The 72,089-nt window shown below is 44.8% G+C and overlaps 1 protein-coding gene, 1 non-coding gene and 1 pseudogene across 2 annotated transcripts in view; 1 reads left to right on the forward strand and 2 right to left on the reverse strand.

Annotated features, from left to right (window-relative positions):
* The first annotated feature begins 6,384 nt into the window (after window positions 1-6,384).
* trnar-acg (transfer RNA arginine (anticodon ACG)) lies at window positions 6,385-6,457 on the forward strand. The gene has a single exon. It is a non-coding gene; the product is annotated as a tRNA-Arg (tRNA).
* Window positions 6,458-13,607: 7,150 nt separating this feature from the next.
* On the reverse strand, window positions 13,608-41,610 carry LOC134039998 (myosin heavy chain, cardiac muscle isoform-like; annotated as a pseudogene).
* A 29,486-nt stretch (window positions 41,611-71,096) lies between these two features.
* psmg1 (proteasome (prosome, macropain) assembly chaperone 1) overlaps window positions 71,097-72,089 on the reverse strand; it is a 7,696-nt gene continuing 6,703 nt past the window's right edge. Inside the window, exons 6-7 of the mRNA XM_062485974.1 lie at window positions 71,392-71,522; window positions 71,097-71,273 (exon numbers count right to left, since the gene is read on the reverse strand). Coding sequence (XP_062341958.1) covers window positions 71,196-71,273; window positions 71,392-71,522 — 209 coding nt within the window. The 3' untranslated portion in view covers window positions 71,097-71,195. The remainder of the gene's footprint in view (window positions 71,274-71,391; window positions 71,523-72,089) is intronic.

Consider the following 72,089-nt stretch of genomic DNA (forward strand, 5'->3'; position numbering starts at 1 on the left):
AGATAAGCTAGGGGGCGCTACATAAATTAAATTAGTAATCATACAGAATATATTATAAGGAATCATTTGAAAGAATCATACTTCATTCAAGTGATGCTGCATGTCTGGATAGCTGCAAGGTGTTGTGTTCTAGGTTCGACTGCTGGCTGGCTCGAGCATACATTTCACCAATTCTGTATTTGGGCAATGAGGGAAAGTTGTCTGTCAAGTAGTTGAGCATAGCGCGCCGACCTAAAAGAACGGGCGTTATGACGTTTTCACTAAAGTTCTTACTTTGATTCCTCACCGTTAAGCAAATACCAATGTAGCACAGTCCACAGACAAAACACGGTACCATCACACCTTCTCCTACCCCCGACAAGGAGAGGGTCTTCCCCCTTTGTCCTTCTCCCAGAGGAGAAGCTTCAAAGCTTCTGGCCCAGCATGGGGTCAGAAACAGAGGCCACACGGCCAACAGTATCAGACAAAGGATTGATAAGGAAGAACTTTCTTATGTAAATTTACAAACATATTCTCAAGGACTACATGGCTCATGGACACTATTTCAATGACAGTAGTTGATGTGTTATAATGTGTGTTTTTCTCATTTACTTAGAACGTTGTTTAATTGAGGCTTGATTATAACTTCCCTTCAAGTATAGTTAAGTCAGCCAATCTTGATATCAAAATGATTGTACCATACTAACAAAACCATTTATGAATGTTGTATTGTTATATTCTGAAGTTTAAGCATTCCATGGACAGTTGAAATAACGGAACTCAAAAGGTACAGCCACTTCACACCTAGGCAGATCTCAGGACGACGCCCAGGTGGGGGGAAACGGACCAATGAAAGAGGTCACCTTCACGGGGACCCCCCCCCCCCCTTGTTCTTTGGAGTATAAAACCTCCAAACGTACAATCACCCTCGCTTGTTCGTAGGAATTAAACTGAAGTGAACGCGTCATTTCTAAACTATTCCTCTCAACCTGCAAATTCACTGAGCGCCCGGAACTTTGGCCAAAGATTCCGTTGTTCTATTTTCGTTGGACGATAACGAAACCATTGACTCTACCCTTCTTCAAGCCGACCAAAGTAACTGCGATTTGCTGTATTTCTTACTTGTGAACATTGGCATATTGTGGTTGAATTTGTTATGCTTGATTCTAGTTGCAAATGACTTAACCTAGCTCTCGTTAGGACTATCCTACCATCGCATAGACTGTCCAGTTATCTCTTGAGGCCTATCTCTCTCTCTCTCTCCCTTTTCCCTCTCCACATGCTTTCCATCGTGTATCCCGCTTCCATAACGGTATAGGACCTACTGTACTGTTTAGCCAAACTAATCCATAACTTATCTGGTATTTGTTCATTATAGTACATTTCCTTAAATAAATCATTGTTTATAATACTCGCGTTATCCCTCACGTTATCTGATCTGCTCTACTTTCATAGAATTCACTACTTAAGATTAGACTGATTATTACGAAGGCTATTTTATTCAATATTATTCAATAAGGTTTCCTCTATCCCTTTAACAATAAGAGGTGGTGCCCCCCCCCAAGAACTACATACTTTATTATAAATTAAGTATTGCTAATCTTAAGCGAGCATACCCCGCTACACCAAGAAGGAAGCGCCTGAATGAACGTTTTGATGCAACAGGTATTGAAAGAGCTTGGGAAAAGGTAGTAAAAAAGATAAAGGTGGCCCATTAAGAATGCTACCCCAGTTGTTATCATTGTTTGTAGTACGACTCTTGAGAACCGTACCTCAGTATGCTAGTAATAGAGAAGTAGGGAAAGGTATTGTCCCAGTTATTGATGCTTTGTTGAAACAAGGAGTCATAGGTAGACTTAAGGTCAATTTGATCCTTTAAGGCTAATAAAATACTTGGAAGTTTATTATGGGTTTATAAGCAGGTAATGCCTGTGTTATACATCCTGTTGTGCCTAACCCTATTACAATACTTAGCAAGTAACTCTGTTACTTTCTAGCTCTGTGAATGACTATTGTTTGCTTTCTTTTCTGTTCCCATTGCAGAAGAGAGCCAGTATCTGTTTGCATTCACGTTTCGCCAGGTCCACTATACATTTCAGTTCTACCACAGGGGTACACCGAATCACCTACGTTGTTTAGTCAAGCATTACGAGAGGACCTCCAGGATGTCACCTTAGCAGCCGACTCTACTCTGGTGCAGTATATTAATGACCTTTTTGATATGTTCTAAGAATCTTGCCTCCTGCCAACAGGACACTATTGCTGTGCTACAGGCACTGGCTGAGAAGGGCCACAAGGCCTCAAAGGCAAAACTGCAGTTATGGTCTTAGGAGGTCAAGTATCTGGGCCATACACTCAAAGGTACAGAGCATCTATTGACACCTGATAGAGTGGAGGCCATCCGATGGATACCGAAGCCTAGAACACCAAAACAACTCAAGTATTTTTCTAGGTTCAGCCGGGTATTGTCGTTAGTAGATCCTTGATTATGCTGTGTTGGCTAGACCTCTTCTTGATTTAAGGAAGGAGACTGATACTCATTTGTTGTGGAAAACTGAAGCTGATAAATCATTTGTATCTCTCAAGCAGGCCTGGGCCCAGGCGCCAGCTCTCGGTCTGCCAGACTACACCAGGGTGTACTGACCCAGCAGTATGGTAATCTTAAGAGGCCTATTGCCTATGTGAGTTCTTCTTTAGATACTGTGGCAGCAGGTTTCCCCCCGTGCTTATGAGCAGTCTGTGCTGCGGCAACATGTGTGGAAGCAACTTCAGATATAGTGCTGGGGTCGCCCTTGGCAGTGATGGTTCCTCATGCAGTAAGTGCTTTTCTGTTACGCACCAAAACTCAACACCTGTCAGCCACTAGAGCTACAAAGTATGAACTGTAATTGTTGACTCAAAGTGACATTACAATCCATAGATGCTCCCCATTGAATCCAGCTTCATTGTTGCCCACCCCTGATGATGGTGAACCACATGACTGTGAGATGGTTGTCGATAAAGTGGTAACACCCAGACTTGATATGTTTGACAAACCTATGGATAATGCTGAACTTGTGTTGTACGTAGATGGATCTCTAAACTCCGGATATGCGGTCTGCACGGACAGTGAGACATTCAAATCTGGTAAACTGTCTCCACAATGCACTGCACAGCAGGCAGAGTTTTGCTTTGACAAGGGCATGTTGTTTGTCAGAAGGCAAGGTCGTAAATATTCACACTGACTCAAGGTATGGATTTGGAGTTACTTACGATTTTGGTGCCATATGGCGAGAAAGAGGTTTCATTAACTCCTCAGGTGGAGCAATCAAGAATGGAAAGATGATTGATAATTTGTTGTCTGCAATACTACTACAAGTAGTATTGCAAGAGAAAGCTAGCTATTGTTACTAAGTGTGAGGCTCATACTAACAATACAGATGATGTTTCAAGAGGAAATGCTAGAGCTGATTTAGCAGCAAAGGCTGCGGCCAACTCCTCTGATGTGTCCCAGGTCTCTATTTGTTTGTGTCTCAGCAACCGGAAACACGCACTCCCTCTCTTCATGTTGTGGTGGACCTTCGAGCCGCTGCTGATAACACTGAGAGGGATGGTTGGTTATCTGTTGGCTGTGTGAAAGATTCTACGTGCATTGTTCCCTTGGTTGGCTCGCATGGCGTACGGATGTGCCCATACGAGCAAGGGGGGTATGGTCTCAATAGTAAATACAGATTGGTTTGCACCTGGTTTTTCCACAAAGGCTGAGCAACATTGTGCTCAGTGTCATATTTACCAGCAGCATAATCCCAAAAAGGGACCAAAGAGAAGAGACGCAGCCCACCCACCACCAAGTGGTCCTTTTATTAATTTACAAATTGATTTTATGTAGATGAACAAGTGTTTGAGTATGTACTTGTAATTGTTGACATGTTCTCGAAATGGGTAGAAGCCTACCCATGTCGGAAAGTTGATGCTACCACAATAGCCAAGATTCTTATTATTAGAGATGTGATCTGTAGATATGGGATCCTCACAAGACTGTCCAGTGATAGAGGTTCACATTTCACGTGTCAAATTGTTCAGGAACTTTGTAAAGCGCTCCATATCAACCAGCATTTTCACTGTCCCTACCACCCACAGTCTGCGGGGGCAGTGGAGAGGCAAAATGGAACTAGCGAGTTTGTTTTTTAACTACCCAGATTTCTGGGACCGAGGCAAACTGACAAACACTGTTCAGATCGATAACTGAAAGTTATCCACACATGCTAGGGTTCAATGTGACGAATTATGGGATGTCCTGTGGGGTATAATTGCTTGCTAAAAATCATGTTTGGGAGGTTGGCTCACGGCAGAGCTACCTAGCGAATGTGTCCCTTGTTTGTTGATACTTTGCATCTGAACTTGAACTCAGCCTCTCCCGAGCCTTTCTTAAGACGCAACCTGGTTCTAGCGGAAGCTAGCCACCACAATGGCCATATGCCTCCTTCTATTTTCCAACTGATATACAATGCTGTATGCAATCTGAATACATTTGTCCTTAACCACAGATCAGTGAACAATAATTAAAGATAGTGGTTACTTTATCACTTTTATACTGTTTGAAATAATCTGAATTTAGGAACAGTGTTTGATCTATACCATGCTGTGTTGAGCTCATGAGAGCATTACCCTTGGTTATGTCCAGGAGAGAAATATGCCTATGTTTCTAGTATCATTGATAAACTGTCATTATGCAGTTTTCTTATGAAGTGAATAGCTATAAGCTAGTTCTTTTGTAAGGTCCTAGGGGGTGCCTGTGTTACTTGGATGAATCAGAGGTCACAATATCACCAAAGTGTATAATGCCATGCAACTTTGAATGAGGAAAATAGAAGGAGCTTTAAGGTCATTTCTAGGAGCCATTCACTTCATTGACTATGTACTTTTTCACCTGATTGGGTACTATCTAATTCTTCTCCAAATCCTATAATCATGTATGCTGTGCTGAGTAGTAACAGATACAGTATTATTTGATTGTTAAGGTTTTGAAATGTTATGAAACTTGTGAAATGTAAGGCACTACAGCAGGCCCCAGATAAACAGTTGATAAATGTTTGTTGTGTTGACGTGAAACGTCAAAAGGGGGGACTGTGGAAGAAATTGGAATTTCCTGTGTGCTTACATTATTCACTAATCAATAGAACTAGTCATTGGATACTAGTTAGTACGTTCTCATGTAAGCTTGCTATTAATAAGAGTATATTTTGTCTATGTGTCAGGGTTAATAGATGTTCGGGGTCAGGAGAAAGTACTGGCTAAACGTTCCTTGTCATGACTACAAGGAGAGCTCCAACTATGAACTCTCTAGTCTGAGAGTTGTCATGTGTTGGGAGCAGTGAATCTCTTTCTCTGAGACTGTTAAAACGTCATTACTGCCTTACTGTCACAATCTATGTTTACATTCTTGTGCCCTATAAAAGATGGTCCTCCGGCTTTCATAGCTGAGAGAGACATGATTGAGACCTAAGCCTGGTGTTGTGTGGTCATTTATTGTCAGAGGTCTGGTTTTCTCTCCCAATCTGCAGATTGATGAATACGTATTAAAATACAGAACTCAACTGAACTTAGTCACTCCGTTTATGAAGACGGATAAAACACTTTCTTCATCACAGGGAATGAGTAGCCCTTCCGCGCCATTCTTGTAAAACACTCAACAATCTTGTCATAACCAAATAAAAAAGTGACGCCCCTTGAAATGTGGCAGAGAAAACAAGGTGGAAAATGGCTTGTTTGGAAATTGGGACGGCTTAGACAAAGGGAGAGAGGCTGGGAACTTACGTTCGCAGTTTATTCATGTGGCACAGCACAGGTCAGAACACCCGTTGCCACCAGCTCTCGTGTGTCCATCGAGAACCGGCGAGCCGTGATCGTATAGTGGTTAGTACTCGGCGTTGTGGTCGCAGTAACCCCGGTTCGAATCCGGGTCACGGCACATTTTTCGTTGTCCCTATGTGCAGACAAGGGACGTTGCGCGCCGTGCGTATACGCTATACGCGACCAGTGCCATGCGCAGAGCTACTCCCCCTTGTCTCTGTTTAAAAAGAGCGTTTAGATATATAGTCTCGGTTAGTAAACCTGTGAAAGAGGAAGACCACTGTCCGCTGTTTACCCATCACTTCTTTCGCTCCGAGCGAGAGTCCTGGGAATCCGAGGGGGCATGAGACCCCCCCACCCCTGGTGGTCAAAAAAAGTTAAAGTTTTTTTTGTCTTTCCTCCAGGCGCCTCCTTGGCTCTCGGGAGCCACAGAATGATGCCCCCCGACCCCGGCACTACCCGGGGGGCCAATGGGGGCCCTTTTTTTCCCAAAAAATGTTTTCCCATTAATGAAGCCCCGGCACAGGCTAGACCCGTACCCCGACCCCGGGCATGGCAAGCAGCAAACACCTTGGGCCAGTGGCGCAATGGATAACGCGTCTGACTACGGATCAGAAGATTCCAGGTTCGACTCCTGGCTGGATCGAGCATCCAATTAACCAATTCTGTATCTGTGCGATGAGGGAAAGATGTCTGTCAAGTAGTTGAGCGTAGCGCGCCAAACTACAAGAACAGGCCTTATGCCTTTTTCACCAAAGCTCCTACTTTGATTCCTCACCGTTGCGCAGATACCATGAAGGAAGCGCCTGAATGAACGTTTTGCTGCAGCAGGTATTGAAAGAGCTTGGGAAAAGGGAATGCTTTTCTTCACCGGTAGAAAAAAGAAAAAGCTGGCTATGGTGTGACCATACAAGGATTTGACGCAAACGAGTGAAAATGCATGTGCTGCATGCCATCAATACAAGCTGGTGCGAGTATAGTCACTTCAAAGCCGTTTTGGGGCGGATGAGTACCTATTTGAACTTGATTTAGGACCATTGAAAGTGTGAAAGTGGCTGGCCTTGTTCTGCTTCGGGGACACAAAGGCAAGAATCATAATTTGTGTTCGAAAAAAGACACTATGCAGGGAATGAGTAGCCCTTCCGCGCCATTCTTGTAAGACGCTCAACAATCTTGTCATAACCAAATTAAAAAGTGAGGCCCCTTGAAATGTGGCAGAGAAAACAAGGTGGAAAATGGCTTGTTTGGAAATTGGGACGGCTTAGACAAAGGGAGAGAGGCTGGGAACTTACGTTTGCAGTTTATTCATGTGGCACAGCACAGGTCAGAACACCCGTGGCCACCAGCTTTTGTGTGTCCAGCGAGAAGCGGCGAGCCGTGATCGTATAGTGGTTAGTACTCGGCGTTGTGGTCGCAGCAACCCCGGTTCGAATCTGGGTCATGGCACATTTTTCGTTGTCCCTATGTGCAGACAAGGGACGTTGCGCGCTGTGCGTATACGCGACCAGTGCCATGCGCAGAGCTACTCCCCCTCGTCTCTGTTTAAAAAGAGCGTTTAGATATATAGTCTCGGTTAGTAGACCTGTGAAAGAGGAAGACCACTGTCTGCTGTTTCCCCGTCACTTCTTTCGCTCCGAGCGAGAGTCCTGGGTCGGTGACATGGCAAGTAGCAAACACCTTGGGCCAGTGGCGCAATGGATAACGCGTCTGACTACGGATCAGAAGATTCCATGTTCGACTCCTGGCTGACTCGAGCATCCATTTAACCAATTCTGTATTTGGGCGATGAGGGAAAGATGTCTGTCAAGTAGTTGAGCGTAGCGCGCCAAACTAAAAGAACAGGCCTTATGCCTTTTTCACCAAAGCTCCTACTTTGATTCCTCACCGTTGCGCAGATACCAAGAAGGAAGTGCCTGAATGAACGTTTTGCTGCAGCAGGTATTGAAAGTGCTTGGGAAAAGGGAATGCTTTTCTTCACCGGTAGAAAAAAGAAAAAGCTGGCTATGGTGTGACCATACAAGGATTTGACGCAAACGAGTGAAAATGCATGTGCTGCATGCCATCAATACAAGCTGGTGCGAGTATAGTCACTTCAAAGCCGTTTTGGGGCGGATGAGTACCTATTTGAACTTGATTTAGGACCATTGAAAGTGTGACAGTGACTGGCCTTGTTCTGCTTCGGGGACACAAAGGCAAGAATCATAATTTGTGTCCGAAAAAGGACACTATGCAGGGAATGAGTAGCCATTCCGTGCCATTCTTGTAAAACGCTCCACAATCTTGTCATAACCAAATAAAAAAGTGACGCCCCTTGAAATGTGGCAGAGAGGTGGAAAATGGCTTGTTTGGAAATTGAGACGGCTTAGACAAAGGGAGAGAGGCTGGGAACTTACGTTCGCAGTTTATTCATGTGGCACAGCACAGGTCAGAACACCCGTGGCCACCACCTCTTGTGTGTCCAGCGAGAAGTGGCGAGCTGTGATTGTGTAGTGGTTAGTACTCTGCGTTGTGGTCGCAGCAACCCCGGTTCGAATCCGGGTGAAGGCACATTTTTCGTTGTCCCTATGTGCAGACATGGGACGTTGCGCGCCGTGCATATTTTTGTTTTGTTTTAAGGGGTTTATTACTCCGGACACATCACAAGAAAGGCGTGGGGCCTTCACTCACCCAACTGACACCGTCCACACCAACCCCAAAACCAACACACAAATCATGTACACCACACCAAAGCCATCGCCCATCCCATCCCTTTCACCCCCAGCCCTATACAGTCGAAAACCACAAACCAACAAACAAAACCGAACAAAATAAAACAAACACACACAAGCCCCCCATAGGGGCAGTACACAAAACCAATGCCTTATACACCGGGGCAGGAATACAGGGACACATACAGGACAACACTGGTCACAGGCCACACACCGGGGCCAACACAGAAAAAAAACAGAAGCCCCCACAGGGTGACCCTCCCACACAAAAACCAAAACCGCCCACAAAACCCCAGACCCCTCACAGGAGGCCCAGACACCCCTTCCACCTATCCCTTGCCGCATGCATCCCCCACCTCCTAACGTCCACCCCCACCCTCACCCTTAAACAATCCTCCACCCTCTAACACACCCCTCCACCCCCCAATCCACCCTCTCTGCACCCACTCCTTCCTTGCCTGCCACAATACCCGTTTAAAAAGGCTAATGATCAGCCACAGGAGGAAGCGGTTACGCCTCCCCCCCGACCACCCCACACCCCTCTCCACCCTCACCCATGTGAGCCTAAACCCTGTGACTACCCTCCCCAGCAAAACCCCCGCCCTGGCCCACACCACCCCAGCAAAAGGACAGTCCCACATGACGTGTCTTATGGACTCGTCACCGCTACAGGTGGCCCGCGGGCACACCGAGGTCCGTGCCAGGCCGTGCCGGTGCATGATCTCACGCACCGGCAGGCCCTTGTGTAGGCACAGCCAATTCAGGTCTTTGAGACCGTTGTCTAGACCGGGCAGTTGTACTGACGACCAGACCGTGGCGGGTATCCCCACCACGGCCGGCGCACAGACTCCCTGCACCAACTCGGCATACAGGGCCCTCTGACTCAGGCCCAGTACCGGGTCCCTGGCCGCAGGGTGCAGCCTCATCCACGTGGCCGCTTGGCCGAAGTGCCATGGCAGCTGCGCCCGGGGGCCAGGGACTACTCTATCAGGTGCCTCGCCTGATAAGAAAAGGAAAAATGTAGGAAGTGCCCAGAAGGGTGCAGCACCGGACTGGACAACTCTCCCAAAAGAAAACAAACGAACTCGCAGTCAAGCTTCAGCGGGAATTGCGGCACGTCCCTCCCCCCCTGACTCACGGGGGCCAGCATGCGGACCCTCGACACAATCTCATATCTCCCCCCCAGAGGAAACAAAACACGAGCCGCGTCAAAGGCCTCCGCATGCCGGTCGGCATGGGATACACGTAAGCCAGGAAGAGGAGAGTCGGCAACACCTCCATCTTCAGGACCAGCACTGTCCCCACGAAAGTCAGAGTCCTGGCCTTCCATAGGGACAACTTCCGCTCAACTGCATTTAGGCGCCTGGTCCAGTTGGCCGTGGCGCACTGGGCTGCCTGAAAGTGCACCCCCAAGATCCGCAGGGGCCCTGCACAGTGAGCCAGCCCCCCTGGTACATCCGTCCTTCCCCTCCAGCGCCCAAAGAACTTCACCGACGACTTGGTGAGGTTGAGCACCGCACCAGAGGCCTTCGTGAAATCTTGGAAGGTTTCCAAGGCTCGGATCAGGCTAGCGTCGCTCCCCAGCAGCAGAGTGGTGTCGTCTGTGTACTGAGTCATCTTGACCCGTAGGCCCCCGCTACCTGGTACCAGTATCCCATCAACACCGGGGTCGGCCCGAATGGCCGCCACCAGGGGCTCCATGTAAAGGATGAACAGCAAGGGTGAGAGCGGGCACCCCTGCCTAACCCCTGAGACCAAATCAAACCTCTTTCCCAAGTGCCCATTGATAGAAACTGTGCACCCCACGGCCGAGTACAGAGTACTCAGCCACCCGATGAACACGTGCCCTATCCCTAGTCTCTCTAACACCCGAAACAAAAACCCTCTGTTGACCCTATCGAATGCCTTTGCCTGGTCGAGGCCGGCTACCATCAGAGGCAGCACGCAGTCCTCGGCCCAGGCTATGACGTCCCGGAGCAGCTAGAGATTCCAGCGCACGGACCGACCACCCACGCCACAGGTCTGGTCCACGTGCACGACGCCTGGGAGTGCTGTGCGCAGCCGGTCCGCCAAGACCTTGGCCAACAGCTTGTAATCTGCGCACAGCATGGTCAACGGCCGCCAGTTACCCAGGTCGGTGCCGTCCCCTCCCTTTGACAGGAGGGACAGCACCCCGTCGGCCATCGACCCTCCCAGGGTCGCCGTGCCGAGGACCTCGGTGAGGACCTTGAGGACCGCCGGCCCGATCACATCCCAAAACTTGAGATAGAACTCGGCCGGCAGCCCATGCGCCTCAGTGCTCCCTCCAGCTCCCCAAGGGACAACGGTGCCTCCATGGCCGCATCTGGAGGCGCCCGACGGGTCAATGCCCTAAGGAAGACCTCGCCATAACCCTCATCTACCTCCCTAGCACTAAACAAAACGCGGTAATAGTCGGTGGCAGCCTCCACCATACGGGCAGGCTCCGCTGCTATGTGGCCCTGGAGGTCCCTCACCTCCGCGAACACTGACCTCCTCTTCGCTGCCTTGACAGAGGCGAAGAAAGAGGCCGAGCACGTCTCATTCTCTTCCAAGAAATCTTGACACGCCCTCAAGAGGTAGGCGCGAGCACAACGCTCGTGGATGACCCTCAAACGGACCTTGAGAGCGGCACACCGCTGCAAGTCGGGGGACACTCCCAGGTTTCCCAAGGAATGCTCCAGCTCAAGTTGGTGCTGCAGCCGTGCGATCTCCGCCCTCAAAGCCTTCGCCTGCTTCCTGCAGTGCCCTTGGATAAAGTCCCTCAGTCGGGCCTAACAGTCTCCCACCACTCGACCACCCCCGCGTAGAAGGGCTTAAGGCCCACGAGGCCCTGATAGAAGTGGGCCACGGAGTCGCAGAACGCCTGCTCCTCCAGGACCCCCAGGTTGAGGTGCCAGTACCCCCGGCCAAAAACCGGCACCCGGGCCCGCACCATCAAGAGGACCCCATCATGGTCCAAGAAGAATACAGGGAGCACCCGGCCAGACACCGGTCCCAAAGACCGAGGCAAGAAGACGTAATCTAAACGCTTCTGGACCCCACGGGAATTACGCCACGTGGGCCCGTAAAATGACGGGTAGTGCACCTCCCCCCATCCACCAAACTATGCCCGCTAAACAAAACCCTCCACGCTGCTACACTTACTTCACCCGTGCCCCCTAACTCCACATTGAAATCCCCCCCTACCACCAAAACCCTGTTTGTGGCACAGTGAGGGGCCACACACTCCACCAACTCCCCCCTCGCCACCCTTCCCTGTGGCCCATACACACAAATCACCCGCAGTCGAATGTCCCCCACACAAATGTCCGCCCCCATGGCCCTCCCCTGTGAAATCATAAAAGACCCCTCCACCCGAACCCCCCCCCCCAAACAGTATCACCACCCCAGTTGAGTGCACCCCTCCCACACTCCACACCGACCCCCCCCTGCACCATCCCTCAAATGCAACTCCTGAACAAAACACACCGTGAAATTCAACCCACCCAAATAAGAAAAAACTGCCGCCCTCTTCACTCTGTCCCTCAAACCCCGCAAATTAAAAGAACACACTGTGAAAGACATGACAAATATGAAAAAGAAAACCACCCGCACCGACCCCATGTCACCCATACAAATCCCTCCCCCCACTCCCCTCCTCCGTCTCCATCCTCTCCGCCCAGGAGGCCGGACACGGGTTTGTCTCCCCCTCCCGGACCGCCATAACCCCCTCCCCAAACTCCAACGGGGTACTCGGCAGTGACGCTCTTCCCCCCCTACCCCTCTTACTCCCACCCCCTCCAGATACCCCCGGCTCACCCTCCGCCATTGCCGTGGCCTTCCTGCGAGGGTTCCTCGACCCCCCACCTCCCCACGGTCCACCTTGTCCAGGGCCATCTGCTGCCACTCGAGCCCCACCAGGCCCACCCCGCCACCTCCAGCCCTCCCCAAAGTGTCCGCCGTGCCTTGGCCCCTCAGAACCCAGGGCCACCTCCGCCTGTGCCGTCAGCTCCTCCAGCACCTGTGTTAGGTGCCGCCACCCGTCCCGGTCCACCTCTTCGGCCGGAGAGCCCCCCACCTTCACCGCCTCCTCCCGTTCCACCGCTGCGGCCAGAATGACCGCAGGGGCCTCGTCCGGAGCGTCCGGGACCGGAATGACCGCAGGGGCCACGTCTGGGACATCAGGGGCCCCCTCCGGGGCGTCAGGGGCCACGTCCGGGACGCCAGGGGCGGCGCCTGGGGTGACAGGGGCACCAGCCTCCCTTGCTGCGGCTCCCGCATAACTCCTCTCCCGAGCTGGGCACGCCCTCAAGAGGTGCCCAGCTGCACCACAGTGGTGGCAGGTCTTCGGCACGTGGCAGTTCCGTGCCACGTGCCCCTCCCCACCACAAAACCCGCAGCGGGGCCCCCCACATGTCACCTCCGTGTGACCCGCCCGGCGACACCTCCTGCAGCAAGGGGGCTGGCGAGCGTAGAACAAGTAGCCCCTGTCACTCCCGATGCAAAAATAGGCCAGGGGGTGCTGCAGCCCGTCCATCCCCACCCCGTCCTCGCCCAGCAGCATCTGGAACTGGCGCCGCCCCGTCCAGTACCCCAAAGAGTCCAGGAAGTACCGGGCCCCTGACTTCACGTCCCCATGGCGGCCCAGGAAAGGGGCCACTCCCTGGTCCGGCACATTCCCATTGTACAAATGCACGGTTACCACCCTAAAATTCTGGTGGTCCAGATCCACCACCTCGTAGGACTCCAGGGGTGCCACTGCCCTCTGGGCCCGAACCAAGGCCAAGACGGAAGCTGCAATAGCCGCCGTCTTCAGGGTCACGTCAAACCCCCTCTCCTGGACGTTGTCCTGCCGACACAGGACCTCTGCTGGTGTCAGCTTTAAGATGGCGATCACCACCTGCCTCGTGAAAGCCTCCCTCGAAAGCCTCGCCACATCTGGGTCCCTCCACGAGAACCGGAGGGAGTTCTTCATCCCCGACCTCGCCAGCCCCACCGGTCTCCCGCCACCAGGGGCTCCACCGCCACCGACTACTGGCGCTCCATCACCTCCTGGACCTCCGCCGTCGCCCGGACCTCCGCCACCGCTCAAACAGCACGGGGGACTCCACCTCCGTCCCCGGACCCTCCAGCCACTGGCCCCGGAGCTTGGGACGCACCGTCGACCCTGGCCTCCATTCCGCCACTCGGGGTCCGCCGTGGGACCACCGCAGCGACATCAGCCAGGGCAATCCCTCCCACGGCACTCAGCCCCCTGGCCGTCCCCCCTAAGCACCGTAACGGTGCCCCATACACAGCACGACCCCCGTTACCGCCATCCCTCCCTGCCCCAGACTCACCGCCGCTGGTCCCGTCAGCTTCCATGGTGCCGACGCCAGGTCCACCGCCACCTGCAATTCCGCCGTCAGCCACTGTCGCCTCAATGGCACTCAATTCCTCGATAAGGCCTCGATGCAACACTTGATCTGAGCCAAAAGGCCGAGAAGCGATGACCGTAGTCAGACGCGTTATCCATTGCGCCACTGGCCCAAGGTGGTTGCTGCTTGCCAGGTCACCGACCCAGGACACTCGCTCGGAGCGAAAGAAGTGATGGGGAAACAGCAGACAGTGGTCTTCCTCTTTCACAGGTTTACCAACCGAGACTATATATCTAAATGCTCTTTTTACAGTTTTTCTCCATTGCTATGGCTCATTTCACGAAACAGAAATGACATTCTCAAAACAACACGTGCAAACCTCCAAACCACTGGGCACTTGTTCACAACCGATTGGAATTTTTCATTCCTTTAATCAAATTGCGATTGTATTAGCACATCCTCGTAAATGACAAGTGCAATTGCCTACAGTTTGCACAAATTTCAAATGATTTAGCACATCTTTGAAATGGTTAGGCATAATTGCCTTCAATTAGGCCAATTACCAATTGAAAATATCTTGCTGGTCTAAACTGTGTTGCTTCTCAGTCAAGTGGTTGTTCTCTGCAAAACATGTTGGCATAATTTCCTTGTGTACATCATCACCTGCACAATAGTTCACTCCACTGTCAAAATCTTTCAGGCACATAATAACATGAAAAACATGATGGTATATACTGTAATATGGATCTCTTGGATCATCTGCTTACAGTCATTGTCAGGTGCAACTAAAACTTTACTAAACAAGGGGACACATCCGATCACCAATCACACAGTAAGTTTAGTTAGCTGACAGGAGCTATCCAGGAGTATAAATGCTTCCATCCAATATATAGAGCTTGTCCCAGGCCAGCTCGTGGGCAACATCACCATGTGTGCCATTTCAGAGAAATTCCCAGTCTTGGCCCATACAATACCCAGAAGCAACTGGTGTTCTTGGACCACCTGCACTCCGATCTTATCCCTCTACATGAGAGGGGTTTGGTAGGGCCTCACTTGCTTACATTTGTCATTGTGTGGGACAATGTAAGCTTCCACCGTGGCCCAGTCATCAGGGTTCACTGCCCATCCAAGAATGCTTATGGTGCTCTTATCACCTTACTCCCCATTCCTCAATCCTATCGAGGAGTTTTTTTTCTGCATGTAGGTGGAGGGTCTATGAGCATTGGGCTCAAAACCAGAGGTCCCTGCTCCAGGCAATGGATGCTGCTTGTGATGATGTCACAGCAGATCAGTGTAGGGGATGGTTGCGGCATGCACAATGATTCTTCCCCTGTTGCATCGCAAGGGAGAACATCAGATGTGATGTCGATGAAATCTGTGGCCAGATAGACAGGAGCGTGAGGATGAGCAGGAGAGTGAGGACGACAACTAGTGAAACTACTTTCTTACTGTATGTGTTGGTAGTGTAGGTTATACATAATGTTAGTTTTGATGTGCTTATTGTATGACATTATATTGTGCTGTACACATCTCATGTTACAGTAACCACAATGTATGGCAATTACAGTAACAATTTCCAAAGCAGTGTGAGTGCAATATGTGATGTGAAACCTTGTAGGCTACTCTTGAATTACTGTAATCTTTTTTCAGTTTGATACACATTTACATTTTATATTTATTCATTTAGTAGACGCTTTTATGATCAATGATCATAAACAATGAGGTAGCCCCAAAAACATTGTGGGTAGCCAAAACATGAAGCATACATTTTGAAAAGCAAATAAGTGCCAATGGGAAGAAACATAGTTCTTGAAGGTGGAGGTGGGGAGGTGATTCCACCATTGGGCGGCCAGACAAGAAAAGAGCTTAGGTTGGGAGCGAGCGCTCTTGAGAGGTGGGACCACCAGACTGTTGACAGAAGAAGACCGTAGGTGGCGGGTGGGGGTGTAAGGCTGGAGGACAGACTTGATGTAGTCGGGTGCAGTCCCGTTCACCACTCGGAAGGTCAGTACCAGGCTTTTGAATCTGATACGGGCCGTGATGGGAAGCCAGTGGAGGGAGATGAGGAGCGGGGTAACATGGGAGCTGGTAGTCTGGGTAGATTGAAGACACATAGTATTCTGGAAAGAAAACATCTACTACAGTAACTGTAGCACAGTGCACATGAGGGATATTTTTAAGGTCCACTGCCATACTGACAAAACATCTAATCATTTTGACCTGCAGTGTTTACACAATGCCAAAGGGACTTTTCATTTTGGGGGCACTGACTATATGTATGAGAAAAGGATTTAGTTTTGACTGATGAGTTGTCTGTTTTAGGAGAAAGATGACCCTTTGCAGGTGTGCCATGGTGTTTTGCTGAACCATCTAGGTTATTTTGGCAAATGTATTTAAAGCTTTGAGAATGTCCTCTTTTTTCTCGAGATGAGCCAAAGCAATCGAGAAGGACCTTTTCATTTTGGGGGCACTGACTATTTATATGAGAAAATGATTTGGTTTTGAAGCACGAGTTAACTGTTTTGGGTGACCTTTTGAAGGTGATCTATGTATTTGTGCTGAACCATATAGGCTATTTTGCCAAATGCACTTAGAGCTTTGAGAATGTCATTTCTGTTTCAAGAATTGAGCCAAAGCAATGGAGAAAAACTGTAATAAAAAAAAAAGTATTATTTTTGTAATAACCCTGCCACCGCCGTGTCGCTGCGACTCTTCCTAATACAAAAACGTATATACGTAGGGGAGGGGTATATCACATAATATCACCAGTTAAAACTAGGAGGAACACTCGCTTCGCCCTCGGGTCGTCGTGACCCACCCCGCACCCTCACCCCCCCTCCCTAACCCTTGTGCTACCTTCGGGTCATTGTGACCCACACCGTTGTGTTGCGATAACTTTACCTAGACCTTGTGCTACCTTTGGGTCGTTGTGACCCACCGCAGTGTCTGCGTTGTCAATTACAAACCCGCCCCCAAAGTGTATACAGTATATCACGTTATATCACTAGTTAACACTCGGTGGACCTGTCTCCGGGTCATTGTGACCCAGCGCAGTGTCTGCGTTGTTAATTATGAACCCGCCGCCCGCCCAAGAAGTTTATATATCAGGTTATATCACTAGTTAACACTAGGTGGAGCTGTCCGCAGGTCTTTGTGACCCACCGCAGTGTCTGCGGTGTCAATTACGGCGGTCGAATTAGGTAGGCGTCATTGGGCTCTCTCAACTTGACGAGGTTGGATCCACGCCTCTTACATCTCCCCTGAGTCTAATGACGCCTTTACAATTTGACAATCGGCGATCCCTCTCGGCGGGAGAATTTGCCAGGCGTGAGAGAAACCGCAGCCGGACCTCTCTGCCAAGCCGACGGTCTAGAGGTGTTGTCGCTGGCCTCGAAAAGAGACGGGCGACGTTGACCTAGATTAAATTGATAAGGTCGGAACGACGGGAGACAAATGAAATCTACGCGTGTCGCCGACCTCGTCTCATCCACTTTATTTTTGTCCAACCAAGGCCTTTACGATTCGACGATCGGCGATCCCTCTCGGCGGGAGAATTGGCCTGGCGTCAGAGAAACCGCAGTCGGACCTGTCTGCCAAGTGGCAGGTCGGGCCTCGGAATCAGACGGGCGACGTTGACCTAGATTACATTTATAAGGGCCGGGTTTACCAGATTCGTTACAGTTTTTCTCGATTGCTAAAACACTAAACCCCATTCTCTGAATCAAATGTTCAGTGAACTAAACCGATTTGTCAAATCAGACACTCTTTTGGCAAAACTCTAAACACATTCTCATTCACTAAACACATTTTGCACTGTGATGCACTTGTGCCGCAAAATGGTAAACACAAGCGGCAAACAGTAAACACAACTACAACACAGTTGTCATCTGTAAAACACAATGACTCAGAATTGTTCACACTTGTTTCTAATGGTGGTTTGGGACAATGTCAGCTTTCACCGCTGGTGTCCGTGTACGAGAATAGTTCAACATCAACCAGCATTTTCTACTGTAAATGTTTGCCTTCCACCATACCGCCTGTTTCTCAACCCAATTGAAGAGTTTTTCTCTGTGTGGCGGTGAAAGGTCTATGACCGAAACCCATATACCAGGGTAAATCTCCTACAGGCAATGGAATTGGCCTGTGGACATAGGTGTGGAGTGTTTTCAAGGCTGGATCCAGCACACCAGAGGGGTTTTACCACGTTTTTCTTTGTTCTTTGTTGACAGTAGTAAGTTGTGATGGTTACTGTAATATTTTCAAATCAAATCAAATGTACAGTATTTCTATAGCCCTTTTTACAAGCAATGTCACAGAAGGTTTCACATACGCCGATAGAACTGCCCCTCAGCCAACCTAAACCCTCAAGGAAGACAAGGAAAAACTCCCAGAAAAACTCACTAGAGGAAAGAAAATGGAAGAAACCTTGGGAGGAGCAATTCAGTGAGGGATTCCCTCATCCAGAGACGGTTGGCAAAGAGATGTGCAGAACATAGGCTAAACATTAGTGTCAATGGGTGTTGAAACACCAAAATCCAGTGTTTCAAAATCCAAAATCCATTTTCTTTATTGCTACGGGTTATACATAAAAAAATTTGTCTTTACATGGCATGGATGCTGTGTTATCCATTTTTTTGTGTTGTTGTGTCTATTGATTGCTCCATAGTCTTTATATTTTGATTTGCTGTGTTTATGATCTGAAAGCCTTGTTTGATTTTGAGCACAAGGGAAATGGTTTTGGGGCGAGTGTTTGATTTTGCCAGAAGAGTCAGAGGTTTTGGAAATTGAGTTTGAATATTTGGTTTTGTGTTTACAGTTTTGAGAAAATGGTTGACTGTTTCAAAAAATTTGTTTAAGCAATCGAGAAAAACTGTAAGAAGCTCTTAAGCGCTAATAGCTTCTTAGGAGCGTTCTAAGAGCGCTGTGAAAGAAGGACGTGTTTCCCAGAGTCGTTCTTAGCTTAAGAAGATCATTCACTAAGAAGGAAATGTAAGATCAGCCTGACCCACTCTTAACAGGCTTCTTAGCGACCAAACGCTCACTGCAGCTGCGTCAGGGAAAGTTATATCTGACACTCAAAGGAATACTAAAACCATGCATGATGATAAATGTGCGCCCACAGCTGCAGAACAAGAAAAATAATAGCATAAGAAGAAAACTAACGATATAAAAAAAAAAATTGCCCATGTGTTCCTGTAGCACTTAAGTAGGAGTCAGGTGGCTGAGCGGTTAGGGAATTGGGTTAGTAATCTGAAGGTTGCTGGTTCGATTCTAGGCTGGGCAAATGACGTTGTGTCCTTGGGCAAGGCACTTCACCCTACTTGCCTCGGGGAGAATGTCCCTGTACTTACTGTAAGTCGCTCTGGATAAGAGCGTCTGCTAAATGTAAATGTAAGTAAAATGAATCATCATTACTATCACTCATTACGTTTTCACACACATTCGGCATCTGCATATGAGTTTACATTAGCTATATAAACGTCAACAACCCTGTGGTATTTCACAGATACCAGGGGCCTGTTCCATAAAGGCCGCTCAAATAAGTTGGACTTAAAGTCCCAAACCAGACTTGAATTAGCTTAACAAGTCAAGCGGGGCTAAAGCGGTTCCATAAAGGCCAATTTCAGCTCACGCAGTCCTACAAATTCAAGTCAGATTTAAGTAGTCAAGCTAATTGCGCGTGCACCCTATTCTTAAGCAGCCCGAGAGGTAAAACATGGATCATACAATCCACCACGGCAAAAGCAATGCACACTGCCACGTGACTTCTTCCAGAAAGAACGTTCCCTTTAAGCCTTGTACTATGACAGCTCCCTCATCCACCGCTTCATCAAAATGAAACGACACTCCATGATTGACGTGAACAATAGGCTACGTAGGTCGAGGTCCTTTTTTAGACCTTTACTTCATTGATTAAAAAACAGACACCCTCTAGACACATGTAAATTTACTTTTTTGACATTGTTTTAAATAAATAGCCTACTATTAATCAATACATTACCCAGTAGCCTAACTTTTTAAAGAGGTTGTGTCGGGAAAATGGAGGATATAGATGTAGCCTATGGATTTAGGTTTGTTTTGCAATTGTAGACTACTGTTAACAACTATATAGCTATGATAATTATACTCGGATAATTTAGATTGAGATAGGCCTCCCTGATGCCTAAACATTTGAAATCACAAACTAGGCTAGCCATAGGCTACGTTTAATGTGGTGTGTATCAAATCATTGTTCATCGTCGTTTAATACATTAGGCTAAATGTTGTAGCCTATGTAGGCTATTTAAGTTGATTTTCTATCAATGTTGAACATATTGAACTGATGAGAATAAGAAAATGAGACTATCCGTGGTAAATCATCGTTTTCCTGTTGGGTCAGTGTTACAGGAAGGTCTGGTTAAGCACCAAGTCATGCCAAGCCTGACAGTTAACCTGCCCCGGACCAGACTAGTTTCGGAGCCCAAGTTGCCATAGTAACCGAGTTTGAACTATGTTGAGCTAGCTTTATGGAACCGAATGAACTAGAAATGAGTCCGACTAACTGACATAAGTCTGGCTTATTTGGTAAACTCGCTTTATGGAACAGGCCTCAGGGCCCCGTTCGTCGTAAGGGTTGAAGCTAAGTTAACCCTTGTGTTATCTTCGGGTCATTCTGACCCATCAGTCGTTGTGACCCACCGTCGTATTGCGACAACTTTACCGCATACAAAAACAAAGTAAAGCAATTTTGTATTTTTGTAAGCATGCGTCAGACCCCCCACATTGCGAAGGTTAAAAGAAAATTATTTTTATTTGTTTTTGTATTGGGTAAAATTGGGTAAACACAATGATGGTTCGTTATGAACCTTTGGGTCATGTGACCCGAAGGCAGCACAAGGGTTAATCAATTGTCCTTTTAGCCCGTTAACATTAGCGAGATGAGTGAGAACAGCAAATATCGGTTCGTCAACGGCTGATCCGCATCCAAATCATGTGGTTAATTTCAATCAGGCTAAACTTATCAGGGAAATTGCACGTGCACGTCCTACTTCAAAAGGCAGGAAAGGTCGATCACCAAAACCGTGATTTTCTAAAGGTATGATGGCGGAAAAGACGAAAGAGAGAGCGGTGATTGATAGGCTATTCTCGCCATCCGAGCAAACTATTATAATGAGTCTCTACGAAGACAATAAGCATATTATCATGGCTAAGTCAAACACCGCCACCGCTGCCAGAGCAAGACAAGCAGCTTGGCAAAAAATTGCCGATAAGCTATGCGAAAGTTTTGGGGAAATGTATAGGCTCATCTTAAGTGCCTCATGTACCCCAATCAATCAGATCACATTTCTTTAAATGTGCCTGCTGGCAGTAGGCTTAATGGAAATTAATAATCGAATGAGATCTTGCTAGCGAAAATAATGATCTCAACTCTTTCAGAATAAGTAGGCTAGATAAAAAGGCCAAAGAGTATCTAATTGATACAAATTCATAGACACTTATGAGGATATATGTAGGCTACTGCGCTTATATCATGTACTATATATGTGTATATGCATGTAGGCCTATGCGTAAATCCCTCTTTGATTTCATTGACTGGGACATGGCCAAGGAATATGATGAATTGATTCATCAGCTGGTTAAGCACTTTTCTTACAGCAACGCATGCTGCGGCTTTGCCAATGTTTTCTGCATCGCCTATACTGTATAAAAATGTAGCCTATAGCCTACCTGACGCAAAAAACCTCAAGGCTATGCAGAGTCTGAAGCACAGTTAAAGTTTCAAGTAGCTTTATTGTCAATTTCTTCACATGTCAAGACATAAAAAGGAATCGATATGACGTTTCCCACTCTCCCACAGTGAAACATATAAAAAGCACAGGCACAACAGATAAGACAAGACATTTCCTAAAACATAGCGTTACATATTCACATACAGCAGCATAAGCTCATAATAAAGCATAAAGCTTGCTGCGGCGTGTGATATTTGCAATGTACGGCCCGAGAAGGTCTTGCAAATAAATGAGCCCTTGTCGGCTGAATCGATATCGCTCAAACAAGAACTCATCCGTGTGAAATAAAGGATCTTGACAATCGCGAAGAACTCTATGGAAAGCTAATCAAACTAAAATATAGCTCCTTGGTCAACTGGGTCTCTCAAAAAGGGAGCTGCCATGTTATGTTCCGGGGGTGTGGCAAGCTTATCCAGCTACACTTACGTTAGCCTGCTCTGGAGCAGGTTAGTGCTAATTGATATGTTACTATGGTGATTTATCGAAAGTTGCTTCCACGAACCAAAAAGAGGGGTGTTTTTTATCTTAGCCCGAAAATTAGCTCGCTAAACCGCTTAGCGAGCTACGACGAATACCCCCCAGGGAAACTGACAGGTGTAATTGAACTCGGCTGGAACCTCATCAAGAGAGGCTCCACCTGCTAGTCTATATAAAGGCGTTGCTGAAGTCCACGCGTGAGACACCATGGCTGCAATACAGCATATTCTCGCTGCTAATCAACAGCGTCGCCGTGCGCAAAGCCAGACAGTTTATATAAATGCCTATGTGCGTCAGCACTTCTCCCCACTGAATGTGCTGTCGGACCGGGCTGTCCAGTCCAAGTACCGGCTTCCCCGTGTGGAGATCCAACGCCTCGTCAGAGGGCAACCCGATGCAATTTTGCCCTCAGCCCGGAGGTGCAGCTCCTGGCCGCGCTGCGTTTTTACGCAGTGGGGAGCTTCCTGGAGGTGGTTGGGGACGGCACCGGCCTCAGCAAGGCATCGTTTTCACAGAGTGTGGCAGCCGTGACACCGATCCTCCTGCGCCATGCCCGGACACACATCAGAATGCCCACCATACGGGACGAGGTCCGCCAGGTCCACCGTGGATTTCATGCCATGGCTGGGATCACCCAGGTGATTGGTGTCGTGGATGGCACACTGATCCCAATCCACAATCCCTCCCTGGTGGATCCGTGCTGGTTTGGGAGGAAACATTACGCTGCCATCAACATAGGGTGCCACACCCCTACTCCCAACATTAAACCCACTACCATCACACAACCCATACCAACTGTCATGTATAGGCCTTGAAAGCTAGGAAATGACGCAAAATGATCCACACAACATGGTTGAAAAGGAAAAGTAGTTTTTAAAAAAAAGAAGAGAAACAGGGTGTTGTGTGTGATTTAGTTTCAGCACCACGGCGGTGGGCAGCTCCCTCTAAGAGCTTCTTAACCCTCGTGCTGCCTTCGGGTCACATGACCCAAAGGTTCATAACGAACCATCGTTGTGTTTACCCAATTTTACCCAATACAAAACCAAATAAAAATAATTTTCTTTTAACCTTCGCAATGTGGGGGGTCTGAGACAGCCCAACGGTTAAAAGAAAATGCTTCACTTTGTTTTTGTATGCGGTAAAGTTGTCGCAATACGACGGTGGGTCACAATGACTGATGGGTCAGAACGACCCGAAGATAACACAAGGGTTAAGAAGCTTCTTTGGTGGGATCTTAAGAAGGCAGTTAAGAACGCATCTGGGAAACACCCCTATCTTAGTGCTCCTTCTTAGCCGAACCCTTCTTAAGAGCCTTCTTAAGTCCTTAAGAACGATAAAATCTGGGAAACCCGGCCCATATCAATTTAATCTAGGTCAACGTCGCCCGTCTGATTCCGAGGCCCGACCTGCCACTTGGCAGACAGGTCCGACTGCGGTTTCTCTGACGCCAGGCCAATTCTCCCGCCGAGAGGGATCGCCGATCTTCGAATTGTAAAGGCCTTGGTTGGTCAAACATAAAGTGGATGAGACGAGGTCGGCGACACGCGTCGATTTCATTTGTCTCTCTTCCGTCGTTCCGACCTTATCAATGTAATCTAGGTCAACGTCGCCCGTCTGATTCTGAGGCCCGACCTGCCACTTGGCAGACAGGTCCGACTGTGGTTTCTTAATACAAAAATAATACTTCTTTTTTTTATTAGGTAAAGGTATCGCTACACGACGGTGGGTCACAATGACCCGAAGGTAGCACAAGGGTTAACAGGCCTCAATGCGGGCACTCTGAGAAGAGGCTGCGTCGTAGAAAGGGCCTGTGTGTGTGTGTGTGTGTGTGTATGGTACAGCTGGGAAAGTCAGGTTAGACAATTTCTAATACTTGAGATCTAAACAATATTTACATGACCTGTATTGTTCCTGGGTTTTCCTCTCAACTGTCATGTTTGAGATTCCGTGCCACAGAGAGTTAGAGAGCATTTTCATGAGATGGCGTACCCCCCCCCAAAAGCCTCCACAGCTCTGTTGCCATCCATGCAGTCCACAAGTTCAGTCCTGGGGTGTTTGAGTACACTGGCCGCTTTCAGGGGCCTAGGCCCACCTGGCGCGGCCTTGGGTACTCTGGCTCCCTCTCCCAGTATGTGATTGAGCTGTAAGGTTCCCCATGCCATACCTGTGAATCATCCAGTCTTCCAGCTCTAGGGTCCAGTGTGTATGGTCGTTGTGCATGTCCAACTTTTCATGCTCTTACCCCTCGTGCTGCCTTCGGGTCACATGACCCAAAGGTTCATAACGAACCATCGTTGTGTTTACCCAATTTTACCCAATATAAAAACAAATACAAATAATTTTCTTTTAACCATTCCAATGTGGGGGGTCTGAGACAGCCCGACAGTTAAAAGAAAATGCTTCACTTTGTTTTTGTATGAGGTAAATTTGTCGCAATACGACGGTGGGTCACAATGACTGATGGGTCAGAATGACCCGAAGATAACACAAGGGTTAAGGTTACTTTGGTCAAGTAAGACACTCTCTTCAAAAGGATTATGAAAAAATACATTGACAGAATATCTTACATAAAATCAACAAAAAAATTATACAAGTGATAAAAGTAATAGATCTAAAACATATAACAACCCAGACAAGCCGCGCTCCATCTGCGGGCTCTCGAATCTGTCTTAGATCCGAGCTGCACTTGCAGTTTCCACACATATAACAACCCAGACAAGCCGCGCTCTATCCGCGGGCTCTCGAATCTGTCTTAGATCCGAGCTGCACTTGCAGTTTCCACACATATAACATAAAGAGCCTGTGTGTGTGTGTGTGTGTGTATGGTACAGCTGGGAAAGTCAGTCAGTTTTCCTCTCAACTGTCATGTTTGAGATTCCATGCCACAGAGTTAGAGAGCATTTTCATGAGATGGCCCAAAAGCCTCCACAGCTCTGTTGTCATCCATGCAGTCCACAAGTTCAGTCCTGGGGTGTTTGAGTACACTGGCCGCTTTCAGGGGCCTAGGCCCACCTGGCGCGGCCTTGGGTACTCTGGCTCCCTCTCCCAGTATGTGATTGAGCTGTAAGGTTCCCCATGCCATACCTGTGAATCATCCAGTCTTCCAGATCTAGGGTCCAGTGTGTATGGTCGTTGTGCATGTCCAACTTTTCATGCTCTTGAGGTTACTAGTAGTAAGACGCTCTCTTCAAAAGGATTCTCAAAAATAGACTAAGACAGAATATCTTTCTAAGCAACGTGGCTTGGTGGTTTTATTCAGCAACGCAGATGCATCATACGTACACGGCAAGTTCCAAAGGTACCCACATTTCCTCATCCTAAAACATCTAACATACGTTTCCTTCTGTCACACTGTCACGAACCCGGCTCGGGGGGTTGAGACAGACAAAGGGGGAACACATGCGCGAGGACTAATCTGTGGTAGTTTATTAAAGATGATCAATCTAACTTAACAAAAGTAAGGTATGTAAGTCAGTAAATCAGTGGTGTATGTGTGGGTGAGTGTCCCATAATAGTGAACAGTGTTGGAAGGTGTATTAACAAAAGATCAAAAGGTTGCCACAACTAAAACAAAAGTGTGCTGCGGAAAAACGGACTGGTCTCCTCCCTCTCCCTGCGTCCTCTTAACCCTTGTGCTGTCTTCGGGTCACATGACCCAAAGGTTCATAACGAACCATCGTTGTGTTTACCCAATTTTACCCAATACAAAAACAAATAAAAATAATTTTCTTTTAACCTTCGCAATGTGGGGGGTCTGAGACAGCCCACCGGTTAAAAGAAAATGCTTCACTTTGTTTTTGTATGCGGTAAAGTTGTCGCAATACAACGGTGGGTCACAATGACTGATGGGTCAGAATGACCCGAAGATAACACAAGGGTTAAAGGAGAATAGCCCGCCGGGTCCAGGTGTAGCCACTTAACGGCCAGGAGGCCGTCACACACACGGCCTACTTCATGACCTATCTCATAGAGATACGCTCTGTATCTTCTTGGAGCCTACCCTTACAAAAAAAGAAGTATACTTCAAGTTTATTTTCTAAGTATACTTAGTATAAAAAGTATACTATTATCATGGTACTTAAGAGTATACTAGCAGTGTACTAGCGGTGTACTTATTTATATACTATTTTTGTACTAAGTAAACTGAATTGGCCCACTTTTTAGGTCATTTAGTACACTTTAAAGTACACTTATAGTGTATTTGAGGTTTACTTTTGAATACTGTAAAGTAGCCTGTGTAGTGCACTTTCAGTTCATAAAGTATATTTCCTAAAGTACTTCAAATTATACTTTGGAATACTCTAAAGTAACCTGTGTAGTGCACTTTCAGTTCATGAAGTATACTTCTAAAGTACCTCAAAGTATACTTTGCAATACTTTGAAGTGCACTTTCAATTAATGTAAGTACGTCAAGAAGTAAACTTAATAAATGTCAATTTACTCTGATTTACTAATATATTTCAATGTTTAGGGGCCCTTCACACGTTGCTGATCTTGCGTCACTTGGCGAGAACGGGGGCCTTCGCCAAATGACACCGCAGATCCTTAGCTGAAAGAAGCTAATTATTGTGTATACACATGTTGAAATACTCCAGCTCCTCTTATGAAACGTAACACTCATGTAACTCATGGTTACAATGGTAAACCGGCACACCAATGACAATTACCACACAACAAAACACTATATTCTAAGCAGACACATAAAAAAAACGAAATTCATGAAGTTACATTTGTATTTCGAACAAACGGCAAACTTATCTGCAAATTTTTACATTAATATCCGCCTTGCATCATTGACCAGCCAATGAGCCACGCTATCTTCATTTTTTCAACGTCCTTATTTAGTTCTTCAGTCAGTTTGACAGTATAACCTTCAAATGCACAATGCAACCCTTCTGTCTGCTTCTTTCTCAAGTAGCTTTTTCGTTTTTTCCATTAATACTCCAATTGATAATTATTAATATAAGAGTATAGGGCTTCAAAATGTTTTGGCAGTAATTAAGGTTACAGCATACTTAAAAGTACATCAAAAGTGAACTAAAAGTGTGCTATCCATATTTTAGTATACTTATAGTATACTTTAATATACTTCTTTTTTGTAAGGGTATGCTCCCTCATTTCCTGACCTAGCAGCATTTTTCTAGACTTCTCTTGGGTCAGAATGTTCCAAACCAATATGACAGTGAGCGTGTTATAGTGAATGTTCTTGGAGGGAGAGAATGTGCGACAAAAGTTTAGAGTGAGAGAAAAAATTTGTTCAGGCATGTTTTTCTCCTGCTGGCCCATGCCTTTAAACCAGCAGAAGGAAAGAACTCTTACCAGAGCCTTTCCAGGGAGATTGCACATTAAGGTTTAGGTCTGGCTCATCAGTGCAACCACTGAGTCAGCGCCTTCTCATACTAGGCTACCTCATGCAGGTTTGTTCGGGGGGCTTTAGCCTGGCTGGAGTAGCTGCACCTTGGCCGTACATAATGACCCGGTGGGTTTAGCTCCGGCTATCCCGTTGTCTCCCACTGAACCACCACCAGAAGAGGCCATACACCCCCCGCCCTGCAGAGGCAGCCCGGCCCTTTCTGTGCAAAGCTCTTCACAAAGGTACCAGTCCGGTAGCATCCTAGGTTCGTATAGAGACTGACTCAGCCGGTAAGTGCCTGCCACCGGCTGGGTTGCCGACTGGTCAAACCCCCCTTGACTGAATCACGTCTCTTGAACCAGGATGCAGTTGAACCGGACCTTCATGAACTCTCGCTCCGTTCCGGAAAATAAGAATAGAATAGCTGAAAATGCAGAAAACGAGAGAAAGAGAGAGGTGGGTGTGTGTGTACAAATTATCCCCAAAAATCAAGAGGGTCAGCAATTTACCAGTAATAATTACTGCATCCAAATGAAAAACGGGGAGAATATTAATAGGACGTGGCTTATCTACAGTGAATCAGGGGACTGTGTTATGAGCTTTTGTTGCCGACTTTTTGGAGGGGAACACACATTTAAGTTCAGATGGTTTAAACAACTGGAGAAACCTCGGAGCTCACCTGAAACAGCATGAGAGGTCTGCTGAACATGTGTCTCATATGGAGTCCTGGCAGACACTTACCACCCTTATCAGCTGAACCAAAATGCAATGATGGCAGAAATTGAGAGATGGAGAAATATTTTTTAAAGATTGCTTGCCATAATTACCCATCTAGCTGACCGAAATCTTGCTTTTCGTGGGCATACAGAGAAATTATATGAGCATGGCAATGGAAGCTTCCTAGGACAAGTACAACTGAAGGCATAATTTGACCATGTCCTGAAAGAACATTTAAGAAGAAAGAGCAGGAGAAGATACTGGGATACTCAGCACTCTAACACAGTCATAAAGAATAACAGGAGAATAACAGAAAGAGAGGAAGAGAGAAAAAGACAAGGGAGAGAAAGATTAAAAACAGGCATAGGGAGGAAGAGAGTAAGGGACAGAGACAAAAGCAGATGGAACACTCAGCACTCTAACACATTCATAAAGAAGAGCAGGAGAAGAACAGAAAAAGGAGAGAAAGAGAAAGAAAGACAAGGGAGAGAGAGTAAAAACAGGCATAGGGAGGAAGAGAGTAAGGGACAGAGACAAAAGCAGATGGAACACTTTTTACACATCATTCATTCCCATTACTAATACACAGTTATGTCAACAAACATGAACGGGGAACACTTTCATAAAAAATAACTATGAGAGATGCATGTACAGATATAAGCCTTGCAAAGGAGAAGCGCTTGTAAGCCAGTCCAGGCCGCTGGTCTCAAGAGTGACATGTTACATCCTTAGGACAGTAGCAAGACAAAAGAACACAAGCAACGTGATAGACAAGCATATTAAAACTCAAGTTATGGTAGATCAATTCTGTGTGTGACAAACTTATCCTCACAAACTGATGGATGGTAAACCTCTAGCTGTGGATGAAGTAGATGTCACAACTTCTGGCACTGCTGGTGAACCTGAACAAACAGAGAACAAGTATATTGAAATATGTTTAAAAAATACATTTGTATTGATCTGAAACTGACCGATATAAGTATGGACATTTTCCTTTAATTAAATCACTCAGCTGGGTCACATTGTGCATTTTGCTGCGCTGCCATACTCGGTGAATGGCAGTGGTATCCGGAGCTTACGATTCAACGATCGTCGATCTCTCTCGGCGGGAAAATTGGCCAGGCGTCAGACAAACTGCAGCCAGACCTGTCTGCCGAGCTGGCTCGGCGGGCGACATTGACCTAGATTAAAATCGATGGGGTCGGAACGACGGCAGACAAATGAAATCGATGCGTATCACAAACCTCGTCTCATCCACTTTATTTTAGTCCAACCAACCACGGCCTTTACGATTCGATGATCGTCGATCCCTCTCAGTGGCGGGAGAATTGGTTAGGCTTCACCACGGTCGACTGGGATCGCGGGCCTCGGAATGCGACACAGCGTCGTTGGACTAAATCAAAATGGATAAAAAATACATTTGACCTTCAGCTGCAGTTTGTCCACCACGTCTTGCAGACGGTTCAAGTTCTTACGGTCCTCTTCAGTCTGGACCATGACAAAATGGAAACAGAATCATGTTCCATCTTGTTTCTCAATCTCTGCGCTCTAATGAAAGGAAATTTTACAGGTAACAGCAAGAACTGCTGTATACCTGGTAGGTGAGCTCCTTGATGCGTCTCTCATATTTACGGACTCCTTTCACTGAATCACTGCTCTTCCTCTGCTCCAACTCCACCTCTGTCTCCAGCTCCCTCACCTGGAGGAAAAGGATACCAAGTTGTTGACAGCTGTGAACCTGTTTTCCCTCAGGATCACATTTCATAATCTTAAATCATTTGTTGGAAGGATGGAATAAGGTACCATAAGGTATCAACCAGCCTCAGACACTCACCCTGGCCTCCAGCTTCTGGACCTGCTTCTTGCCACCCTTCATGGCAATTTGCTCAGCTTCATCCAGACGGTGCTGCAGGTCCTTGATGGTCTGCTCCATGTTCTTCTTCATGCGCTCCAGGTGAGCTCAGCACTGGTGTCCTGCTCCTTCTTCAGCTCCTCTGCCATCATGGCAGCATCAGTGATGGCCTTCTTGGCTTTCTCCTCAGCATTCCTGCACTCCTGCACTGCCTCCTCCACTTCATTCTGAAGCTGGGAAGTGTCACCCTCTAGCTTCTTCTTCTGGTTCAGCAGACTGGTGTTCTAGACATGTAACAGTACAGAATTACTATAGCTCAATCAATATATTTTCAACATACCTTTGACGTTTCTTTTATTTTGAAAGAAAGAAAGTGTTTGTGGTACGTATTTTTGTTTAGAAGAAATGCAATAACCTGTTTTAACTGGTGTACTCCATCAACATGTTACCTGAGAGTGTAGCAGCTGAACCCTCTCACTGACATCCAGCAGTTCCTGCTCAGCCAGTTTGCGGCCTCTCTCAGTCTGCTCCACCATGGACCTCAGCTCATCCAGTTCAGCCTGCAGCAGATTGTTACGTCTCTCCACAATGGCAATGTTCTCCTTCAGATCATCATTGCTACGAAGAGCATCATCCAGCTGCAGTTGGGAGTCCTGTCGGGAAATAGAATATTTTGGTCATGTACTTTGGTGTATTATGCGTATTTAATGAATATGTGATTGTAGTATTGACATGGTATTACTTGAACTTCCAATTTGTTCTAAATGATGACAAATATGCATATGCAGATATATATATATATATATATATATCTTGGATTAACCATTTTAATGTTTAAAATAATAATACATAATGTAACCTTCAAATGTGCATGGAGGCCCTTGAGTTGCTTCTGGGCCTCTGCTGCCTGCCTGTTGGCCTAGCTGAGCTGGATCTCCATCTCTTTGAGGTCTCCCTCCATCTTCTTCTTCAGCCTGAGAGCCTCGTTCCTGCTGCGAGTCTCAGACTCCAGGGAACTTTGCAAGGTATCCACCACTCTGCTGGTTTCTCTTGGCCATTTCCATCTCCTCCTCCTTCTCCACCAGTTTGCGCTCAATGTCAGCTTTTACCTGGTTGAACTCCATCTGAGCTCTGAGAATCTTGCCTTCCTCGTGCTCCAGGGAGCCCTACAAGATCACAGCCCATAATGTGTGTCCAGCAAATGCTTCTGGGAGTACTTTTTCTCTTTTCAATAATATTTTTTGTCTCACCTCAGCTTCCTCCAGAGCAGTCTGGATCTCAGCCTTCTCCTGCTCCAGCTGTTTACGAACCTTCTCCAACTCATGGACAGTCTTTCCACCCTCACCAAGTTGCTCAGTCAGGTCAGAAATTTCCTCTGTTGACAGGAACTCATTCAGTTTATGACAATGTCCTATGTTGATTGACAATGTAAAGATTTATGCCAAGTTTGTTCATATTCAGACCTTGGAGGTTCTTGTTCTCCCTCTTCATGGTCTCCAGATGATCCAGAGACTCTTCATAGGAGTTCTTCAGTTTGAACAGCTCAGTGCTGAGGGATCTGGCCTCCTTCTGGGCGCTTTCCAGCTCAATCTGGGACTCCTCATACTTCTGCTTCCACTCTGCCTGGACCTGGAGGTGACACAAGCAGCATTAAGGAATGGTGCTCTGTATTTCTACCCAGATTCTCTTGAAGATCCATCACTGTACCTTGTCAAGGTTTCTTTGCTTCTTGTCCAGCACAGCAGCATTGGATCTCTCCACATCCACCATGAGATCTTCAATCTCATTCTGGAGTCTGTGTTTAGTCTTATCCAGGGAGGAACATTTAGCATTGACAGCTTCCACAGCCTCTTCTGCTTCTTGCAGACGCTGAGCCAGCTTCTTCCTGTTTGACAGAAAATAAACTTTGTCTAATCCTAGCACAATCATTATGACTGTATTGTGGTACATTGTCCTTTCTGAAGTGAAACACTGTTTGGTTGTGAGGATCTCCTTACTTGGCCTCTTCCAGCTCCTCGGTCCTCTGGATGGCATCAGTTTCATACTTGGTTCTCCACTGAGCCACCTCAAGAGTTAGCCTTGGACATGCTGCGTTGCAGCTCAGCCTTGGCCTCCTGTTCCTCCTCCCTCAGCAGCTCTGAGTCATGGCGAGCAGACTGCACTGCATGACTAGAGCATTCTTTGCCTGGAAAAAGGTAGACATAATATTGATGCTGGACCATGATTATTTCTGCAAAGATGATAATGCAGTTACTGTCCATACCTTGACTTCCTCCTCCAGTTGTCTTTTGAGATCCTCAATCTGCTGAATAGACTGTTTTCCTCTGGTAAGTTGGGAAACCAGGAAGTCCTTCTCCTCCAGTTGCCTGGTAAGTTCACCTGTTAATACAAATATAATTTCTGTTGTGCTGTTTTGAATACTTTTTTGGACACTTTGAAAGTCCTTTCAGTCTAAATCATATTTTCTCTGTTAAGCTGTGGTATGTATCCATTAGACTTTCATGGCTACATCTCTCATCTACAGTTTTCTTACCATTTTCAGTTTGAAGCTTTGCTCTCTGCATGGTAAAATCATTGATGGATTGTTGTCCCTCCTCAGATTTAGTCCTGTATTCAGTCATCTGGTCTTCAAGGGTTCTGCACGTTTTCTCCAAGTTTGTCTGTTTAAAGAGGTATTTACAGTTAGGTCCATAAATATTTGGACATTGACACCATTTTCACAATTTTGGCTCTGTATACCACCACAATGGATTTGAAATGAAACAATCAAGATGTGCTTTAAGTGCAGACTTTCAGCTTTAATTTCAGGGTATTTACATCCAAATCAGGTGAACGGTGTAGGAATTACAACACATTTTATATGTGCCCCCCCCCCCTTTTTAAGGTACCAAAAATAATTGGACAAACTAACATAATCATAAATCTAATTGTCACTTTTAATACTTGGTTGCAAATCCTTTGCAGTCAATGACAGCCTGAAGTCTGGAACCCATAGACATCACCAGACGCTGGGTTTCGTCCCTGGTGATGCTCTGCCAGGCCTCTACTGCAACTGTCTTCAGTTCCTGCTTGTTCTTGGGGCATTTTCCCTTCAGTTTTGTCTTTAGCAAGTGAAATGCATGCTCAATTGGATTTAGGTCAGGTAATTGACTTGGCCATTGCAGAACATTCCACTTCTTTGCCTTAAAAAACTCTTTGGTTGCTTTCGCAGTATGCTTCGGGTCATTGTCCATCTGCACTGTGAAGCGCCGTCCTATGAGTTCTGAAGCATTTGGCTGAATCTGAGCAGATAATATTGCCAGAAACACTTCAGAATTCATCCTACTGCTTTTGTCAGCAGTCACATCATCGATAAATACAAGGGAACCAGTTCCATTGGCAGCCATACATGCCCACGCCATAACACTACCTCCACCATGCTTCACTGATGAGGTGGTATGCTTTGGATCATGAGCAGTTCCTTCCCTTCTCCATACTCTTCTCTTCCCATCATTCTGGTACAAGTTGATCTTGGTCTCATCTGTCCATAGGATGTTGTTCCAGAACTGTACAGGGTCTTTTAGATGTTTTTTGGCAAACTCTAATCTGGTCTTCCTGTTTTTGAGACTGACCAATGGTTTACATCTTGTGGTGAACCCTCTGTATTTACTCTGGTGAAGTCTTCTCTTAATTTTTGACTTTGACACAGATACGCCTACCTCCTGGAGAGTGTTCTTGATCTGGCCAACTGTTGTGAAGGGGTTTTTCTTCACCAGGGAAAGAATTCTTCTGTCATCCACCACAGTTGTTTTCCGTGGTCTTCCGAGTCTTTTGGTGTTGCTGAGCTCACCAGTGCGTTCTTTCTTTTTAAGAATGTACCAAACAGTTGATTTGGCCACACCTAATGTTTTTGCTCTCTCTCTGATAGGTTTGTTTAGATTTTTCAGCCTAACGATGGCTTGCTTCACTGATGGTGACAGCTCTTTGGACTTCATATTGAGAGTTGACAGCAACAGATTCCAAACACAAATACCATACTTGAAATGAACTCTAGACCTTTTATCTGCTCCTTGTCAATGAAATAACGAACTCCCATGAGGGAATAACATACACCTGGCCATGGAACAGCTGAGCAGCCAATTGTCCAATTACTTTTGGTCCCTTAAAAAGGGGGGGGGCACATATAAAATGTATTGTAATTCCTACACCGTTCACCTGATTTGGATGTAAATACCCTGAAATTAAAGCTGAAAGTCTGCACTTAAAGCACATCTTGATTGTTTCATTTCAAATCCATTGTGGTGGTATACAGAGCCAAAATGATGAAAATTGTGTCAATGTCCAAATATTTATGGACCTAACTGTAATTGGACATCTGTATATGCAGTAGGCTACTTACATACACCTGTTACTAATTCCTAACTTCTCAAATTAGGATCACTCACTTTGGACTTGACGGTCTGCTCCATGTTGGAGACCACATCGTCCAGCTCCAGCCTGAGCTCCCTCTTCTCCTTCTCCAGCTTCACTCTCTGAAGGTTGTCAATCTGCTCCCCCAGGTTGGCCACACTCTGCATTCTTCTTCCTCAGAGTGGCAGCTGTAGCCTCATGCTGCAGAGCAGCCTCTTCAAGGTCTCTGCGCACCTTCTGGAACTCTGCCTCTCTCTTCTTGTTCATCTTAATCTGGGCAGCAGTGGCTCCACCAGCCTCCTCCAGCCTCTCACTGATCTCCTCCAACTCTCGGGCCAAGTCTGCCCTCTGCTTCTCAACCTTGGCACGGGCAGCTCTCTCAGCCTCCAGCTCTTCCTCAAGCTCCTCAATACGGGCCTACAATGTAAGGATTTTTGATGAGATCAGAGTTCAAACAGCTGGTATCCTACAAGGCAGCTTTAATCATACAGTGCTATTGACTAACCTGCAGCTCTTTCAGTTTCTTCTGAAGCTGGGCACTCATGGCCTGCTCATCTTCAATCTTGCTGCTGAGTTGACTTATCTCAAAGTCCTTCCTGTGGAAATTATACACATTATAACCCTTTCTCTAAAAGTAAGCATTGTAGTGATAGTTCTTTGGGTTATAATCTCACTTCTTCAGTTTCTCCTCCATCTGCTGTTTGTCATTCTCCAGGTCCATTAGGCTTTCCTGGGTCAACGTCAGGTCTCCCTCCAGCTTCCTCTTGGCTCTCTCAAGGTCCATTCTTACCTTCTTCTCTCTTGCTCCTGGGAACCTTCAAGCTGGTTGATCATACAGGTGGAATATCATGACGAAAACCATACACCTTTGTTCTACTTGTAACTTACAGTAACACTTGTCCTTGGGCAAGGCACTTGACCCTACTTGCCTCGGGGGGAATGTCCCTGTACTTACTGTAAGTCACTCTGGATAAGAACGTCTGCTAAATGACTAAATGTAACTGATGGGTCAGAATGACCCGAAGATAACACAAGGGTTAAAGTAACACTTGATGACTTGATACTCAGTTTGATACTCACATCATCAACCTGCTGTTCCAGCTTGGTTTTGGCCTTGGTCAGAGTGTTGACTTTGTCTTCCTCACTCTGAAGGTCGTCCAGTGTCTGCTGGTGAGCCTCCTGGAGAGCTTTCTTCTCCTTGGTCAACTTGGCGATGATTTCATCCAGAGCTGCCATCTCCTCAGTCAGGTTTTTAACCTGAAGTTATATAGTGTAGGTATATTTTGTTCTCACTTTTACTTTGATCTCATTCACAAGTCAAGTTGGTCTTTACCTTGTTCTCCGTGGCATGCTTCTCCTTCTCCACTTTGGCCAGAGTGAGTTCTGTCTTTCTTGAGTTCTGAACACTCATCCTCCAGCTTCCTCTTCTTAGCAGTAAGCTCTGCATTCATCTCCTCCTCATCCTCCAGTCTTTCAGTCAGCAACTTGGATTTGGCCTCAAGCTGGATTTTGCTCTTGATCAATCCCTCACACCTCTCCTCAGCATTTCCCAGACTGTCTTGTTCCTGTGAGGGGATCAAATAATTACAACTTGCAATGAAAGACACTTCAGTTATATTATTATAAAAGTTTGTTGTGACTTTCACTCACAGTTTGGAGGTGGAGGTCGTTCTTCTCTTGGAGAAGGGAGACCATTTTCTCTTCCAGCTCTTTCCTACGGGCTTCAGATTTAGCATAAGCTTCTTTAAGTTTTATAAACTCTTCCTTCATGTTGGCCATCTCTTTCTCAGTCTCGGTTGACTTCAACAGAGGTTTGATCTTGAAGTACATCTTCATCCAGGGCCAATTCTTGACCCCCATGAAGGCACGGATGTTCCGTTGGATCACAAGCAGGGCATCTCTGCAAAGAAGTAATGTCTCTTGAACTTCTCATTTCTAATTTTTAGAATTCAAACTACAGTATGTCAATTTGTACAATACCTGCGCTCTACAATTTTCTGGAAGTCATTTCTGGCTAGTGCACCACGTGCTCTGGACTGGATCCCTGCGATGATGAGGGTGAGACGGTCGTCTCTCATCTCCTCTAGAACACCCAGCAGACCAGCCTTGAAGAACACCCGATAAAGATACTCAAATTATACGTTTTCATGCTGCTCATTGAAACAGGGCGTTTACGCCAGCCTCTCATTCTCAGTATATTTACCTTAGTGTGTCCTAATCTGTACTGCTCATGGTCAATGTCCAGACTACCCAGCAGTTTTTCTGCTGCCTTATTGTTGTCCATAAACGCTCCCTCAGGGATAACGTTTGGATTTAGGATGCGATATATGTATCAAATCATAAATGTATAAAACTATTATTGAGTGCATTGATCTGTATACATTTATACGTAAAAGATGAAACATTTATGCAAAAACAGTGTGAGTCTTTAATTTTCTTTTCCACCTTTGTTTGAAGTCACCATACTGAACCCTGTTGGGGAATCCCTTCCTGCAGATTCTGATGCCTTCCAGCACACCGTTACAGCGCAGCTGGTGCATGACCAGAGGGTTCTCCATGGCCCCAGGAGTCTTGGTCTCGTTGGGGATGAGGCAACGCACAAAGTGGGGGTGAGTAGACTTCAAGTTGGTCATGAGTTTGTTCAGGTTCTCCTGTGAATAGAAACATTTTGAACAATTGTGCTATGTGTTTTTGTATTAGATTTAATCAATAGTAAAAACAAATTCATCATCATCATCACTGTAACATCTTGAACATCCACACTCAAACTCACCCTGTGCAAAGCAGACACTGTCTGGAAAGAGGAGCCTTTCTTCTTCTTTCCTGCTCCAACCACGGAGAAATGGGCCTCTGGTCGACCTTTTATAATCCTGGGCTTCTGGAAGTTGGCAGCTTTGCCCAGGTGGTTGTTATACAGCTTAGCCTTGAATGTAGCATCACTGGCTTTGGGGAACATGCACTCCTCTTCAAGGATGGACATGATACCCATGGGCTGGTGACAGAGAAGTTAAAAGTAACAATTAGAAATGTTGCATCCTGTCATTTCATTTAATCTGCCTTCACAAGACAACTTTGATGTGATTACTTTTGGACATAACAAAAAACATCTACACAGACCAACCTTTTCAATGAGTTCAATGCAGGCTGCCAAGTCCATGCCAAAGTCAATGAACTCCCAAACAATTCCTCCTTTCAGTAACACTTTAGATGAGCTCACGCAATTCATAATTTATTAAACAATTTGTTACCTATTAGTTAACGGTTTGTTCACCATTAGTTATTTATTGTTTATACAAAATGTATCATTAGTAAAGCATTTGTTCACACAGTTAGGGTTTAGGTTTAGGGTTAAGTGTTTAGGGTTATGCTTTACTGACACAGCGCTCACTGCGTGTGCTATGTCGGGTCGTGTGGCCATCGCAGCATACAGTAGGCTACCCACCATAGACTGGTACGTACTTGGATTCACAGGCTTGCTGACACCGTCATTTTTTGTCAGCCTTACGTTTGCATCAGCTGGAGTTGTAACAGGCTTTGCATCATGCATATCATACTTTTGAAGAATGGCTTTGATGTAATGATGAAGGAACACACAGTTATTTTCTTTGTCTTGGATGACCGAGACTCCCAAGATGTAGGACAGTTCTCTCATGTCCTTCATCTTGAAACGCTTCCTAAGAGCGTGTTTCAGCTCCTCCATGCTTTCCATCGATTCAGTTATCAGGATCAAATCATCTACATTCACAGCTAATATCTCCAGCTCCTGTCGAGATCTCACAAACACACACGGGTCTGATGTGCTCTGTACGAAACCTGTTCATGAACCCTGTGAAGGTTTTGCTCCAGCAGCGAGGGGACTGCTTCAGTCCGTATATTGACCTCTTCAGTTTGCACACCAAACCTTCCTCCCCTGGTCTGATGTATCCCTCTGGCTGCTCCATGTAGATCTCCTCATCCAGGTGTCCGTTCAGAAATGCGGTCACCACATCCATCTGATGCACATGCATGTTGTTCTGGACCGCAAAGGACAGCAATGTACGAACTGAGCTAAAGCGTACCACGGGTGAATACGTTTCATTGTAGTCAGCACCATACATCTGTGAGTAACCCTTAGCGACGAGTCGGCACTTGTACCTCTCCACTCTTCCATCACTATGATGCTTGGTCTTAAACACCCATCTTGATCCTATGGCCTTCCGATCCCTGGGTTATTCCACTAAATCCCAAGTCTTATTTTCCAGCAATGATCCATATTCCAGGTCGGCCGCCTCCTGCCATTCTTTTGCGTCAGGACTCATCATTGCCTCTTTAAGTGTGCTTGGTTCAGCAACGCAACAAACACTGGCATAATGGTCAACAGTCACCAGGTCGGCAAACTCGTCAATGCCGTATCTCCTAGGTGGTCTTCTGGTCCTGCTACCCACCCTAGCAGTTCCTGGTGTTCTCTCCTCTGTCTTCGTGAGAACTCCATTCCCCAAACAGGAAACGTCCACCTCTGGTGGTTTCAGGTCGCCTTCTCCGGCAGCTTCGCTGAAGGTAGAGTCGGCTGGTGTTCTCTCAGATTTCATGATGGCTTTGTCCTCCGAACAAATGTCCACTTCTTGTTTTAAGCCAAAATCGTACTCATTAAAGATCACATCCCGACGAATTAGTATCCTATTTTTTTCTTTGTCATACAAGCGATAGCCCTTGGCATTGGCATATCCCACAAAACAAAGTTTCACTGCTTTCTTGTCCAGTTTCCTTCTGTCTGTTTCTGGGACATGTGCATAAGCTACGCACCCAAACACCTTCATGTGACTTACATTTGGCTGTTTGTCGCACCATCTCTGATAGGGAGTCACTCGTTTCAGAACAGATGTGGGGAGTCTGTTCTGTATGTAAGCTGCAGTCGCTACAGCCTCTGCCCAGTACTGCTTTGTTAACTTGGCGTGAGAGAGCATGTTCCTCGCTGCTTCGACCAATGTCCTATTTTTCCTTTCTGCCACCCCATTTCTGCCACCCCATTCAGTCTTGCCATCTTCTGTCCGCACTCGTTCGATAATGTTCTCTCGAACTCCTTGAATTTGCAAAGGACTTCACTCTTCTGTCTCATAAAATACACCTTGCAACACCTGGAATAGTCATCAATAAAAGTCACAAAGTACTTTGATCTGCCTATGGATTCAGTCTGCATGGGACCACAGACGTCACTATGAACCAACTGCAGTCTACGTTTGGAACGGATTCCTCCCACTGGCTTATGTGGCTTCCTAGACAGCTTGCCTTTAACGCATGCTTCACAGAAGGGTAAGTCTTTCTCTGCAGGGAAGTCCACTCCATTTACCATTTCCTTAAGTTCTTTCACCTTAGTGGGGTGGCCCAGTCGCTGGTGCCACAAGCTGGCTGCTATTGATGCACTTGGCGCACAGTGACAGGCAGGCGAACTCCCCTCGACATCCAGTTGATACAAGCCATCAGATCTTTGTGTTCCCATTCCTCTAAGATTCCCACTTTTATCACGGATGTAACAGCGAGACTTGTTGAACTTCACAGTATTTCCTTTTTCGACAGCAGCTCCCACTGAGAAGAGATTCCCGGATAACTTGGGAACATACAGCACATTGAACATTGTGACGTTCTTCACATCACTGATATTTAATGTCATTCTCATCATTTAACAGAGTTCAAACAGCTGGTATCCTACTTCATTTAACATTACCAAGTCCTAGAGTGTCAACCACTCTGCCATCTCCAAGTTTCACAGACTGTGCATTTGGGAATCGCCTGTAGTCTTGGAGGACTTCTCCGTGACACGTCATGTGCTTTGAGGCTCCAGAGTCAATTAACCACGCAACCTGTTGTGTCCTCTTAGCCTGATTCGCCTCTCTGGCGACGAAGACACTCTCAGACGCGTCTTCATCATGGTCACATGTTACATTTTTGGCTTTGTGCGATTTGGTCCATTTTCTCATACTTGGACAGTATGAGATTGATATGCTTGATATGTCCCTCCTTCCCACACTTGTAACATCTCCATGAGCCGGGTCTGTCGGCTCTCGATGACCGGTAGTTGGTCTGCATACGGACTTGTGAGGTTGTCAACGCTGACGCGCCTCCGGACGCGGCACCACTGAACATAGTATCACCATCAGCGGACACTCGCTTTTGTTCTTGGTTTATTAATGCTTGCTGTACGAACTGCAGCGTTAGACTGTCCAACTTCGTTTCCAGCGCAGTGACGATTGTAGCGTAGCTTGATGGCAGACTACCCAGGAGTGTTACGATCTGGTCCTCCTCTTCAATTACCGCACCTATTGCCCCCAGCTGGTCAGTTAACTCTTTCATTCGCTTTAAAAAGATACCTGCAGTGCCATATTTGTGTCCAAACTTACTTGTTGCATCTGTGCAAAGGGTCAAGTTATTCTCTGACAACAGAGTACTTTGCAGATGCTGTAACGACACCTGTCTTGCTTCCAACACCATATATTTACAAAAAAGACTGGCTAGGAAGCCTTCCTATCTTTGACCTGCCAAGCTTCTGCAACACAACTGTCACAACTTCAGATGCTTTGGTGGAACTCACCCCCATAGTTGTGATCAAATCCATGTACATGTAGCCCCTTGCTGGTATTTTATTTAATATTGCATTTGTTTATTGTTTTTCTGTTCATATAAACTAATGCTGTTAAGTTTAATATATTTTATATAATATTTCCGCTGTTAATATTTGGATTTCATTTCAGTTCAGCTTATTGATTAGTTTGAACCTTGACCTGATGTCGGGATATATATTGGGAGGAAGGAAACGGAAGAGATGGTGGAGGTCATATCAGAGTTTGTGTGCGTTGAGTTTGATTCGAGGGTTGCAGTCGTGATAAAACTGAAGCTGTAGCATTAAGTGATTTGAATGTGTTGCCAACTCGATAACACTATCCTGAATTGTAACGGGTGAGTTGTCGGATAGGCATCTCCAGCCGTGCTTACAATTCATAAAAGGACAGCGTCGGACTGGAGAAGGACAGAATTTGGTGGATAGCCAAATTCAAGGAACTTTCCATTCTTACGGACATCCAAAGCCTCAACGAACTCTGGTAAAATTCTCCTGGACACCGTCAACCTGCTCAACTTTCCGACCATCGTCACGCCACAAGGTAGCTGGTTGGGCCACGTGTTGCCCACAGACGGCAGCCGCCATCTCGTGCTGTGGACCAACGTACCCGAGCCGAACTCCAGTTGGTATTTGACGGACTGGGTTCATTATTTTCTATTAGTACCTAATAGGATAATTACGGCCAGTGATATTGTTCTTTCAATTGTAATGTCTTATATATATATTAAATGTGAAGGCTGTGTTTGTTAAGTTGGATGCAGATGAATTATTTGTATTTGAAATAATAGATTGGGACCTTATAAAATAACGGCTTATAATTTCATTCATTCCTTTTGCAAATATTAGTTTCAAAGAACTCAGAGCGCCCTAGTATTTTGTTAACTTAAGTTATGCCCGAAAACGAGGCTCAAGGGGCGCTACATACACCTCCCTAACAACATCTGAATACCTACCATGCTCAAAAGTGGGGACCTGCCCTTGTATAAACCTGTCTAGTTCCTCCTGTGCGGCAGCATGTTCCCATTTCCAAAACTGCACTTGCTCATTTAAACTCTGAACCTGCTCTACTAAACTAGACACTCTACCACTTACCTGATTGGTCTTTCTTTTTAAATAATTAGAACGCAGTCTCCCTCCAGAGATGCCCTACCAGAGAAGGAAACACCTTGGATCACTGCTACTCTACAATCAGCAAGGCATACCATGCGGTCCCCCGAGCAGCACTGGGTCACTCTGACCACGCCATGGTCCACCTGATTCCTGCATACAGGCAGAAGCTAAAGCGCTGTAAGCCTGCTGTGAGGACATCAAAACAGTGGACCAGTGAAGCTATGGAGGATCTGCGGGCGTGCTTGGACTGCACTGACTGGGACATGTTCACGACTGCTACCAATAGTCTGGATGAGCTCACAGAGGCTGTGACATCATACATCAGCTTCTGTGAGGACTGCTGTATACCAACACGCACCAGGGTAAGCTACAACAACGACAAACCCTGGTTTACAGCTAAACTCAGAAGGTTGAGGTCAGAGAAAGAGGCCGCGTTTAGGAGTGGGGACAAAGACAGTTTCAAGGAGTCGAAGAACAGGTTTAGCAAGGCGGTGAGGGAGGCTAAACGACTGTACTCAGAGAGACTAAAACACCAATTCTCTGCAAACGACTCTGCTTCTGTCTGGAGAGGGCTCAGGCAGATTACCAACTACAAGCCCAGAGCCCCCCACTCCACTAACGACTCCCGCCTGGCCAACGACCTGAATGAGTTCTACTGCAGATTTGAAAGACAATTGTACAGTCCTGAACTACCCCTTCCCACCCAGGAGGCCTCCCACCTCCCCCCCCTCTACAGTGACGACTCTCTCCATTCAGGAGGGTGAAGTTAACAGACTTTTCAAGAGGCAGAATCCCCGCAAAGCAGCTGGGCCGGACTCTGTCTCTCCAGCCACCCTCAAGCACTGCGCTGACCAGCTGTCTCCGGTGTTTACCTACATCTTTAACACCTCCCTTGAGACATGCCATGTGCCAGCCTGTCTCAAGTCCTCCACCATCATCCCTGTGCCCAAAAAGCCAAGGCCAACAGGACATAATGACTACAGACCCGTCGCCCTGACCTCTGTGGTAATGAAGTCTTTCGAGCGCCTGGTGCTGGCACACCTTAAATCCATCACTGACCCTCTACTGGACCCCCTGCAGTTTGCCTACAGAGCCAACAGGTCTGTGGACGATGCAGTTAACATGGCCCTCCACTTCACCCTACAGCACCTGGACTCCCCAGCATCCTATGCCAGGATCCTGTTTGTGGACTTCAGCTCTGCCTTCAATACCATCATCCCCGCCCTGCTTCAGGACAAGCTCTCCCAGCTGAACGTGCCTGATTCCACCTGCAGGTGGATCACAGACTTCCTGTCTGACAGGAAGCATTGCGTTAAGCTGGGAACACAAGTCTCTGACTCCCGGTCCATCAGCACCGGATCACCTCAGGGCTGCGTCCTTTCTCCTCTGCTCTTCTCCCTGTACACCAACAGTTGCACCTCCAGTCATCCGTCCGTCAAACTCCTGAAGTTTGCGGACGACACCACCCTTATTGGGCTCATCTCTGGTGGAGACGAGTCTGATTATAGGTGGGAAGCGGCCAACCTGGTGACCTGGTGCAGCCAGAACAACTTAGAGCTCAATGCTCTTAAGACAGTGGAGATGGTTGTGGACTTCAGGAGGAACACAGCCCCACTCACCCCCATCACCCTGTGTGACTCCCCAGTCAACACTGTGGAGTCCTTCCGCTTCCTGGGCACTATCCTCTCCCAGGACCTCAAGTGGGAACTGAACATCAGCTCCCTCATCAAGAAAGCACAACAGAGGATGTACTTCCTTCGGCAGCTGAAGAAGTTCAACCTGCCAAAGACAATGATGGTGCACTTCTACTCAGCCATCATTGAGTCCATCCTCACCTCCTCCATCACCGTCTGGTACGCTGCTGCCACTGCCAAGGACAAGAGCAGACTGCAGCGTATCATCCGCACTGCTGAGAAGGTGATTGGCTGCAATCTGCCTACCCTCGAGGACCTGCACACCTCGAGGACCCTGAGGCGAGCGAGAAAGATTGTGGCCGACTCCTCCCACCCTGGACACTCCCTGTTTCAGTCACTCCCCTCCGGCAGAAGGCTGCGGTCCATCAGGACCAATACCTCACGCCACAAAAACAGTTTCTTCCCTTCCGCTGTTGGCCTCTTCAACAAGGCCAAGGGACCACACTGACTCTAATGACTTCTTGCTTAAAACACACTGCTTTTTGCACTGCATTACAAAATGGTATCTTGTACATTTGTATTTTTTGTAATATTTGTATTTTTATATTGTAATTTACGGCAACTTATATTTTATTTTATTGTATATTTAATTCTATTCTAATCCCACTTAGTACTGCTAGTTTATGTACCCTTAGTATAGATAGTCCACATATTTAAATTTTAGGTATATGTTTATTGTTTACTGCCAAAGCAAATTCCTTGTCTGTGCAAACTTTCCTGGCGAATAAATCCCATTCTGATTCTGATTCCTTTTCTCAATTTTCATTTGTGCTAGTCCCTGACTCAGACCTACTAACCTTTCTTCTAACTCTTCCTTGGCCACTTCCAACACACTGTTCTGAAGCCTAAGGCTCTGAGCCTCCTGCTCTTTCAGTGCTAGCCTATCTTCCCTCCTCTTCAACTTCTTCTTAACCAGGGATCTGGAGCTATGGTTATCTGAGAACCTCTGACTACACTTGTCTAGCTTACACTGCAAGCTGCTGATCTTAACCTCAGACCTCTCTCTTTCCTATCATTGTCTATCCTATCTTTCTCTCAAAGTCTCAAAGTCCTGCACTAATTGATCCCTTTCCTTCAGTTCCCTTTCTAAATCCACAACAACCTTGTCTACGTCCCTGACACATTCCAGTTCGATACTAGCTACTAGCTCCTGGCTCTCAGCCTGTGTACATTGACCAAAATTAACTGATTTCTCTTCAAAAGCGACCCTTTCTCTATGTACAAATCTACGATTCCTTGACAACGCTCTCTTGATATATGTACTTACCCACCTCTCAAGGGCCCTGCGATCATCTACATTTAAAACAAGGTTGTAACACAAAATGTCAACTACACTTTGAATCACTGTACCTACATCCATCAAAGATACAAACCTGTGAATCTCAAACAAGACCCTATTGGTCAACAACTTGATATCAGTCTTTCTCTCCTGATAAATTATGCAACTCTACACCTAATCTCTCACATTCCCTGAACACCATACTACCTTCACTCTTTGTCTCTTTGCTGCAGCTCATGTTCTCTTGCTTGTCGTCTGTCAGTAATGAATTATTAGATTTGAACTAATAAGGTGAGTCAGGTGGCTGAGCGGTTAGGGAAGCGGGCTAGTAATCAGAAGGTTGCCAGTTCGATTCCCGGCCGTGCCACATGACGATGTGTCCTTGGGCAAGGCACTTCACCCTACTTGCCTCGGGGGGTATGTCCCTGTACTTACTGTAAGTCGCTCTGGATAAGAACGTCTGCTAAATGACTAAATGTAAATGTAATAACTCCTCACTGACAGGGGGGGAGGGGTGGACAGTAACAATTGATTGGCTTAATCTTTGTATGAGTTATAATGTGTTGCTGGAGTGTTTGTGTGTGTTGCTGGGGGGGAGGGTGCTTAGCTGGATATAATTGGTTTGTTTACTCTGATTAATACCCAATAAGATCATATCCCCTCACACTCACTTGTGCCCCTCCCCCCTGTCACTGTGGTAAATTGTAACATGTTCCCACCGTTTTATGATAGACCAATAGTAAGCAGTTATTCGTCCCTTTAAAAAAAATAGAAAGGGGTTTAAATATAAGTGCATCTGTCTCTAGACTTTACTTACCAACTATTATGGAAAACGAACTCCAACTCCTTCAAAAGCCACGCGTGTGGATAATCGGCAGCTCGCTGATTTACTGGCTTGAACGCCACCTGACCGCCACACGGCCACGGGACACAGCCACCCTCGGCTTGATGTGCCAGATTGAGTGGATGGGGAAGAGGGGTATGAGATGGGAGCAGCTCCTGCCTCTTCTCCAGTGAACACCGGGTCCAGGTCCCGACGTAACGATCGTACATCTAGGCGGAAACAACCTGGCCTCTCAAACGCCGTGTTCTCTGATGATCCAAATGAGGAACGATCTTGGATGGTTACTGCAAAAGTATCAAGATCATATTTTCTGATATTATCCAGCGACGGGTCTATCGCAACCATGTACCTGGTACCAGTGTGTACGGGATTGAACGGGCCCGAAGGCGTGTGAATGACGGCATAGCCGCCTTTCTGGCTGATAGGGGCATGTCTGGCATCCGAAACAACAACATCCATCATAAGGATGATTGTTATTTTAGGGACGGCGTTCACCTAAATTTCAGGGGAAATGAAATGTTTCTGTTGAATGTCCTCTCAGGTCTGAGCAAGATATTGTAAAGACTCCCACCTAAAAGCAACAAAGGCTCTTTTAAGAGCCACCTAAATAACCCCAAAATAAACTTTCACTAATGCGCTCAGTTAAAGTCACGTTGAGCTGATCACTGTCACTCCTTCAAATCCAAATGTCCTCCATTACACCATTCACACAATTGCCTACTTAAATTTGGGATTGGCTACATTTGTTGTTAAATCTATGTGATATATAATTGTCTCAATATGTGCTGGTGATTGAAGATAATGCAGATCAGTTCACAAAAAAAGTCACTAGATGGCGGAGTTGAGGGGAATATAAAAACGCGCCTTTTTCCGAGTATGAACATACATTTTTCTTTTATAGCAAACCTTGCAAGATACAAGTATACTCAAAATAGAAATGTTATATGAAGCCCAATGTACCAAAAACGTCCAAACGCAACCATGTCATGCCACTTAGGCACTGCAAAACTAAAACAAAGCCAGTATAACCTCAGTCTGTCGTGGGCATTGCAAGCTAGGTAGCTACTGTCAGAATTCAGTAAATCACAGGCACTCCTCGGACTTAACCTCGATTATAAAAAAAAACCCCAGCTGGGAAATGTTAGCGGATTTCACAGTCCTGTAGAGGAGACCTTCATGAACAGAATGACATCAAATTGAGGCTGTGGCATTGAAGTTCAGGTTAGTAGCCAATGGCTCAAAGTACTCTCAGCCCATTACAGACGTCTTAAAATGGGAAAACCTCTGTGCCACATACGGGATGGTATTCGCACAGGGATTGGCTGTAATTTGAGTGACAGGTTGAGTCACCAATTGAAAAACTCATCTGGGAATTTTGATTTTTGTAAGGGGAGGGCCGAGATTTTACTGTCGCCGTTTGGCTTCCTAAACAGCAATAGAATTGTTTCTCTAAACCGCGTCGCGTACAGCATAACAGTGAGCTACACTGGCTTAAAACTACAGGTATATAATGATAATTGTACCCATTAATTGTTTACTAGTAATATTATCTCATAACTAGAGAGGGTACAATTTCTGGGGAAATTGTAGGGTGTGCTTGCTTGCGTCGGTTGCACAGGGGTCCGTTTTTGAATGACATTTTTACAACTGATATTGTATATTTTATATAAAAATGCATACTTATTATTTATAAAGATTACATATATTTAAAAGCATTTTTTTTGTGCTGCTCATTTACAACTGAAAATACGAGTGAAGTGTAGAATTAAATATGATGTCTTCTCATTTCCCCTGCAAGAGGCAGCCTCCTAGTTGAATCAAAACGAATACATTTGGCAGAACGGTGTAAAAATGGACCTAATCTTTATGACTTAAACATCCTTTTAAGTTTTCCCTTCTCATGATATTTTCAGGCATTTAGCCTACTCATATTGCATTCATTCATTATTATAATACGGGTGGATGAAATCAAGCATTCTGATTGGTTGAGAGGGAGTTCCGGGGTGTGCATTATTGAGCGATAAAGTACTGTGCGACTTTTTACAATTACCTTAAAAGGGAAGCGTTCCATATTAGTGCGCACTCAAAAAGTAACTGTACACCTGTTTACAATTAAGCTGAGGAGCGTTCCATATTGGTGCGTTATCAAAATAACGCGACCGTTATTAGTTGTCATTTTAAGCTTGACAGTAATCACATCAACAACATGTTTCATGTTAACTTCGATCTTTTGGGGGGGATGACTTTTGATCAATGGTTAGCCGAAGAGGATGATTCAGGTGGGCTTCATGCTCTTATAGACAAAAAAGAAATTGAGGTCTTTGAAACGAAAGAAACACTGTTTGCCCTTATTCTATCGAGTAACTCGTAACTATAGTATAGCCTATACCCTGTGCCTACATTTGAATGATTTAGAATGTTTAGTGTGAAGTCCGTATGCGTTACACACTAGTTTGCCCTTAGCTGACTACGTACTCCGGTGAGAGTAGCCACAACCTTCAGGTGTAGTAGAAACAGGTTTATTGATGTTTAACCTTCAGCAGGTTAACCGAGTGCATTTGGTGCTTGCAGTAGAATAAACATACATTCCAAGAAGTATTTGTACGTTTGTGTGGTTTCTGTAGAATAAACGAAATACAGAATATGACATACATATACATAATTACATATCAATTATGAATATATAGTTCACTATTATGAATTGCTACGCAAACCAACTGAAATAATAATATATTAATACCTGCACTCAGTGTATCAGTAACACCGTAATCACAATGCTGTTACGCTAACTCTAAGCTACCAGCGATATCAAAACAATTGGATATCCAGATCAGCGTCGGAGACAGGCTAGAACAAATCGATACAACGTATGCGATACATGACTAGTTATAACAGCTAGTGCTAGTAAACATCAACATGAGGAGAGTAATGCTAGCAATAACATGAAACCATATACTTAAATTGGCAGTAACGCACACGGCAACACAACATTAACTTTATGCTAGCATGATATATTGAAAGCACGTCCACTCGTATTAGCAGCTGGTATAAAAAGGAAATGGAAAGTTTGTGCGCGTGCGCAACACCTCAGCCCTAACAGTGACGTGAGCTCACAGTCCAGAATGGAGTTTTCCACAGCCGCCCCCGGATTCGTGGAGCGAATGCGCAGTAATAGGAAAGTCCATGCAGGGCTAGGGAGCGCTGGTCTCACCGTCGTCCGGCATCCTAGGCAGCTCGATCAGCTTGGTGACAGGACGAGTATAGAGGTTGCCTTTAATGTCCACCTCCGCTGCGCGTACCTTGTCGCTGGGGATAATCCTGGTGATGCGCCCGACGGGCCACAGTGCCCTCGGGAGCTGTGAGTCAACCACCATAACGACGGTGTCCACAGCGAGGTCAGGCGTGGCATTCCTCCACTTCTGTCGTGGTTGGAGACCGGGGAGGTACTTGCGTGTGAACTGATCCCAGAAGTGGCCAGCAAGCACCTGGCTGTGCCTCCACCGGCGGCGTCCTAGCAGGTCACTGGCGCCATATACGGCCTGGGGCAGTGAGGCATCCCGCCGCCCCATGAGCAAAAGATTTGGGGTAATGGGATCAGGATCCGCCGGGTCCGATGATGCGTAACCCAACGGCTTCGAATTGAGGATCCCCTCAACTTCGATGAGGACGGTCATCAAAACCTCCTCGGGGATGGCTTGGTCCCTCAGGATGGTTTGGAGAGATGTCTTAACTGATTAAATTTCTCTCTCCCACACTCCACCAAAGTGTGGAGCTAGAGGTGGGTTAAATTTAAAGGTGATGCACTGTTTGGCTAACTGTGTTTTGAGAGATGGTTCGAGGGCTTCAAAGGCTTCCTGGAGCTCCTTCTCCCCTCCACGGAAGTTGGTGCCCCTGTCACTCAGTATCTCGTAGGGCTTCCCTCTTCTCGCGATGAAGCGACGGAGTGCCAGGAGGAATGAGTCTGTGTCCATACTAGGCAGTAAGTCAAGATGAACACACCTGGTGGTCAGGTATTTAAACACAATGACCCAGCGTTTCTCCTGCCGCCGGCCTATCTTAATCAGGTATGGGCCAAAACAGTCCACGCCAGTAGACCAAAATGGGGGCTTGTTGAATCGGAGCCGTGCAGCTGGGAGATCTGCCATTTTAGGGATCACTGGCTTACTGCGCCACTTGCGACACTCCACGCACCGCTGCTGGTGCTTCTTGATGGCTTGGCGGCCTCTGAGAATCCAGTAGGCCCTCCTGATCTCGGCGAAGACTCTCTCAGGGCCTGCATGAAGTAAACGATCATCGTAGTCCTTCACCAGCAGCTGAGTGATGTGGTGTTCGGGAGCAAGGATAATGGGATGAAGCATGTCCTCAGGTAGATCTTCAGCTTTGCGGAGGCGACCGCCAACTCGAATAAGGCCCAGAGTTTGGTCATACTCTGGTGAGAGGGGGCTGAGGCGACTGCTAGCCTTGACAGGATGCGAGTGCCACAAGGCATTGAGCTCCTCGAGAAAACAATCTGCCTGTGCTTGCTTGAGGAGGACTACTCCTATGTCCAGACGATCTGAGGCAGACATTGGAGGGGCTGCCGCCCCATGAAGGGACTGGTGAGTAGCCTCCAGTAGATCAGACCAGGTGTTGTACTGGGTAAGGTCAGGAGAAGATTCGTCAGGGACGGTGAGCTGACCACAGAATGTGGATTTCCTGAGCTCGTCAGACTCTTCTGGCTTTACCGCAGGGTTAGATGGCCAGTGAGCGGGTTGGTCATACAGGAAGTCAGGTCCACTATTCCAGCGGGAAGGTTGGATCAACTGATGCAGTGATTTCCCCCATGTGATGTCATCTGCCGGGTTATGTTCAGAGGGGACGTACCCCCAGTCACTGATATCAGTGTGCTCCTGTATTTCAGCGATGCGCGTCCCGACGAACACCTTATACTGGGATGAGTCAGACTGGATCCAGCTGAGAACTGTTGTCGAGTCTGACCACAGGATTGTCTGCCTTATTGAGAGGGTGAGCTCCGAGTGTAGCAGTTTGGCCAGCTGAGCTCCAGTCAATGCGGCACAGAGCTCCAAGCGCGGCATGGAAAGCTGTTTCCTTGGAGCAACACGGGATCTTGCCATGACGAAAGACAAATTTGCATGCCCATCGGTGTCTTCAACACGCAGGTAGGCCACAGACCCGTACGCTCTCTCTGATGCATCACAAAATATGTGTAAGTCCACAGGGGAAGCATCCAGATTCACACTGGCTGACAAGTAGCAACGAGGCATGTTGATGTGCTGGAGTTGAGGGAGCTCGTTCTCCCATGTCTGCCAGACAGTGAGGAGTTCACCTGAGATGGGTTCGTCCCAGCCCTGCTCATTCCTCCAGAGCGCTTGAATCAACACCTTAGCCCGCGTGGTGTAAGGAGTGATGTACCCGAGTGGGTCGTATTGAGAGGCCAGAACTCGATACACATTCCTCAGCGGTGTCAATGGCTACTGCTTGGCGGTGCTTGTAGCCCAGTGTGTCGGATGGGCAGTGCCACCGGAGACCCGAGTGTTGATTCTTGGGGATCTGCCCTGTCTGCTGTCAGCCACAGCTCGCAACCCTGTGACCTAGCCTCCGGGGGAAGATGTGCAATGACCTCTGGTTTATTGCTCGCCCACTGTCTCATGTCGAATCCTCCGGCGGCGAGCAGGACCCTCATCTTGTCGATAAGCTGTCTAGCCTGTGATGGAGAATGGAGAGACTGCAGACAGTTATCTACGTAAAAGGCGTTCATGACAGAGTCAAGTACCTCTTGGCTGCCAGCGCTGTTCTCCTTGGTGTGCTGCTGAAGTGCATATATGGCACAGCACGGACTGCAGGTAGTGCCAAAGGGCAGGACGCGCCATTCGTAGATGTCAGGACTGCGGTCTCTCTCCATATCCCGCCAAAGGAATCTGAGAAGTGGCTGGTCTTCAGGGAGTAGCCTAATCTGGTGGAACATTCCACGGATGTCCCCGCTGATGGCGGTCGGATACTCCCTGAACCTGAGGAGCACACCCAGTAGTGGTGAGCCGAGGTTAGGCCCGGGAAGCAAGATGTCGTTGAGGGCAGTTTGCTGGTATTTGAATGAGCAGTTGAATACCACTCTAGACTTTCCGTTGTGGTTGTTACGTCCCTCGCCCTGCTTGTATGTGTGTTCTGTATTGTTGTGTGCTTGTCTTCCCTGCAGTTTCCCCTCGTTTTCGTTGCCCGTCAGTGATTGGCTGCCGCCTCCATATCCCCGTCACCGGTGCACCTCCGCCCATCCATCTCTGTTCAGGATTGGCTGCCGTCACCACTCCCCCGCCGCCAACGCACTACACTCCACCAATCACCTGTCTGTCCGTCCACATTTAAACCCGGTCCTGTGTACTGTTCAGTAGTCTCTAGCCCTGTGTGTTTTTCTTGTCGGCGTTTGTATGTGGTTTTTGCCGTCGTTGCCGACACTAATGAGACTTGTCTTGTGTTATACGTTGTTTTATCACCTGTTTGTTTGTCTAGTTATCGCCGGTACTCGGTATCGTGCTTTTCGTTGTTTTACTATTAGTTCAGTCGTACAGGGGCTTTGGAACAGGTAAGCTGCCCATGAGCATACACCCCATCACGTAGCTAACCCCTGTTAAACACCCTAGGTAAGGAGCGGGTGCCACCCATGTCTGTTTTATTAGTATAGGGATGTCTTTTGGTTAGGTAGATTAGGACACTTTTTGTTGATTACTTTTCTTTGGCACCGCTCGTAGTTCCACTGTACCCTGTCGGCTGGGTTTCTCTTTTTGTGTTAAGAATAAACGTTTGTTTGCTTGTACCTCAGTGTGTCTTCGTGTATAGGCTCATTGGGCAGTGTTACGGCCTTTCCCCTAGACAAGGTCCGTAACAGTGGTGAACGATGTGATGAGGAATACACCAAGATTCCTCAGACTGGTTTGTCTCATTGTCGCTGATCTTTACCACATACCCCGCTCTCTCCAGCTTGTGGATCTCCTCATTGTAGACGCTGGTTAGGTCCAGGTTAGTGGCCAAACGCCGCTCCGTAGCTCTGAGGAGAGGCATCACAGCCGCTGGAGGAGCGTGTAGCTTGGGTCCTCCTGGCTTGCGGAGGAGAGGTGTGGCGCAACGGGCCACTCCATCTACTGTGACACGAAGGGTTCGTTCCTCCAGTGTGGTGATGGCTACCTGGTCTTGCCTGGAGCGCGTCACCTTCTCGGATCGGTATGGCAGCGTGTGGATCTGCCACAGCCTTTCCACATGTTGATGCAGGTCCAGGGTAGGAGACAGGAACGCTGTATGTAAGCAAGACGTCTCCCTGGTGGGATTCTGCAGGAAGTTTGTAGGTCCTTGTATAGCCCAACCTAGAAGGGTGCACACGGCTACTGGACCACCTGGAGGTCCCGTCTGTACTGGACGCACAGGGGTAATTAACTGAGGATAGTCGGAACCAATAAGGAGCATTGGTTTTACTCTGTTGAATCCACACATTGGGACTCCACTCAGGTGTTCGTACCTCTTCTTGAGGGACTCCATTGGGCATGACTGCTCAGCCAGGCTGAGCTCAGCAGCAGTAAAGGCGTGACGGATGTGGTGTTTCACCTGAGAGTTAGCTGGAGAGGACACCTCGAATGAAACAGATGCGCCTTTTAGCTTTACGACATCCTGTCGGATGGTCCGAAGGGGCAGCGCTTCTTCCACTCTATGTAGACCAAGATGTTTGGCGGCAGCTGGGAGTAGGATGGTTCTTTCAGAGCCGTCGTCTAGTACAGCGTGTGTCCATTGTCCTGCCTCCATAATGAAGCTTCACTGGGACAACTTTTAACATGACACGACTGGAGTGGTTACCTTTACCCACATACACCATACTAGAGGAGGTACACACAGTGGGGACACTCTGGTTAGCTTTGAGTGCCGCCTCATGCAGTACAAGGAGGTGTTGCTCGTTACAGGTGGCGCATGGCTTCTTCAGGGTACAGCTCTCCGGTTTGTGTCTGCGCCCACATCGCCAGCATCTTCCCTTTTCCTTTATCCAGTTAGCCTTCTCAGCAGTGTTGAGCTTGGCGAACTCTGCACAGGCACTGAGGTAATGTTCCTGATTGGGGCAGTATGGGCAGTATGGCTTAAAGCGCTCTTGCTTCTTGGGGGACCGACCTGGCTTAGTGTAGGCATCAGGGCTCTGAGGGGTGTATGAAGTCTCAGGCTGGTTGGTCACGTAGATGCTAGCAGAGTTGGATTCCCGAGGCCTTGCTGCCTTGCCATCCCGCTCTGTCGGTGTAGCATCCAACCTGGCCGCGTCAGTAACCCGTCTCGCCACCTGGATGGCTTGGGCTTTCCTCTCCAACCATTCAGCGAAGTCGGGGAGCGTATATGTTCGATCACTGCCACTGCGGATGATTCCCTGGGATAAGCAGTACTCAGCAAAGCGTTCTCTATAGCTAGTGGGCAGCTTACTGAGTAGAGTGTCCACGTGAGAGCCACATCTGAGTTCAGCCAGTGAGGGGCCATCCATAGTGCTTAGCAGGCCCACCATCGTGCTGACAGCTGATGAGAAATCCTCAAAGGCTTGTGAGTCGCCTTGCTTGATAGGTGGGGAGTTGAGTATAGTCTTCAGCTCTCCTTGAACAAGATGGCGTGGCTGACCATATCGCGTTTCGAGGGCTCGCATTGCACTACTGTATGGTGTTGGATCGTTAACATACCTCTTTGCCACTTGGTAGGCATTCGGCAGCTTGAGGAGGTCTAACAGCACTTGGTATTTGTAGTCCTCGCTAAGGTGCTTATGTGGCCCAAGGATGCTGTCCAATCCTTTCTTCAGCATTATGAAGTCGCTCTCTTTGCCGGTACTGAAAGCAGTCAGCTTGGGCTTTGGAATGCCGTATGAAGATGCGATAGCCATTTCCAATATACCTGGGGCTACAGGACCTGATGGTGGCATGACTGGTGCATAAGGTACATACTGGGGGTAATGCGCCCAGGGTGGATAAGGATATTGTATTGGTGGCGGCATAGGAGGCCGGGCAGGCTGGAGATGGAATCGAGGCAGGCTGGGTTGGTGTGGCACAGGCCATGGAGGTGGAATGGGAGCCTGAGTATTAGGGTGAGATGGCAAAGGACTGAACCGAGCAGCTGCAGCAGGATCCGAAGTGACCCGTGGTTCGGTCTGATGAGCTGGTTGAGTATGGGCGGATTGGTCATGTTCATGTTGGTCTCCTGACTGTTGCAGCCATAGCTTCGGCTGCTATTCCTGGAGGCCTAACGGTAGTGCTGATTGATGCTGGGGCTCTTTGCCATCTGTGAGGGTGTTCCTCGGTGGACTGTGGTCTGGCGTCGCACAGTGACTGCCTAATTCTAGATCTGGCAAACTGAGGTAGTGAGAGGAGTAAGGAGGATATACTGGAACACTTTGAGGGTAGGGCATGCGTTTAGCGCTGTCCATCGCAAGCTGGAGCTTGTCCAACTGTTTGCTCATGTCCATGTAGCGTGACTCGAGGCACTGCCACGGTTCCTCTTCAGTGATCCTATGCAGGTGTCGGTCAGGCAAGGTGGGGTCAACCTGGGTGCGAGCACTCGGCAATAAACTCTCCGTGGCCTGATTGAGGGATGCCTCGTATTGCAGGGGCTGTTTAGCTTGATTTGGTGCTTGCAGTAGAATAAACATACATTCCAAGAAGTATTTGTACATGTTTGTGTGGTTTCTGTAGAATAAACGAAATACAGAATATGACATACATATACATAATTACATATCAATTATGAATATATTAGTTCACTATTATGAATTGCTACGCAAACCAACTGAAATTATAATATATTAATACCTGCACTCAGTTTATCAGTAACACCGTAATCACAATGCTGTTACGCTAACTCTAAGCTACCAGCGATATCAAAACAATTGGATATCCAGATCAGCGTCGGAGACAGGCTAGAACAAATCGATACAACGTATGCGATAAATGACTAGTTATAACAGCTAGTGCTAGTAAACATCAACATGAGGAGGGTAATGCTAGCAATAACATGAAACCATATACTTACATTGGCAGTAACGCACACGGCAACACAACATTAACTTTATGCTAGCATGATATATTGAAAGCACGTCCACTCGTATTAGCAGCTGGTATAAAAAGGAAATGGAAAGTTTGTGCGCGTGCGCAACACCTCAGCCCTAACAGTGACGTGAGCTCACAGTCCAGAATGGAGTTTTCCACATTTAGGCTTAATGTTTAAATTAAATATTATTTTATTGAAAGTGTCCCATTGTCATTGTTGTTATTTTAAAGGCAACTTTTATAAAATGAGCATTGAGAATGAATGAGATGGTGCGAGATCTAGCTAGGCTAACAAACGTGAAGTTCACAATGCTGTTTGTCCGTTGCATAGCAACAGCAACACGTACGGGACTATTTTCTCTCGGCTACTGAAATGGATACACAACGTTTGTTGGCTATAACTATTTTGTGATGAAAGACAGCTTACTATTTATAATTTCGCTGGTAACCGTATTATAAAAGCAATAAGGTACGAGAGGCAGTACATTATCGTCAATAAAGTACGTGTTCCAGGGTGTTGTTAGGCCCAACGCTTAAATAAAGAACCCCCTTTGAAGATTATTCTACGACGTTACCGGCAGTAGAAGATGGAATCGCGATTCAAACAGTACCATCTGCTAACTGAAAATATGCCCCCAAAAACGTAAATAAGCTTGACATTTATTTAGTGGAAAATCGCTCATTCATAAAAAGCTCACTGGTAGCGATCATTGTCAGTAACAACGCAAAATGCGATATAGGCCTGTGTGGAGAAGCTGCCCCGGTAAATTGTACTACTACAGTACACTAGACTACTGCTGTGTTCGTCTTGGTAGCGATTGCGTTGGTTGAATTGGATTTAACGTTCCGTTGTACGGTTTAGGCTGAAATTAATTCTTTTCATGAACAGATTGACAAAGTATAGGCTGTGGCAATGAAGTTCAGGTTAGTAGTCAGATAGTTTCACCTATTGAAAGACTTTTGATTTAAGTAAGGGGAGTGCCGAACATGTTCTGTCGCCGTTTGACTTCCTAAACAGCTGTGTAAATTAGATGTTTTTGTAGTGTGTCTCGCGTAGGCTACAGCGTTGCAGTGAGCAACACTGGTTTGAAACCACAGGGAATTATAATTTCACCAACAAATCGTTTACTTGTAATGTAATGTCATAATAAATCCTACAACGAAAATGTATGTGTGAGGAATGTTTATTTTAACGATTGAAAACAGATGCATCATAGACCACTGTAGTATGTGTTGCCCGGGCAACAGAGGCTAATGTCATGCTAATGCTTCCGTGAAATAGTAGACTACCGTTTCCGAAAGTAGATGTGGGTCTACTTCCTTAATAATATCACCGAGGTGAAGTTAGTTTCATATTCGACATTCGACTCACATTCAGAAGACGCTACTTTGCAGCGTCAGTTAGGGACCGGGTGAAAATTACCCATACAATTTTGAAAAATTATGACTTTTATAATGATTTTATGACTATAAAACCTCAAACAAACAGCATAGTATTCCAACAATGTCTGGTATACTTCCACAGCCTTTAATTTTTCAATAATGTTTTTAAAAGAATGATAGAAAATCGCTAATCTCTGAAAATAGCATGAAATCCTTGCTAATATCAATATCTTTTTCAAACTTGTGTCTAAAAATCTCAAATACACACCAGATTATTCTGATAATGTCTGGCCTACTTCCACACCCTTTACTTTTTCAATAATGTTTTTAAAAAATGATAGAAAATCGCTAATCTCTGAAAATAGCATGAAATCTTCACTAATCTCAATATCTTTTTCAAATTTGTGTCAAAAAATCTCAAATATACACCAGATTATTCTAATAATGTCTGGCCTACTTCCACACCCTTTACTTTTTCAATAAAACTTTTTAAAAAATGATAGAAAATCGCTAATCTCTGAAAATAGCATGAAATCTTCACTAATCTCAATATCTTTTTCAAATTTGTGTCAAAAAATCTCAAATATACACCAGATTATTCTAATAATGTCTGGCCTACTTACACACCCTTTACTTTTCCAATAACGTTTTGAATAAAATTCCAATTAATCGCTAATCTATGAAAATAGCATGAAATCCTCGCTAATTTTATAGAAGACGAGTAATCATTTCATACAAGAAGACAGGATCACATCCACCACAACGATTCCATTGACAGTCTCAGCTGTCAAGTCTTAGGTAAAACACTTTATATGTAAGGAATATTTTGAATCCAGTCAGTACTGAGAGAGAGAGAGAGAGAGAGAGAGAGAGAGAGAGAGAGAGGTGTATGTGTAAGATTACTCTGATGTAACCCCTCGACACACCCCATCACATGGAGTGTCTGCCTGTCAGAAAAATTGAAGATGTAACTTTTTTATTCTGTATAAAATGATACTGTGTTCAGCATTCCTTGTGTGCAAAGAGAGGCCTACCCCCAAATCTGAACTCTGGACACAAGACCCTTATCTTGGGGCTGAGGACTAAGGGGGGGGTTGTTTGTTTTAAAGAGATACTGTTTGACAAGGGCTAGATGGAGACGCAAACTCTGGTGACCATTTGCTTGACACCTATATGTTGAGTTTTTACGACACCTGAACCAGAGATTCAACTAGGGTTGATGAAGCAAACACACACATGCGCGCGCCAGGTCTATGCAAGGGAGCCAATGAAAGAAGAGTGTGGAAGAAATTGTCAAGGGAGTCAAGTGGCTGAGCGGTTAGGGAATCGGGCTAGTAATCAGAATGTTGCTGGTTCGATTCCCGGCTGTGCGAAATGACGTTGTGTCCTTGGGCAAGGCACTTCACCCTACTTGCCTCGGGGGAATGTCCCTGTACTCACTGTAAGTCGCTCTGGATAAGAGCGTCTGCTAAATGACTAAATGTATGTCTCCACTGGAACTGCATGACTATCAGTTTAGTCTAGAAATGTGTAACTACAAAGCAACCAGATGATTGGAGAGTCTCTACATACTTTAAAAACAATAAAGACCAGGCTAAACATACAGTGATAATGGCAACATATCTCCCTCTGGCATGAAGGTCAGACTACAGTATTACAAATTGCATAGTCCCTTGCATAGCTTGTAATGAGAAAGTATAACTAGTCTTTTGAAATTGGATGATGTTAATCCCATAGTAATGAACAGTTTTGCTATGTCTTAAACACAGTTTTTATTCAGTGAATAGTGTTTGGAATAATCCTTTGACGTCTGAATGAACAACAATTGCTACTCTGATTAATACTGTTCTACTTGACATTATAAAGATTGCATGCTCTGAATGCATGAGGTGGTATCATGCAGAGTGCTTGGACATGACCCACAGAGAGTTCAACGCCGCAAGAAAAGAAACAGACTGGAAATGCCTTGCCTGCAACAGACGGAGAGTCTGAAAATGTCCTGCACTAAAAATAATGTCTGTTTTAATAAATGACTAATACCACAGTAATAAAGACTTGAGTTATGATGTTTAGCGTGGATTTCATGCTATTTTCAGAGATTAGCGATTTTCTATCATTCTTTTAAAAACATAATTGAAAAAGTAAAGGGTGTGGAAGTAGGCCAGACATTATTAGAATAATCTGGTGTATATTTGATATTTTTTGACACAAATTTGAAAAAGATATTGAGATTAGTGAAGATTTCATGCTATTTTCAGAGATTAGCAATTTTCTATCATTCTTTTAAAAACATAATTGAAAAAGTAAAGGGTGTGGAAGTAGGCCAGACATTATTAGAATAATCTGGTGTGTATTTGAGATTTTTTGAAACAAGTTTGAAAAAGATATTGAGATTAGCGAGGATTTCATGCTATTTTCAGAGATTAGCGATTTTCTATCATTCTTTTAAAAACATAATTTAAAGAGTAAAGGGTGTGGATGTAGGCCAGACATTATTAGAATAATCTGGTGTATATTTGAGATTGTTAGACACAAGTCTAGAAAAGTTATTGAGATTAGTGAAGATTTCATGCTATTTTCAGAGATTAGCGATTTTATATCATTCTTTTAAAAACATAATTGAAAAAGTAAAGGATGCGGAAGTAGGCCATACATTATTAGAATAATATGGTGTATATTTGAGATTTTTTGAAACAAGTTTGAAAAAGATATTGAGACTAGCGAGGATTTCATGCTATTTTCAGAGATTAGCGATTTTCTATCATTCTTTTAAAAACATAATTGAAAAAATAAAGGGTGTGGAAGTAGGCCAGACATTATTAGAATAATCTGGTGTATATTTGAGATTGTTAGACACAAGTCTGGAAAAATTATTGAGATTAGTGAAGATTTCATGCTATTTTCAGAGATTAGCGATTTTATATCATTCTTTTAAAAACATAATTGAAAAAGTAAAGGGTGCGGAAGTAGGCCAGACATTATTAGAATAATCTGGTGTATATTTGAGATTTTATGAAACAAGTTTGAAAAAGATATTGAGACTAGCGAGGATTTCATGCTATTTTCATAGATTACCGATTAATTGGAATTTTATTCAAAACGTTATTGGAAAAGTAAAGGGTGTGGAAGTAGGCCAGACATTATTAAAATAATCTTGTGTATATATGAGATTTTTTGACACAAATTTGAAAAAGATATTGAGATTAGCAACGATTTCATGCTATTTTCAGAGATTAGCGATTTTCTATCATTCTTTTAAAAACATTATTGAAAAAGTAAAGGGTGTGGAAGTAGGCCAGACATTATTAGAATAATCTCGTGTATATTTGATATTTTTTGACACAAATTTGAAAAAGATATTAAGATTAGTGAAGATTTCATGCTATTTTCAGAGATTAGTGATTTCTATCATTCTTTTAAAACATAATTGAAAAAGTAAAGGGTGTGGAAGTAGGCCAGACATTATTAGAATAATCTGGTGTAAATTTGAGATTTTTTTAAACAAGTTTGAAAAAGATATTGAGATTAGCAAGTATTTCATGCTATTTTCAGAGATTAGCGATTTTATATCATTCTTTTAAAAACATTATTGAAATATTAAAGGGTGTGGAAGTAGGCCAGACATTATTAGAATAATCTGGTGTGTATTTGAGATTTTTTGAAACAAGTTTGAAAAAGATATTGAGATTAGCGAGGATTTCATGCTATTTTCAGAGATTAGCGATTAATTGGAATTTTATTCAAAACTTTATTGGAAAAGTAAAGGTTGTGGAAGTAGGCCAGACATTATTAGAATAATCTGGTGTGTATTTGAGATTTTTTGAAACAATTTTGAAAAAGATATTGAGATTAGCAAGGATTTCATGCTATTTTCAGAGATTAGCAATTTTCTATCATTTAAAAAAAAGTTTTATTGAAAAAGTAAAGGGGGTGGAAGTTAGCAATCATAGCTGCACCATCACCGTGGCAACGACAGACACGCACCACTCAGTCTCTCACACAGGTGATTGGTGCGTTTACTTGACCACGAGAAACCCGATTACTAGCAATAGTCGGTTTATGCCAATAATACGATTACTCCGTTTACATGTGTAATTAATTATGCGATTACTCAATAAACTCGTCTACATGATTCTTTATTAATCGTTGTATGCTCCACGGACAAAACTTGCACCATCATCCTTCTGCAACAAAGTGTCGCCGTGTCTTCCTGTATCGGCTCTACTGCTGTATGTTTCATTCCATCAACACATTGAATCCTACTAAGAAAGCCGAGTAAACGCACTCAATGGTAGGCTACATCTGTTACTGCTATTACTATCCCAATTATAATTTCAGCTGTTAAAACGATAATATTCTTGTTACGACTAGCTAGCCTACTTCTTCTTCTGCAGTTCAGCTTTCAGCTTCTCCCGCATTGTAGGCTATTTTAGCTCTTAGCTTTGTTAGATGATGCAGTTCAGCTTCCACACTGCCTCTTTTGTGTGACTCACACATTTTTGAAATTCATTTCAGCTTTCAGCTTGCGGGTATTTTCTCATTTCTCACTTTTAAAAATATTAAGGTTTTTGTGCAAATTATTCTCCCTTTAAAAGTAACGGTAAATCCTTTCAAATCATTGTTGGAATGCTGCTCCAGCCCCTTTCAAAAATACCTTTCGGTTGCTTTGAAGCTTCAGCTTATAACTTTCTACTAAATTTTCACTATTTTCAGCTTTTTTAGCATGGTCAGCTATCCCCATTCAGGTTTTCAGCATTCTCACTGCTGTTTCGCAGGAACAGACTTTTCTAGTTGGGTGTGCTTTGCCTTCGGCAAGGGCACAACCTTTGTTCTCTCACATATATATTTATTGTTTATTTTCGCCCCCCTAAGGATCAGTCAATATTTGGACTACATAGACAACGCCTGTGTCAAAATGTTTGTCTTGGTCTCGATTGCGTTGCTGGTATTTTTATTTACGTTCCGTTGCACGGTTTAGGAGGTTACAACGTTTTTGTGGCAAAAAAGTGCCTTTAGTCGACGAAGGGTACTCAGTGCTATCTACGTCATCACGTCAGCACACGTTAGCAACGACGCATGGATTGAAGTGCTGTTGCACAGCGAGTATCGTATCGTGCCGTGGTGTACTACTACCAAAGAACTTATATTGACTCTTTGCTACTACTAGAAGCATCATACATGTACATTTAACCCTTGTGCTGCCTTCGGGTCACATGACCCAAAGGTTCATAACGAACCATCGTTGTGTTTACCCAATTTTACCCAATACAAAAACAATTAAAAATAATTTTCTTTTAACCTTCGCAATGTGGGGGGTCTGAGACAGCCCAACGGTTAAAAGAAAATTCTTCACTTTGTTTTTGTATGCGGTAAAGTTGTCGCAATACGACGGTGGGTTACAATGACTGATGGGTCAGAATGACCCGAAGATAACACAAGGGTTAAGCAAATCAAGATTTGCATGTACAGTAAGTAATGTCACATTAAAGAATGTATGTAAAGTTTAAACTCAAGCTTGTGTGGTGCGTCGCTGGCTTCAGTGCCACAGCCTAAACTTTATGTCAAAACAAACATTCTCATTTAGGGCGCTTTCAAACAATCCCCTCACTCAGTGAAGTTTGGCTAGCCACCGCAACTAGCTTGCTCGTAGCAAACTTCTTTTGAATTAGCCAATTCTCCCTAAATAGATGTAAAGCTTATTTACGTTGTTGGGGGCATATTTTCAGTTTGCAGATGGTACTTTTTGAATCGCGATTCCATCTGAAATACTGCCGGTGACAATGTTGTTACAGTAGCTTGTTTCAAAGGGGGTTCGCTTGTTTCAAAGGGGGTTCTTGAGTAGGCTAAATGCTTGAAAATATCACTAGATGGGAAAAAACTTAAGGGGACGGACCCACCTGCAACCGACGCAAGCGAGCACACCCTACAATTTCCACAGAAATTGTACCCTCTCTAGTTGGGTGTGCTTTGCCTTCGGCAAGGGCACAACCTTTGTTCTCTCACATATATATTTATTATTGTGAGAATGCTGTTCAGCATTCTCACTATTGTTTTTCCAACTTCTTAGTTCTTCCGCCGTTTTTGTCCTTTAACTAGTCCTGCATACTTTCACCAATTCCCATTTTTTGTATCAAAACGTTCAGCTCCTTCAGGAGATCTGTGCTATGTCTTTTGGTATTTCTCGCTTTTATACTTTTTAAGATATTAAGGTTTTTGTGCAAATTATTCTCCCATTAAAAGTAATGGTAAATCCTTTCAAATCATTAAAAAGCTTCCTCCTCTTTCAAACATAACTACTTCAGCATACTTTCAGCTAGAGACACCATTCAACCTTTAAAATGTTCACAAGACATTCAGCTATTCCCAAATGATTCAGCTTTTTCAAATATTCAGACAATTTTGAATTATGACAGTTTGAAATACAATAAAATGTTTGCTCCTTCTTGATTTTTATGAATGAGCAGCAAGCAGAGTGGCACACTGCTGCCTGCTCTTTTTCTGATATTCAACTAAATTGTCAAACAAATTCCTCTAACTTATATAGTTTAACTTACAGAAACAAATTATACCTTAAAATGTAGGAAAATTTGTCCTCTTTCAGCCAATGTAACTACTAAAGAGCTCACATTTACAGATTTTCAGCTATGAGCCTTGAAGCGAGAGCAGCCTTTCAAATTCTCTTATGGCGTGAAATTAGAGCTCTGTAAAAACGATTTGTAACTTGCAAAAAAGATTTGTGTCTCTGTAGAAAATGATTCGTGTACTTGCAAAAAAAAGTTGTGTCTCCGTAGAAGAAGGCAAGATTTGTGTACTTGCAAAAAAGATTTGTAACTTGCAAAAAAAGATTTGTAACTTGCAAAAAAGATTTGTGTACTTGTAAAAAAAAGTTTTGTGGCAGGGAACTGAAATCACTCAATATAGTTAGTGGTTTTTAAATAATAATAATAAAGGACATTTCAAACATGCTGTATTAATTATTGAAAACACTATGACAATCACTCATCATAAATTGAAATCATCAGCATTCTAGTTTTGTTCTTATTCGCTGACGTTCTTTGTGTGATAGACAGACGAAAATTTCCAATGATACTAGACACAGAAATGGCTATATTTGATTGGCTTAGATGGTTTTGGGAGCAGTGTTCCCGCCTTCTTCTACGGAGACACAAAACTTTTTTTTACAAGTACACAAATTTTTTTTGCAAGTTACAAATCTTTTTTGCAAGTACACAAATCTTGCCTTCTTCTACGGAGACACAAAACTTTTTTTTGCAAGTACACGAATCATTTTCTACAGAGACAAATCTTTTTTGCAAGTTACAAATCGTTTTTACAGAGCTCGCTCTCCTGGCACTAATTTCACGCCATATTCTCTCACTAACTTCAATGGAGAGGTGGGTAAAATCCGTCAGAGAAAGCAAGAAGGAAGATGATTTCGAAACTGCCGGTAGAGACATATTTCTGACCACACAGACAAAGGACATCTCTGGTTTCGGCAGAGTCTTGGGTCTCGGAAAATATCCTTATTTTTTGGATTGGACGTATATTTTTGCGTCTAGGTTAACTTGTTTGAGGTGTGGATTCTAGCTACATTTGTTATTCTCTCTGCCAAGCTCGTTACGCTGCGTTCACACTGCAGCGGAGCGGGCGGCGCGGGGCGTCGGCTTCCAATTCATTTTCAATGAAACCAGGCGTTGACGCTCGCGTAGGGCATTGTGGGAAGGCGAGCGGAGCGGAGCGTTGCAAGTTGGATTTTCTCAACTTTATGTAAATGAGGAGTGTGAAAACGCTAGCGTTGGCCAATCGGATTGGTTTCTTGTTTCTTGTAACGTAGCAACTGTTGTTCATGGTAAACATTTCTAGGTTTGACAATTTCAAGATCGAGGAGAAACTTATTGTATGTGTCTGCACACCCAGTTCTGTTCAGAACAAAGTTACTAATGTGACGAGCCTGAATTTAAAGAATACATTAAACTAATAATGCATGGTTGCCGATGTCGTCATTGTTCCTAGTGTGTTTTTATAGCCTACTTTTAAATTTAGTCTTGTCACATTACGTGACTGTTCTGTGCCACTGCTAGCTCGCTAGCCCAGCCTACAAACGACTGGTTGAGTGACCGGTGGCGTAACATGTATTCTACTGTAATCTTGCACTAGTAAAATCTTGCACTTACATAAATGTTGTGTAAAAGTGGTATTTTGATCGATATTGTGAGTACATGAACCCAAATCTGCACGCCTGGCCATGACTACAACAGTGACCTTAGAGAACTACAACTCTGTATTAACTTGTCTAACACGCCCCCGAGCGTGGTGTACTGTGGGAAGGCAAGCGATGCAGAGCGTTAAAAAACGCTGCAGTGTGAACGCAGCGTCAGCGATCACAGCTGCTCCATCGCCGTGGCAACCAAACAAACACGCACCAGGAAAGCAAAAGAAACACGTTTTCGAAACTGCAGGTAGTCGTATTTCTGACTGCACAGACATATAAAGAATATCTCTGGTTTAGGCAGAGTCTTGGGTCTCGTACATTGAGCTTAAAGTGTACATAATCTAGCTAGATCGATTTTATTTTAGCAAGTTTCACAGAAATCAGCAAAAATCGAGGCTCAAGACTGTCATAGCTGACCGTCACGAACAGCCAAACCGGGGCTGGGGTAAGTGTTTGCTGCAGCTGGCGTTAATCCTACGAACAAACGCTTCGTACCTGGAAAGTTTTTACTTTTAATTGACGATATTGAACACAGATGTTAAGTAAATTGTCTTTACTCTAAATATCTTCTCCGTTTTCAATTTGAAGCAGTAAATATAACACAGTAGGAATTCTCCCACGACATCCGCTAGCTCTGCTTTGACTAATAAATATGTTCTCATTCCACCATACATTAGACAAGCTAATTTTCGAGCACTTTCGATACAAGATACAGGCCATGTTAGAGTTGATATATATATATATAAAAAATTGTGTGGGCAATGTAGAACAGCAGACAGATTTGAAATATGATCTTTTGTTATGGCCATTCTAGTGACACAACGACTGTCATCATACGGCGAAACCAGGTCACATAGCTAGCTACGTTTTTCCAGACATAATATTCGTTACCTAGCTACAAACAAATGCTTCGTAACTGAAGAGTATTTACTTTTTATTGGCGATATTGACAACAGAGGTTAAGGAACTTGTCTTTAATCAAAAGATGGTGTCTGTTTTCAATTTGAAGCAGTAGATATGGCTTACTGTAGAAAGTCTCCCATTGCATCCTCTCTCTAGCTTAGCTTTGGCTACAGATGGACTACAATCACGATGCATGCATTATTCACGCCTACGGTGTTAATACAGTCTGTAAAAATACCACTTTGACACACTTGCAAGATGATCCACTGGTTAGATGTAGCATGATCTTATTTACTACCCACAATAGTTTTTGCAGCAGCATTTTAATCAGTTAGCTCCAGGTCCTCTCTAAAATACATTTCAGACCTTTTGAAACCTGAGCAAATGACTTTCTACTAAATTTTCAAATTCTTCTGAATTATTTCTCTTTTTGCATTGTTCTTCTCTTTTCTGTAGTTTTATGCCTTCGTCCAGCTCCTGCCCCTTTCAAAATTACCTTTCGGGCGCTTTGAAGCTTCAGCTTATAACTTTCTACTAAATTTTCACTATTTTCAGCTTTTTTAGCATGGTCAGCTATCCCCATTCAAGCTTTCAGCATTCTCACTGCTGTTTCGCAGGAACAGCTTTTTCTAGTTATTATTTATTTTTGCCCCCCTAAGTCTCAGTCAATATTTGGACTACATAGACAACCTAGGTGTCAAAAGTTTCGTATTGGTAGCGATTGAGTTGTTTATATTTGTATTTACCCTCCGTTGCATGGTTTAGGCTCAAGTTAAGTTTTTGTGGCGAAGTGAAGCTAACGGTGGCTAATTTGCTAGCCACAGTCACTGACGTTACTAACGTCACGAAAACACGCGTGACTACCTGTCGCAGAACATTCGTTTCGCATCTGTTAACTTGGGGGATAGCTAGGCTAACTATAGCTTTACTGCAAGGCAGCTGCAGAAACGCCACAAGCAAAGAGGCCAGGGTGATAACTATTTACTCATTTTACATTGTGATGTGAAACACGATTGTGAAATGTAATGTACAATATTAGATGATATTATTAAGGAAGTAGGCCCACATCTACTTTCGGAAACGGTAGTCTACTATTTCACTGAAGCATTAGCATCATGACAGATTAGCCTCTGTTGCCCGGGCAACACATACTACAGTGGTCTATGATGCATCTGTTTTCAATCGTTAAAATAAACACTCCTCACAAATACATTTTCATTGTAGGATTTATTATGACATTACAAGTAAACGATTTGTTGGTGAAATTATCATTACCTGTGGTTTCAAACCACTGTTGCTCACTGCAACGCTGTAGGCTACGCGAGACACTACAAAAACATCTGCTGTTTAGGAAGTCAAACGGCGACAGAACATGTTCGGCACTCCCCTTACTTAAATCAAAAGTCTTTCAATAGGTGAAACTATCTGACTACTAACCTGAACTTCATTGCCACAGCCTAAACTTTGTCAATCTGTTCATGAAAAGAATTAATTTCAGCCTAAACCGTACAACGGAACGTTAAATCCAATTCAACCAACGCAATCGCTACCAAGACGAACACAGCAGTAGTCTAGCACTGTACTGTAGTAGTACAATTTACCGGGCAGCTTCTACTGTTTGAATCGCGATTCCATCTTCTACTGCCGGTAACGTCGTAGAATAATCTTCAAAGGGGGTTCTTTATTAATGAATGCAATGAGTAGGCTAAATGCCTGAAAATATCACGAGAAGGGAAAAACTTAAAAGGACGTTTAAGTCATAGAGATTAGGTCAATTTGTACACCGGTCTGCCAAATGTATTCATTTTGATTCAGCTATGAGGCTGCCTCTTGCCGGGGAAATGAGAAGACTCTATTTCATTCTACACTTCACTCGTATTTTGAGTTGTAAATGAGCAGAAAAAAAAGATGCTTTTAAATCTATGTAATCTTTATAAATAATAAGTATGCATTTTTATATATATATTTTATATATTTTTATATACAGAAATATCAGTTGTAAAAATGTCATTAAAAACGGACCCCTGTGCAACCGACGCAAGCAAGCACACCCTACAATTTCCCCAGAAATTGTACCCTCTCGTTAGTTATGCGATTACTCAATAAACGCGTCTACATGATTCTTTTTAATCGTTGTATGCTCCACGGACAAAACTTGCACCATCATCCTTCTGCAACAAAGTGTTGCCGTGTCTTCCTGTATCGGCCCTACTGCTGAATGTTTAATTCAATCAACACATTGAATCCTACTAAGAAAGCCGAGTAAACACACTCAATGATAGGCTACATCTGCTACTGCTATTACTATCCCAACTCTAATATCAGCTGTTAAAACTATAATATTCTTGTTACGACTAGCTAGCCTACTTCTGCAGTTCAGCTTTCAGCTTCTCCTGCATTGTAGGCTATTTAAGCTCTTAGCTTTGTTCAGCAGTTCAGCTTACACTGCCTCTTGAAATTCAACTATTTCTTCGATTGCTTCACAACGTTCAAACTTATTCTCCCGCATTGTATTTAAGCACTTACCTTTGTTAGATGATGCAGTTCAGCTTCCACACTGCCTCTTGTGTGACTCACACATTTTTGAAATTCATTTCAGCTTATTGCGGGTATTTTCTCATTTCTGTAATTTCTGTGTTTTAAGCAATAAAAAAAAAATCTTTCAGCATTCCAACGCATTTTCTGCAGGAAATGCAAGTTCTAGTTTTTATTTGTTTTTGTATTGGGTAAAATTGGGTAAACACAACGATGGTTCGTTATGAACATTTGGGTCATGTGACCCGAAGGCAGCACAACGGTTAACCTATGTAAACAATCAATGCTCAAAGTAAAAAAAACATTGGAGACGTTCAAGGTGTTTTCTTATATAGAAGGCCGTTAGTTTCAGGTTAAACAAAAAGGAAGGACAGCAGGATGGGATGAAGAGCAGATACAAACTTCTCTGTTGGTTGCAGCAGCATGTGTAAAATCACTTCCAAACAAATCACCAAAGAACCGATTATTTGATGGTAAAACCAAACATAAAAATCAAATGCATCTAAGCATGTTTAGCTGCAGTGTAACTGGTTAAGAGCATCCACTGCTCTCTGAGTGTGGTTTTATGCACACTTGATGTGCAACAGAAGATGGGATGGGACTGGACCATTAACAGTGTATTAAATACCTACTCCCTAAGGAGGGATGTTACACTTATTAAATGTCTGGTACTACAATTCCCTCTGGTTATGTAGCATTTATTACAAATAACTGATCTGGACCAATATGGCAAATATTTGAATCAATCATTAATATTTAGAACAACCCTTGCTGGTAGCAATATCAGCAATATTGCCAAAAACCGAAGCATCATAAAGAATATGCATTACATTTTATCTGGCTAACTCCTGTTTCTATACTCTTAAATCACAAATATAATTTATATTTACGTTAAAAATTATATAATCCACTGTATGCATACTTTCAGTTAAAACAGAGGGTACTCAACTCCACACAGTAGACACTAGGGGTGTAACAATATATCGTGGAACAATATATCGCAATACAACATTTGACAATATGTATCGTAGAGTTATGGCAATATTTTTACAATATGACGTCCGTTTGATGCTATTGGTTGAGCTACCAGCACGCGACCTACTCTGCACCTGCGTCATGCTTGCATTCACTGCATTCACAGAAAACGCTTGAACTGAGTTAACTAAATTGTATGTACAACAAAGAAAATTATTGCAAATGTTTCATGTTTTGGAAAAAATCTGTTAACCCTCGTGCTGCCTTCGGGTCACATGACCCAAAGGTTCATAACGAACCATCGTTGTGTTTACCCGATTTTACCCAATACAAAAACAAATTAAAATAATTTTCTTTTAACCTTTGCAATGTGGGGGGTCTGAGACAGCCCAACGGTTAAAAGAATATGCTTCACTTTGTCTTTGTATGCGGTAAATCTGTCGCAATACGAAGGTGGGTCACAATGACTGATGGGTCAGAATGACCCGAAGATAACACAAGGGTTAATTGAATTTGTTTCATAAAAAATGTCGTTCAAAATATTGTGATACGTATTGTATCGTACACCCAGTATTGTGATACGTATTGAATCGTGAGCTGAGTGTATCGTTACACCCCAAGTAGACACCCATCAGTAAAATGGCCCAATATCAAAGTTGATATCATCTTATGCTTTATGATAATTAGGTGATATAAGGTGAACCAGCATATCATGTGTTTATGCATCATGTATGATTTTTTTTGTTACAGTACGTAGTCATCCTAGGGTCAGCAAGGATTGACTGGGCCTTCATTCTGGCTATGACTTGTGAACAGTTGGGAGAGGGTCATTTAGAAAAGGCACAATCAATCCTTGCTGACCAGTCACCTCCTGTTCAGTGAGTTCAGGTTGCTTTCATCTGGTTGCAGATTTAATCTGCCAAAATGCAGGACCAATAGATTCAAGAATTAATTTGTCCCTGCTATTGTTTTTTTTATTACAATATGTAATTCCACATTTGTAATTGTTTTTTTGGTGTGAATTGTATGTGTACTGCTGGCTGTGCAACAAATTGCCCTTTGGGCATAATATAAAAGCAACATTCACAAGTATTGATATGGTGTTTTTTTAATTAATCTTTTCTGTAATCTCTACATCTGTTAGATGATATGACAGTAAATGTAAAAACTGTGAAATAATTCCTCATGTTCACGTGTACAGGTTACTCTGAGTCTCACTGGCTTTGGCGAGCTTGCGAAGGACATCTGTACTCGGACAAGAGTTCAACTGTAAAAACAAACAGGCAGCAGAAAAAAGGTTTGAAAGAAAATGAATGGTAATATAATAATTTCTTGGCAGTTAACATTGCTTATATCCTTCGGGTATCAGGAAGATTACCACTCACCTTGACCAATTTGCTGAGACTTGACAGTGCAGATTTGTATGTTCCCATTGTGACCGAGTCTGGGGCGATTACATCGCTGTAGCACTGGTACATGACAGTAGGGATCTGGTGGACCTGGCAGTGGTTGAGCACTGAAAATACAGCATAGATCTATTTCAGTCACAGCTTAGCCAAAACGTTCTTGTTTAACATCCATGGGCTCCAATGAGTAGCTTCTTGTTCAAATTTACTTTCAAAAGAGTAACAAATACCAATTTCAGAAACTAATTCCAGCCATAGGCTTGTCCTTAACCCTCGTGCTGCCTTCGGGTCACATGACCCAAAGGTTCATAACGAACCATTGTTGTGTTTACCCAATTTTACCCAATACAAAAACAAATAAAAATAATTTTCTTTTAACCATTCCAATGTGGGGGGTCTGAGACAGCCCGAGAGTTAAAAGAAAATGCTTCACTTTGTTTTTGTATGAGGTAAATTTGTCGCAATACGACGGTGGGTCACAATGACTGATGGGTCAGAATGACCCGAAGATAACACAAGGGTTAATACAGTTCACCTGGAAAGTATTCACTTTTTCCACATTTTGTGATGTTACAGCCTTATTCCAAAATGGATTCAATTCATTTTGTCCCTTAACATTTTACACACAATACCCCATTAATGACAAAGTGGAAAAAGTTTGTTTCATATTTTTAAAT

Source organism: Osmerus eperlanus, chromosome 19 (assembly GCF_963692335.1).
Source record: "Osmerus eperlanus chromosome 19, fOsmEpe2.1, whole genome shotgun sequence".
Taxonomy (NCBI): Eukaryota; Metazoa; Chordata; class Actinopteri; order Osmeriformes; family Osmeridae; genus Osmerus; species Osmerus eperlanus.